The following is a 62,109-nucleotide window of genomic DNA, read 5'->3' on the forward strand; positions in this document are numbered from 1 at the left end:
CAATCCTTGGGAAATTATTCCCGCTCTAACTGGCCACAAGCCAATTTGTGATCTCTTCTCTTCCGCTTTTTTTATCACCTCTTCATTTTTGTGAAAAACTTGCTTACACACTTACCCTTTTCTTCATTTTGCAGATCTTTACAGTCATGTCCCCTTTTCCTGTAGTGCTCTTACTGATTTTAAACAGATGTGCTCTTTCTCAGAACCTCCCTACCACCTATCATTGGTGCTTTATAAGTTACTCAAGACGAAGTGTGACCATCAACACCCCTTTACCACCAGGATTATAAGGTAAAGTGATCTTGGTTGTATCTCCTGAGGAATAGCAAAAGACTTAATTTTTACACAGAAATCCCTTGTTAAGCTACAACAAGACAAAAAATAGAAGATCTAATTTCATTTTCCCAGTGCAGTGCAGGAGGTGTGGAACCTAATAGGCTAGATATCGGATGATATCACACCCTCTCCAGATATTGCCCTCTTTTCCATTTTTTAAGGGTCCATATCTTTCCCCAAAAATACAGTAAAAACATTTCCATCAATGGTCTTGATGCTTTTTTCTTCCTCCCTTTCCTTAAGTAGTTAGCTATAGTTTCTGTATTCATAGACTCAAATAGAGTTGTAAGTGAAATCTCTAGTAGATGTTAACTTGTTATTGTTCTATAGGCGAACAAATTTCCTGGCTAACCTCTCTTCCTGGCTCAATCTACATCACTGCTTTGCTGTTTTTTTTTTCTTTCCCCCTTTTAATTGAAGTAACTGATCAGGTTTTATTGTGTTGATTGCTTCAATCTGTCTACTCACCTACGGTTGTATGTGAATGACATGCTTTGGTTTGTCCTTATGTGTCTGGGGTTAATCAGCTTAGCCCTCCAATATGTACATTCTAAATTTCTTTCTTTGGGATACTATCAACACTATACACCTTTCTTGTTTTATTGATAAAACACTTTCAACATTTGCAATACCTCATAAAATCCTTAAAATACCTTACAGAAACTTTCAATAATACTGCATGAAATACTTAAAATACCCGATGAGGTAAAGTATTAGTCTCCAAAATACCAAAGTTTCATAGAGAAAGTTATAAGCAACAAATTCCGTTTTTCAGCATTTTCTCCAAAGTTTAGTTTTTTTGAGCAGAAAAGCATAAGTAAAGGGGGAAGTTTGGGGCCTACATTTAAAAAGGTAGCAAAATGTGTACTATTTATAGCAATTTACATATTTGATTGTGTATGTGGCAAATTTTGTAACACAAAAAAAAAAAACAAATAAGAGAAAAAACAGACTTAATGCTTCTTTAGCAAAGAATTTTGAGCTTTTAGTGTTTATAAAGGCAAGTAATACACCAAAGGTAAACAGTAAATTGCATATCATATAAAGCAGATTTGTTGATTTTTCTACAGAAAATTCCTGTTACCTCTGACACCAAATTACCGCACAAAAAAAAAAAACAAAAAAAAAAAAACATGCAATAACAAATTTTTCCCTGTTAAAAAAGAAAACGCTGATTTTTCAGTACTTCTGTTTGTATAGAGTCAGAAAGAAAAGGAACATAACTTATAAACAGATAACATTTTTGGGAGTAACTTAGCTCTGTGGTTCCCCTTGTACATATACTGTACTTTAAAAACGTACTTTAATTAAAAAATAGCCTTTTTTAGTCATGTGTCTTTAAAAGAACAATACCTGTTGATTTGTCCAGTTACCCAGCTTCTTGTTCGATCAATGCTTTTGATGAATCCAGACCATAGTAGCATTGACAAATATGTGCATTTCAGCTTTCAATGAGAACAGCAAGATGCCATTCAAAACCACGGTCATAGTTCCCTGATCAGAGTGTAACATTACAGGCCAACACGCCCACACTGTGGTCCACAAGCCACCTATTAGACAGTATGGTAATCTATTCCTATTAGTCTCTAATTCACTTTTTATAGCCATAAATACAGATTAACAGTTACAGGATCCAATTACAATCATAATTCAAAAACGTATGCTTTTTTTGTACGTTTTGCTGTGGATAGCATTAGGTAGTTTTCTGTATTACATTTAGGTATTTGTAGTGTAAGGGTTCACACATACATTGGGGCATTGTATTTACAATTATACACTGGGCAAACAGGTTGAGAACCACTGTTACCATAAAATGTCAATGTATATATAATCTAATAAGGCTCTACACCACTTTAAAAGAAATTAAATAGGAATCCTTGAATGCTCCTTTACAGAGGTAGTGTGATTTTTTTAATAAAATAAAGAGAAAAAACTCCAGCAAATTATCTAACCTTGCTAAAAGGGTTTCGTTTTTAAAAGTAATGCAATAAAAAAAAACTCCGCTACATACTATACAACCCAAAAATTGTTAAGTTAGGCATAGTAAAGCATGGTGAAAATATTTGACATAAATTTGGACAATCCTATATGCTGAAAACATCTAAAGCCTGAGTCGGTGTCAGAACTGCTTTTCTAACCGTACAAGTCTATGTGGATTCAAAAGTGGAACAAAACAAGTTGATGTACATTAGAAGAAAGTCAAATGCACCAGTATATAAGTTCTGATCCCCTGCTTTTACCTATCAACAAGCTCAAAGTTGAAAAAAGTTCTTTCTTTCAGTTTTTATATACAACCCCTTTTTATGTTTGCATAATGTAAACAAATCCAAAATTACTTGTATGGGGTAATAGTGGTTATTATTTTAATGCTATTTAAGTTTTTTTAATAAGCTAGAATGTTTTTGTTGCTGTTTTACAGAAAATACAAGTTTGCATATGTACGAATAGATAGTCAATGAACCAGTGCAAAGAGAATTATTGGTGTGCAAAGTACAGGAAGACCTTCTGATATATCATCATCATAGATTCTCTCAGCATACATGAGAGGACCATGGAATTTGTCATTTATGCCTATGACACATCTTTTCTAACTGCTATCAAGTACACAGCATCATGACCCTGTATACAGCACATTTTCAATGTATGATCCTCCAGCACTGCTAGGCAGAATACATGGAGCTAACTGTCATAAAAGTGTGAAAAAAGTGTATTACAATGCTGTACTAAAACCCCAAACTAATAAAAAATATATACTAGTTTTTATTACTCTCTCATGGGAGTCAATGGTGTGCTAATAGATACCGTGTTTCCCCGAAAATGAGACCTAGCACTTTTCCCCCAACCTGCCCTAATATAAGACCTACCCCAAAAATAAGACCTAGTAGAAAAAAAAAATACTCACCGAGCTGGAGATTGCGGGCGTACACACTCCGGAGCCGCACAAGCCGATGCTTGCCTTGTAGTTCCGGCTCCTGTCACAGGCGGAGTGATATTACATGCACTTCGCCTGTCAGAAGCCAGGAACTCGGCTTGCGTCTTCTGATAAGGTAAGTTTTTTTTTTTTATTTTAACCAGCACAATTACGGTATAAAAAAAAAAAATAAATAAATAAAAATGTGAGCAATCATTGCCCCAGCCACATTTTGTGCTGATTTTAGGTTTGTAAGGACAAGCTGGCTGATTTAATACAGTAACAGTGCAAGAAGAGAAATGCTGAATTCAGTAACCAATACCGGTAGCAATGAATCAATGAAGAGTTTAATTTACAATTGGGTCACCATATAAAACTCTCAAATGTACATTGTTCTACATGAATATGGTAAGTGTTTTTTTTCATTAAAAAAAGTATATAAGACCTACCCTGAAAATAAGACCTAGTGTGTTTTTGGAAGCCCAAAAAAATATAAGACAGTGTCTTATTTTCGGGGAAACACGGTATATCATGATAGAATCTAGTTTCTATAGCTGACACTATATAGTAAATTTTTTTACAATATCAAATCCAATAAATGAACAATACTGATTTATATTATTTTTAGAGTATATTCTGAAATAAATGTATTTATTTTGTTTAGCTTTTAAAGAGGGTAAAGGGGTATAGTGCATTTAAGAATAAATACCTCTATAAAAATAAATCAGCTGAAGATCAATTGGTAAACATAAGTGATATGTAAAACATTAAGGATGAGTAAGTTAAAAAAAAACATTTTGTAATCAAGCTATACCTGCTATAAAATTCCCATGTTTCTTTACCAGTAAACCCAAGTCCAATATACTTTCTAGAAACAATCCAAATTGTAGCCAGAGTAAAGTACAGCAGATATGTCTTACACCATGCATATAAACGTTTATATTAAGGACATAAAGGATAATACAAGTAGAAGTAATACAGTAAATAGCTTCATCCAGCAAAGCCAGTGGCGCTTTGGTGTAGGCAGTAGTGGACAGGTATTGCATTGCACATTTAAATAGTTTCTTTTTTTTTTTCTTTAGTTTTCACTGATAAACAGGTTGTCTTTTTCCAAAGTGCTTTCACTGAGAGAATCATAAGACAGCTTCAATTGCTAAAAAATGATAACCAGTGTTAGAATAAAATAATTATCTTTGGTACAATAAAACAAATGTTTTACATTTCTGTATATTTTACCATAAAACACAAGGACAAGTGTACCATTCTATTCACTGTGCAAATGCAAATGACCTTGTCCTCAACATAAATGTTTGCTAAATACCCACATACTTTAGAGGAAAGGAAGCATTCTTCAATGTCTGCCAATTCCATCTGCAATCCCACATGTGTCAGATGACCCCATAAAAAACAACCTTTTTAACTTTAGCCTAAATTATGTGACAAATTAAAGAGAGGATAGGAGTGCTAAAGCTGTATAAGTCATGCGGGTCTGGGAATACCAGACAGTAAAAGACATAAAAGAAGCGTTTATAATGTAAAATCATTGCCCCTGCAATTATATCTACAGTTTGTGTTTCCCATATAAAAGCTGCTTAACAGAACAGGACCTGAATTTGGAAAGCGGATGTGAAGATGTAATTTTCTTTCAAAGAAATTTAGTTTTTTTGCCAATTAACTATTAATTCCAAAAGTATTTCTGGCATGCATCATATAAGGCAGGGGTGTCAAACTCAAATACACAGAGAGCCGAAATTAAAAACTTAGATCAAGTCGGGGGCCAAACTTGAAATTTATTGAAAAAAATTAGGAAGTTTACTAATTCATCCATAACTAACAAAAACAAACCCCTCTACATACACTTTAGGGTTGAAAATGCCAATTTCTATCTATCTATGCATGCTGTGTGTTGTTCATCCTCTCACATCACAAGTTTGACTGACACTAAATATTACACTAAGCAGTCTCTAATGGATTGAAACAAACACAATGCCCCTGGTAGTCAGGCACCATGTGATCATTGCCTAGGCTTTGTGTCACATGATGGGTGTACAGGAATAATGTCTATGTATTGAAAATGATGATATGAGGTGGTAATGCGGGCCAGATGTAGTTCATTTTTGGAATCCTTTGAGGGGGCAAAAAAAAAAAAAGGACCTTGAGGGCCAGATTTGGCCCGTGGGCCAGAGTTTCAGGAATCATTCCTGAAAGTATATCCTGAAAGAAGGTTGTTCCTTCTCTGAATGCAGAACTGGGCATTCGGGTAAGGAAAGTCAAGTATATGCTACTAGATGGGGAAAGGGGAGTTAAACAAACTTGTTGCTTTGCCCCAAATACGAAAGTGACAGGGTTTCTTTAATGTTACTGACTGTAGTTGAAATCACTGCTGGCTATGGGCTGATCTACTCATGATATATGTGCATAAATAAAACTAACTGCAAGTCATTAAGAACTTTTTGAATGGAATGTATTTTGTTGATTTAAATTGATTGATATACCCTAACATAGATAGGTCTGTCTTTCCTGTTTCAAGAGTATGTCACACTAAAATCTTTAGGTTACCTGTTTCTCTTTAAGGGCTTCCATGGACTCAAATTCAAGCTTTGCTAATTTTATTCGGATGTCATGTGGCTGGTCAGGAATCACAAAGGCCAAGATACACTTCAGAGCTAATAGTGCGTGCTGTAAAAATAAGAAAAAGATCATCAATTCCTAGTATATCTGAACATATATAAGCAAGATGATGTGCTGTATTCAATCAGCATTATATACTGAACAGTACAAACATGAAGAACATGCCTTTGAAGGTAATCCAGGTTTTTTTCTATTAACAAATCCTAGGTCACTTGACATCCGACACATTTAGAAGTAAGGCCCAAACCCAATATTGATAGGAAGGCTCCTGCCTACAAGCTTAACCCTATGACTGATATTTATTTCAAGCTTTCAGCTCTCAGTATGTCATAAATAATGTTGATGTGCCATATTATTATATGATATTAATTTATACAGACTGAATTCAGATATAGGTAGTAGCCATGTCTAAGGACACATTAAGCTGTACATAAACCCTTCATCGTGTTCAAAGTTTACTGGGATCTTCAATAAATGGATCATTGTAACATGCTAATCTGCAATTCAACAGCAAATGTAGTTTTTAACAATATTTTACATAAACCTGGGAGGGCAGAGGCAACAGTTTTGTCAAGCAAAATCTGAAGTTGGGGTTTATAGTCTGATCACAATAAATAGGGAAAACATTTTTGCTTGTGCTTGTATAAAGTACACCCATTTCCATTTTCTTACTCTTCTATTTTCTGACATTTTCCATGAGCTTCTGCTACAACACTAATTTACCTATACTTGCTGTTAGGAGTCTGCACCCAGCTTTGTTCATGTGCTTTCTTACTTGATATTCTTGTCTTGAAAAAGATCCATCTAGAACAATATGCAATATGCAAGAGTTGTCTTTTGATCTAATACTAAATTAAAAGAATGGGACCCCTTACCATAACAGTGCTTGTATACATAGTATAAAATAGTAATAATAGTATCAGATAATATCAGATAATAATGTCAACTGAGCGTAGATTTCTGCCCTCTAATATCAGGTGAACTATAACTTAAATAAAGGGGTCTCCTTACAGCAGGACACCCCCCTCTCCCTACCTAGGCCTGTTCAGAAGGAAGCTATTCTATTATTCAAGCAAACGGTTCAAGAGGAGATTCAATACAGTAAAAGGTAAAGTCCCAACTTAGCCAATGGGACAAAAAAAAAAAAAAAAACAAATATTAGTTTTAGAAGCTGCTAAAAGATGTGTGGGTGTTTTGTTATCAACAAAATGAATGCCAAGATTTTATATAACTCAGCAGGGTCCACAGTATTTTTTATAACCTCTCTGAAATAAATCATAAAGAGTCTTCAAATGGAACTGGCAGATTGTCAATGGGCCATTAGTTTTACAATCCAGCTTTTCTGCAGTTCATTGTGGATTTTGTTTTATTACATACAAAACAAAGAAGCGTTCATTAAGGAAAATGTAGTTAAGTTAGTTTGCTTCTTCTGCTATCAACATGAAAAAAATATCCCCGGACAATTGATAAAGGCAGCACAGTAAGTGCATACTGTAGCATTTCAGTTAAAATTAAAATCTTGAAACACACAAAAAGCACACAGTCTACCTGCAGAAATGAATCAGTTTTTAACTTTGTCAATGCTGTACTACACTAGTCCACCCCTCTTCTTTTTGTGTGTAGTCTGGAGATCCTGGAACACATTTTTCTGAAATGACATCTTACCAATATTTTTTCCATTTTCTGCATTCACAAAAGGCTATATAACAGACCTTTTATAGTGTCACAATTTGATTTAATGTTATTACAGAGTAGAACACATCTAAAAAATATTTTGTATTTCTACCCCTTGATGAAGCCCAGTTGTTGGATTAAACATGTTGGGATGGATCCCAAGTACTAATAAGGATTCTTTTTTAACCTGCAATAATAAAGACGGTGCGGCCTATGTTTCTTTATTGACTTTGGGAGTAAGACATGCTGTACCTGAGGCCGGTTCGATGAAAGATTCTTTATCTTGACTTTTCAAAGTTTATTCTATATATACTTTTCATAAAAATTTCATGCAGGCAGAATATGTAGCTATTGGGGAGGGAAGACGGCAGCAGAATACTGTACTGAAGAGAGAGATTTTGTAAGCTGCCATTTCGGACCAGATTCTATAATGTATCTTGACTAGTGGCTGTTCTGAAAATTAGTAGGCAACTGTGGTGTTTAGCTAATTGCCACACAAATATCTGCATGCTTGTTTCAGGTGTGTCACCAGCTTTACATTCAGGCAACTGGCATAGAAATAGTCTAGCAACAGAAGCCTACATAATCTTCCAGCGGTAGGTCCACTTTAAAGTCTGGATGCCTGTCTCTGTCCTGGGAGCTAGCTCTGAATCTGCTCCCTTCCTCCTGTGTAATTCTGTTAACTATAAAATTACATCCAGTCAAAGCAAAATTTTGGCAGAAAAAAGGACAGTACATGCAGGCATCAACATTACGTTATTTCTACTTTTGTTTTAGGTTTGTCTCCTGGCTCATTGGCAGATGGACGGGTGGTAGATACTTTTAAACATAAGTATACTGTAAATGGTCTTTATAAAAAGAAAATGTTTTCTTTACATAAGTAGGGTTGATTGCTAATGATACAGATGTAAATACAACTATATATTGACATATAATGGTTCACACAATGAGGTTGATTTACTAAAGGAATATAGACTGTTCATTTAGCAAAGTAAATTATCCACATTCAAGTGATATTTAATTAAGCCTAATGAGATAAAGCGGTTATATCCTGTTTTTTGGAAAGTGAATGATTACCACATTAAAGCTGCGTACACACTTCAGATTTTTCTCGCCCGAGAATCTGGCGTGTACAGTCGGCGTCGTTCATCGTCCGTGGATCCATCCTGGCGGATCCACGAACGATGAACGACGAGCAATCCTAATGCAAGGGAAGGGGGAGAGCGCGCAGCAGGGTGCCGCTCCGTCGTTCTCCCCCTCCCCTCTCCATAGAACAGAACGGTGCTGTATATACAGCACCATTCATGCATCATGTGGTCCTTTGTCGTTGGAAAGGATCGTGAAAGCTTAACTAAGGCTGTGTACACACGTTAGACTTTTGTCCTTGGAAACAATCTTTCAAGATTGTTTCCAACAACAAAGGACCGAAATATGAATGAACGAGCGCATTATATCAGCGATGTTCTATTCTATGAAGAGGGGAGGGAGGAGAACGAGGGAGGGGCACCCCTCTGCACTCTTCTTCCTTCACTTTTACTGCGGTCATTCGTATTCCTTCATTCGTGGATTCACCAGGATGGATCTATGAAGGACGTCGGACAGCAGCTATACACGGCAGATTCTCATTCGAAACGAGCCTTGAGGTGGTAATCAGGCGAGAATCACCAGACGTGAGGTGAGGGAATTATCCCTTGCAAGTAGATAATTCACCTTGGTAGGTGAACAGCCTGAAATAATTCAGTAAATCACCCCCCCAATGTCTGACTACATAATGTTTTACATTATTTTACATTTATTTACAAATTTTTTTTCCATTTGAGATTTTACAAAATTACCAAACATCAAACTAAACTATTATGCTACAACAAAAAAGTTTCTAATTTGCTTTTTTCTTCTTAATAATTAAAACACTAGGGTGCAAACTGATACCATAATGGCATAAAAATGTAAATCAAAGCTGCAAATATTTTGTTGTCCTTGAGTCTGTGGAGCCCAGTATTAAAGGCTTTGCGCAGCTAAATGGATTTGTCATTTTGATCTCAGAGCTGTCCTTGAGGTCCAGATCTGCACACTAGCTAATTTGCAAGGTATATAGCAGTATTAAAATCCAAGGACTTCTGGCACAACAGTGCTGTTCCAGGAAATGTATTATATTAGAAGAACACCAGAAACAGAACAGCCATTTAGGAACTCCTAATTGATGGCACATTTAGTATAATTTTGTTCTGAACATCCAGCCACAATACACTGTACAAAAGCCCAATGCACGTGAATTGCTATCAATGGCATACTAAACAGGTCCTAGGGAGGCAATGGTAGAAAAGTTTTTTTTTACAGAATTACTTTTTTCTGCAGGTTTTATGCTTCATTCTTTACTAAATATATAATAATAATACTTACCATTACCACTAATAAGAGTGTAACACACAGCATCATATATCCTAAAGACTGCACCCCATAAACATGTGTTGCACCCATACTATTCAATATGCCACTCCTGAAAATTGATGTAGTACACCAACATATATGGAATGGGTTGTCAAAGCACTGCAATGTAAAGGTAAACCCGCAACATTTTTTGCCAAAATAGCGTACCATAAAGCACCTGTGGATGCGGATATGCTATAATGCAGATGTGTTGGGGATGCCATTTGAAATCAATAGTATTGCACAGTAATTTTATTTTTACAAACTAGTTTGTATTCATACTAAACTAGTAATATATAATAAACCTCAACCCATATCCATCCCTAGTCAGCAGATACAATTCACACACATTAAAAGATGGGTATCACGATGACAACTCTAACAGTTACCCTATGTTTTAACACAAGGTCACATAATAATATACAATGCTGAGGCAGGCTTTATATAAATTTTGAACCTGTTTTAAAGTTGTCAGGTATTAAGTGAACAAGGTCTTATTTATAGCCTGAAGCCCAGTCGCTGCACTGAGAGCAGCCAGCACTGAATAATCTGTCAATTTTATAATAAGATTGAAAGCAGAAGTAATAATGATTATCTGTACTCTGCTTAATGTTGTCAGAAAAGCAGAAATAGATTTGAACAAGACACGCAAGCCTAATATACTACCACAATGGTAATAATGTGTGGACAATAAAGCCACAAAAAAGCCAACACAATTTGTGTTGCATGAAAAAACTTAACCTTCTTCAAGTATTAGTTTACTAAAGTCATTTTAAGTAGACTTATTGTGCATATATATATATATATATATATATATACACATATTTATTTGACATAAAGTACAGTTTTTTTTCCACCCTGTTTCCAGAGAGAGAGAGCCTCTAGGGGGTGCTATGCCTTGCAGTACTGGAGTGAGCCCTAAGAAGGGGCACACCAGGGTGGGGAACACGGGAAGTAACACAGGGGTCACTGAAGACTCAGGGGAACAAAGGAAACATAGAAGGCACAAGTGATGTGGGGATCACTAAAAACACAGGGGATTACAGGAGACACGAGTAACATGGGCAGACACAAGGGAACACTAGAACAGCATAAGGGAACAGACAAGGGAACAACAGACTAGAGAAAAGACGTTAGCACAGAAGCTGGTCTGGGAATGCTCAATTAAACAACAGGTGTAGAGGAAATGCTCAGCAGGGCTAGGGGTCTCGGCAATAGTGGAGACACGTTGCATTAACACGGAGTGCTGTGTATGAGCCAGCTAAATAGCCAAGGGCTGATTGACTGGCGGAAGAGGCAGTACCGATTTAATCTGGAAGAGCAGACGTGCCTGAGGTCAGAACTGCTCGCATGCGCAGGAGAGAGGCGCCATCGCTTTAGCGCAGATGGGATAAGTGTGACACACCCTCTATGCTGAGACCTCCTAACACCACTTCCACGGACAATGGACCTACTGATGGTCCATATGATGGACACTTTTGTCACCCAACACAAAATTTTAACATATTTCAAACAATGACTTTGGTTCAAGAAAGGCAATGTTGTATTCTGCAGTGTTTGCTATGTTCAAAGCATGCACTATACCAGTGGTTACAGTTGCCAGGGTCTGAAGTGTCAATACCCAACCATGTTCAAGCACTAAAACTGACAGTTTCTCAAAGTTTCTCAAGTATGAAGAACCCTGGCAACTGACATCTAGAGGCTTAGACAGCACAGGTGTGACAGGTGTTAGTGGATAAAGACATTTTGAGCAAAGGACTCTTCATTTTTTAACATCAACAGCTATCTAGAAGAATCTTGACCTCAATACACAGACAAGCACAATGCCAAAACTGCTAGCTAGCATAGACAAGTCACCTCCACATGGCAAAAATATCATGCACGGTAGCTTTAGGGCAAGATTGTTCTTTATTTAGTGCACTCTATTTAGATATAAATTTGTCAATACTGTTATTGTAAAAATGATAATGACCGCTGGGCTAAATTTGACTACTCTTTCCTGATCTTTGTAAGTTTTACTTAAGTATTTGCTTTACCCCCTACATATAATATATAAACTGAAGCAAATGACTACAGCTAGGATAAGTCAATCATTTCTATGATTTTTCTAGGACAATTCAGTGGCATCTGCAGGTACTTTCATTGTCATTGTGCTTTATTATATATTATATAAGGTAACGGCTTAGACCTAGAACAAGATAAAAAAAAATTCTCAGTGCAACGGAGAATAGATAGATTGACATAAAATGGCCATACTCCCTCAATAACGAGTAATGGCAATTCAAGACAGAGCTAACAAGATCGAGATTGATTACATCAGGACTTGTAATGGTTGGGCATGGCATTAGATGGGTAGCACGTACATAAAACACACTAAGGATTCAAGGGAGACTACTAGCTGGCATCTCAAGGTCAAAGCAATAGTTGTAAGAGCCAAGGCTTATTACTGGAGGGGAGGTAATAGTGTTTAGTTCAGCAGACCTGAGAATTTAAACTCACAGTGAGGGCTGTACGAGGGTATTTCGCTCATGTAATGTGACAGCTGAAAAAGATGCTCCTGATAAATCTCCCCTATGTGTCAGGAATACACAAACAGGATAGAGATACTGACCATTTTTATTCACAGAAAATAACGAAAGAAAACACTGTGAATATACAGAGGGATTAATGAATCCATAGTGCAGATAATTCACAAACTGCATTGGCTTTGACTTTTACATATCAATCAGATCTTTAATATGCTTTAACTTCCCTTTTTACATCAAGGAACCTTTTGCAAGGTCACACTACTAAATTTCCTTGTTAATCAATAAGCTTGTTAATGAAAGAAAAACAATGGGTCAGTGAAAGCGTTAGCACAAAAAATCACCATAAAAACAAAACTTGGTTTGTAGAAAGGGTGCTTACCCAATAAATTGAAAGTTAGTGTAATAACAATGCCAGGGTTACATATGAGATAGGGAACGTAGGTTTCTTCTTAAGTTGAATTTGTAAATCGGAACATTATTTTTGCAATTGCACTTAGGACAGATGTTTGTCTCAACATTTTATTAGGCAGCATGGTGTCAGTTACTGTATAAAATCTTCACTGTGAGTTAATCACAAGCAAATAAAAAAAAAAACTTTATGGAGCCTAGACATTCAATATCTTCTGGAACAAGCTGTGCTTTGATATGCAAAAAGAAACAACTGCAGAGTTTATCTTGGTCATGAAAGAGTTACAGAACAGGGAAAGATTTCTTCTGCTTAACTGTTAATTTAACTGTTTGAAAGGAAAAACATTTGTGTTGCCTTTAGGAACTATTCAAATTTAAATTTAAGTTTAAGTTCAGAAGCTTAAAAAGGGTTCTCTGGCCAGACACCCCATTTTACCTATTTGTTTGTATAAGGTTATAGGGAGTAGAATGGGCAGATAAAATATTAGAACCAATTTGATAAAATATTAGAACCAATTATTTGCTGCAATATTCAGTAATAATACTTTGAGATGTCCTCTATCATTCCACCCACTCTGAGTTTATGTGGTTTTGAGGTACAATATTTATAGTTACAGTGCTATGCATTAGTAGTTTATCTTGGATGTTTCCACCATAAATGTGAACCCCTAATAAACTTCTGGTGCAACAAATTTTCATCAGAAGTAAATTTTATTTAAAAAAAATCACCTGTCTATAATTACAGTGTCAAGTAAACTTACCATAAACACAACTGGTTCTGTGGGGGCTCCAGATAAATATGTTTTATGTTGGGATAATACAAAATAATGAAATTTGGAGGGTATGTACAGTATACATACAAAAACAAATGTATAATATCATTATATATAGATAAAAACATTTATATGGACAGTATTTTACCAGTTTTTTATTAATAAGTGCCATCTCTCCCAATACATATTTAAATATATTCATGCATTTTTAGCCCCACAAGAAAAATGGAAACAAAACTCTCCTGTTCAGTTTTCTTCCAGTCTTATAATATTTACAGAGGTGCGTCTGTCTGACAGATGTTTGGTTACAGAGAGGAGCTGCTATTGCTGTGGAAGGAATGAACCGTCATCTCTCAAACTGACAGTATTTATTCATTCTCCGGGTACAGAAGAGATTTTAATGTCAGCATTTAACTTATCTGTGCTGGGCCTGGCTGCTAGCAGGCATAAAACAGACAATCACGACTAGCACATCAAGAAGGTTAGTATCTAATGTAGCTACTGTACTAAACCCAGGGGCCTATTTATAAAGCAGATGTTATATATATATATATATATATATATATATATATATATATACACATACATGTATGTATGTATGTATGTATGTTCCACCATCACTAGGAAACGCATCACTAAACTTGCTATACATATGACTGAGAATCATGTAAGTGCACCAGAAATCTTTGTACAGTGCTGTGCTATATGCCAGAGCTATATTTGGATGTATGTATGCATGTCATCACCAGGAAATGAATGGAGACATTTCAACCAAACTTGCTAGACATATGACGGAGACTCATGTGAGTGCACCGCTGATCTTTGTACAGCGCTGTGTTATATGACAGGGCTATATTTGGATGTATGTATGTTCCACCATCACTAAGAAACACATGGAGATATTTAACCCAAACTTGCTAGGCATATGACTGAGATTCATGTGAGTGCACCAGTCATCTTTGTGAATACTAACTTAAGCTAGTAGTAACAACTCTCAAAGCACAATAAAAGAAAGTTAAGGGATAAGAGGATGTAGATTTTTAAAAATTGATTGGTAATACTAAATTACCTTAAAGTAAACATATAAACTTCAGTTATGCAATCAAGTATAGTATTTTCTACCTTTGCTATGTCGCCCTATTGATTCTGTAAGGTCTAATTTACCATACATCTTTGAAATATCTGCAATCATGTATAAAGCATATCCTATTTTTACATCTGTATATATTTTCTTGCTGCCAGTACATGTAGCAGCGTATTAAATCTGTTTGCATTAAGCTCAGTGACATGGGATATCTGCAGGCATAACACATGTCTATCAAGTGAGTTCAGAAGCATAAGCAGAAATTTCCACAGACATGTGCACACAGCCTAATATCAACAGAGAATCTCAGGAAACTTGGGCAAACAGCAAAACCTACACTGTAGCTGAAGTACGGCAGTATAAAATCAGCAAAACAAAAAAAGTGAAGGCACAACCCACAACTTAAAACACAAGTTCAAGATTTGTGAATGATGAGGAGTTAATTTAATCCCCTTTGTAATTTTGTCTCATAAAAACGTTTTTAATATTGTTCAGTTAAAAAACATACATATCATGAAGAACCAGAACTATTCCTTGGAAAGCTATGCATCCTCTGTGCATTTTATGGTCTCATTAAAGTAAAGACGAAGACTTTTAGTAGACAATGCACAATAAGATTGTTTATTTTTTGGAAACAAAATAAAAAATAGTTAATAGTAGACAACCCTTTTTATCAACCCTTAATTCTCGATCGCCTAGACCAGTGGTCCCCAACAGCTTGCGGACCACTAAATGCACACTCCGGACTGCGCGGGGAGCCGGAAGTTCCCCCAGAGTAATGTCATTATGCCAGAACTGTCCCACTTTCCTATCGCAGGTCTGAGCCTGTCCAGAGACACAACCAGCCTCCTGCCCTGAGCCTGCGATGCGTACCGGAGACGTGGTCTGTGGCTCTAGCCAATACGCGCCCCCCCCCCAACCTCGTTGGGGGGACCAGATGGAAGAAACCTCCCGACGAACAGACTAATCTGCAGGATTGAAGGTAAGTGTGCTTTGTTTTAGGTGAGTTTTGGGTTTACTTTCGCTTTAAGCATGGACAAATAATCAATATTATGCACCCTGGTGAAAATAATTCTTCATAAAATAGGACAGCATCCATTTTTTGGATTAAGTATAAATCTATTATCTAGGATGCAAATTAAAATGTAGTAATATGAGAACTGTAGTCACTTGTTGGCTGTCATCACATTAGCACCATCACAATTTTATTGTGCATCAAATTATTGCTGACAAGTGGTTAAAATCTCCCGGTAGTAAGGAGATTTAATTGTTCATGTAGCCCCAGCCAATGTAATTTGGATTTCTTCCAGCATCCTCAGTTATTAAGTAAGGAGGTACATATAAAGCAACTGTCAGATGCAAGATGAATTGACCTAACCAAAAGAAAAACAACTGTTATGCACAATTTATTTAGAATTTGATACTTCCATTGAGAAGCTGCCAAGCTCAGCTGTGGTTTAGAAAATTAGTTATTAAAATACATGCTTCCAAATTAGTGAGTAAGAAAGATTCCTGAACATATGGCCAAAAAGGACTAATATTTTATTTTAATGACTGGTAATTTTAAGACTCTTTGGTACACAATCTTTAAAAGTGTACAAGTCTACAAGATTCCACCCAGATTCTTGAAAAGAAGGAATAGTTGAAATGGTTCTTTGTGCTAATTTCTGATGCACTAAACGTTGCCTGGTGCTGCAGTCTCATTGTCTCTGTACCTCATCCAAGATTTTCTCCAATGGGTGAGCATTAAAGCATTTCATTCCCGAACCTGCTTCTTTTTTATAGATACGGGTACGAGTCATTTCAAGCCACTTATCAAATCTTTCAGCAAGACGGCTGCCTGCATTAAAATTATGTGGCCCCAGTATTCTCTCTCTCTCTCTCTCTCTCTCTGTATATATATATATATATATATATATATATATATATATATATATATATATATATGTTATTGGCATATTATACATTGATGGGGCTGTATGAAATAATTTAAACACTGCCTAATACTAAAATACATAAATACAAAAGCAATTAAATGAAATAATTGAAAATGTAACCTCACTATCTTGCTAAGAAGAGTCAAGTGCCTACTAGGATGGTGCTGAGAAGGGAGGAGGAGGAGATGTTTTGTAGTTCACAGAGAGTTATAGCGTGGGTTGTTCACTGAATGGTAGAACCTGGCGTACTGACGCTCGTGGGCAGTAGTGTCTTTGTCTCAGGGGAGGTAAATAAGGGTAGCACGTGGTGTTGTGGCTCATTTTGACCCATACAAGTTCTAGCACAAAGGTTACATACCAAGCAAAATTTTTTGTGTCCAAACAGGACTTCTACCAAGTTGGACTTATTCCAAAGCGGACTTATACCAAGGTACCACTGTATATATACATATTTCCAATTACAGACAAAGAAACAAAGTTTAACACTGGAAATGCCCTTACATCCACTTGCCTGAGAATTTACCTCAGGCACCGTGCAAAATTTTGGGGGAAGTTGTGAGCCAATGAAAGAAGCAGGGGAAGGAAACACAAAAGAAGAAGCTCGCAATCTACAAACAGTACTGCTGCAATTTCTGGCAGTTACAGAGGACAATGCCAGGGGGCCTGAAGTCAAAAAGACACTTTTATTAATATTTATATATAAAATAGCTTGTATAGCAAGAGTATGATAGAATATTAAATCAAAGGAAAAGTGTCATTTTACTTTAAGTAAGCACTGGGAAAGCTAATGGGAAGAAAAAATAGGTCAATTTAAATCATTTGTGCTGCTGATTAACCTTCTCAAAGACTTAAAATTCATTATAAAGGATGCTGAACTGACACAAGCTGAGCCAAGCATCTGCTCCATTGCCATGGCTACGTTCTTCACACTGGCAGTCATCTCTTTATTTTTTTAGACAGTGAAAAACAATGTCAGATCAGGATAAGCAGCTTGATATGAAATATATCTAAATTCAGCCTCAAAGGGTTTAGAGTAGTAGGCTTATTTGTGAATGTGGACAAAGGATTGCAAGAAGCAGAAACCAATATGGAATACTCCCAGTACAGATAGAGGACATGAATATAGAACACAGAAAATATCTTTTATATCTATCTATTTATCTCTGGTAAACTTGACTCTCTTATAATACAGCATCTGTGATAAAGACTGGGAAAAAGTAAACCAGTCATCACCTAGATTATTTCATTTTTTGTTATAAAAATGTTCCTAGCTAGATTTAAGTAATTCAAGCATATACGATATCTACCAACGTTTTCCCCAGCCTGGCGCACCACCCGGCACTTTTCAGTAACCACACAGCTGTTTTTGGTTGGTTACTAAAGAGTTGTTGGGTCACCATGCAGGGGATGACACCCACCAACAATTTCTTCCCACTCAGCTTTAAAAAAAATGTGGAAGTGGAACATGGTCTACATAAATGAATGAAAAGAAAAAGAGGGGGTAGGAAATCTTATACAAAATACCATGGATGTATTTGTGACCCGCATACCTGTTATCTTGGGCAGTTAACTGCAACAGATAGCCGCAGGCCCACAACAGATGTATGTGGATAAAACAGATTTTCACCCTAAAAAGATCCATACTTATCTAGAAAGATTGCTTTTCTAAAATGAATAGGCCAACACAATGAAACAACCAGACAAGGCATGGTGACATGGGCCAAAAGTGAGAAACACAGTAGTGTTGGTCCATTAGCCTTGTTCAGCAGATGTCCTGGTGGTTTTCATACTCCACCATGATGATGGCCAACTAGCCTGAGCAGTTGTATGCGGTTCAGAATAAATGGCTGAATAACAATAGGATAAATTTACGCTATAAACGCATTCTATCTGTAAGTTAATTTAACTTTTTATATTTATACTATTTGAACACCTAAAAAATGATGTGTTGCATGAAATGTTTTACTTCTTTCTGTTTTACCATATCTGCCTAAAACCACACATTTTATAAAATGGCAAACAAAAAACAACTTTACCAATATTAATAGAAAAGATATTAGAGGTATTTTTTTTCGGTGAGATGTAAGGGGTTATAACGTATGATTCTGAGTGAGTGAGATTCTAGGGGCATGGACAGGTGATACCAGAAGAATACTTGGGTATCTTATTTGATAGGAACACCCTATTAGAAATGGCCAGTTTCAACTCCATGTAAGCAACATAAAGTTTTAACTTTGTACATTATATGTAAATATACCGATATTTAGAAAGTTAGAGCTTGATAGAAAGTCTAGATCCTATGTGTTTTTTTTTAAATAGTTATTACATATTTTCTTTTGAATCATATCTTTAAGGCCGTGCCCTAAATTACAAGTAATTAGGTAACAAGTCATAAACTTGCAATTTAAAATGAGCAAATCATAAATAAATACATAAGTAAATAAGTAAAACTGCAATATTGCCTTCAGTGAAAACAGCATTGTGCAAACCATTTTTAGTTCCAGAATTATAAATAAGTGTTCACTGTACCAGTAAGTAATATTCATATGTTTTAATGTCATTAGCTGCTTTCAGATTAGGTAATGTCTATAACAGCTTAATTGTTTGTGGTTTGTTTTTTGACAATTTTGCTACTGTGTACTGGAAAGCTTTTAAAAGAATGTAATTTACAAATATGTCTCTCTGCCTATTCCCTTTGTTCTGTCCTACAAATGACAACCTAATATAGTGTATGTAGAAGTGGAGCCCGGAACGCACCAATCATGGAAGCTAACAAATTCAGTTTTCCTGGATAAATGTCTTCTTGGAAGAAAGGTGACCACACACAAAAACAAAATGTAAGCTTATGTACGTAGCATTTAGAGGCTAAACATATTTACCCGATTACTGATTATATTTGTCTATGGATACAAAAAAAATAGCATTGTCTTTCTGCATAACCGTTGCTAACAGTACTCATGATGTACGATTTTAGTAAACAGTTTGATGTGCATTTAGAAAAAAAAAACATTTTGCTCCTATATAAAGGCCAGTTTGTAGAAATATACACTGGATCTTAGGATTTCAGCCTGCCTGTTGCTTAGTGTACACAAGTATATGGTGCCTAAGTGACCATGACAATTCCATATTGACAGCACATTAAAAAATAATCCATCTTGCTATGCCCAATCTAAAGCTGCTGAGGCAGTCACAGGAATTGAAGCAAGCATACATTTCATTCGAGACAGAATACTCCATCATTTCTCCTCTGAGGATTATTACACGCTGCTCCTGTTATACTTCAATGTGATGTACAATCTACACTGACAGTTAGTGAAGCAAACATATCAGTTCAGTAGTAAGGTTCTTATATACCAAAAATATTGTGTACACAATTTCAAACTACCATAGAAAATCTAGGAGTTTAGGGACCGGGCAATAACAAACACATAAATGTTGTAAATGTTGCAATAACAAACACATAAATGTTGTAAATGTAGCTCCCTGGAATTGTAAATGGATGTCCCTAAAGAAATTATTTCAACGCTCTTTTTCCAAAATTTGTCGTAACTAGATCATAGGGATTGTAGTAGCCCAGACTTAGTATTTTTTCTAAACTTTGTCCAGCATTGCTTTATTCCCATTTGTGTTTTAGAGTTTTTTGTATATATAATAAAATAAAAAAAAATGTGTAATAGCACGATGTCCAGAAAACTGCATTTTTCCATGGGGATGAATAATTAGTAAGCATGTAAAACATGTGTATTGCATATCTAAGGGGCAGCAACTGCACCACATAAATAATGTATAAGTATGTAAAAATAAAAACAATAGTGAATACCTCTAAAGCCACTACTGTCAGAAAGGGGTCCAGGTGCCAGTCTTGAAGCATTGCTCTGACTTGTGGAGACATACCAAGGAGAGCGCAGTTGGTGACTACTGCAATAACACCCATAGTTTCAAATGCCAACTAAAAAGGAAACAATAAATAAATTAGACAGCCTAATAATTCCAGTAATCATGAGTATTGAAAGCAAACCTGTGCACAGGGGAAAAGTGATAACCTAACAATATGGAAAAACATCTGACAACAAAAGCTGTCAGCAGATATTACTTACCTTTCATTTTGCCCGTTTGGCATCACCGAGAGCCAAGAGCACAGTGGGTTCCCCGCCACATCCAACAAAACAGTGCAGCTGGGCTGGATGTTGTCACATAAGAAGTGTTTATATGATTTTACAAATAAAGGGCCATTTTGTGAATTTTATTGTAAAACATCTAAAATGTGCAGTACTCAAAAAAAGTTTAGCAATGCTCTGAAATGGTGCTGCTATATATGTGCATGATATTCTTGATTGATATATAAATACTTAGGGTAAATAATAGAACCAAACAAATCTGCATCTATCTGTAATAATTAATTAGGGTAGAACCAAATAAAACTGCAGTCATCAGTAATAAAAACACATCTAAATGTAGTGCTCTTTATGGAGCGCTCAAATCACTAATCTATGACAATACACAGACATCTGGACACATTTCAGAGGCAGCATGTTTTATTTTACATGCCTCCAATGCAGTGTATATCAGTACGGACATCTATCTGTTGATAGAGAAACAAAATAAATGATTCTTAAATGGACAAACAAAAATACAAAGAAGGATTCAGTAACAGGAAGGTTTATTCTTTTTAATAAAATTTAGTCTAATTTCAGTGATATTTCAGAAATATTAACGCTCCATATTTCATCTTACACTGATGGTTTCAAGTTGGCTAATGTCATAAAGCTTTACGTACATCACTCCCAGTTTACATCAATTATACATAGTAAGCTCTTTCACCTTCTGTATTTACTGGTATACCCTAATAGATTGTAAGCTCTTCTGTCTTTTGTACATACCCTCACATATGTTCTCTGCTACATGCTAATAGACTGTAAGCTCCTCTGCTTTCTGTATCCTATCTTATACAAAACCAAATATGTTAAAAGACCTTACACTTTTCCACTTTCTGTATTCTCCCATAAATCCAAGAGATTGTAAGTATTTCTGCCTTTTGTATCCTCCTTATGGATTTTAAGTTCTTCTACCTTCTTTATTCCCCCCTTATACTGCAATCGACTAAAAGATTTTTCACATTTTTATATATTCCAATTTATTAGACTGTAAGTGCTTCCATCATCTATATTATACCCCAAAAACATTTCCAAGTCCCTACCCTCTCTTTTATACACTGCGAGTTCCTCTGACTTCTGTAATCCAATTAAAAAACGAATAGGCTGTTAGCTCTTCATTCTTCTGTGTCTTCCTAACTCCCGAGTATCCTTTCCTATACTTTTATGTAGTTTGTAATCTTTCCATCTTCTCCAACCATTTATATGGCAAAATGCTGTGAGCTCTTTCTAATACAGCTGTATTTTATCTTATTCCCTGAGATTGTTAGAGCCTCCACTTTTTTGTATTCTCTCTTACATCTTAATAGATTGTATGCACATCTACATTTTATTATTATTATTATTACACAGTATTTATATAGCGCCATCATATTACGCAGCGCTGTACAAAGTCAATAGTCATATCACTAACTGTCCCTCAAAAGAGCTCACAATCTAATGTACATTTCACATACAACTGCTGTTCCTGCCTATTTCCGCGATTCATTCAAGAAGAATCCTCTTGCTGCACACATTTTATATAAATCTAGCAAAACCTCCAATAAAGGTGCAAACAGCAGTTAATATAAAAAGAGCTTGGAAATGTTTCACACATTAATAATAGTCATAAAAGAAAAAAAGAATACGAACCATCCATACTCCAATGCTTGATGAAGGTTCTGAAAATGGACGCTTAAAGACACGGCATATTTTTAATGCATCTGTGTATACTTCAGAAACATTGTTAAGTACAACTAATATGGCTGCTGCAGGAAACACACATGAGAAGAGGCTCACATAACCAAACAGCAGGAATAACTCCAAGTAGTCATCAAATGTTCCCTAGTTACAAAAAAAAAAATAAACATATAAGTAAAAAAAAAGCATATTATAATATAACAGAAGCAGAACTATATACATTCAGAAGCAAATAAATTAGACACATTCATCTAAAATAAATGTTTGACTTACATGCATAAACACGTGCAATAATTGTATTAAATCGTAAAGGATAATTTCCAACGACAAAAGACCAAAAGATGCATGACTGTGTGCTGTACATACAGCGCCATTCTGCTCCAAGAAGAGGGGAAAATGATGAAGTGCCACCCCGCTGTGCTCTCTCCCCTTCACTTGCATTACAATCGTTCATTGTTCGTGGATCCGACAGGATGAATCCATGAATGACATGCCCTGGACACACGTCAGATTCCTGTCCGATATCAGCCCTGAGACGATTATCGTCCGAGAATCATCTGACGTGTGTATGTAGCCTTTGCAATTTTTCGGCAGCCCCATTCCCCACCCAGTGTCTTTGGGCCTACTTGTCATGTGTATTAGTGCAGTGACCAGGAACAGATTAGTGTAAATTCTATTACCAGAATTCTAGTTTTTGATTAACATTTTCTTTATATAGCCCATCAGAAAGCCAGAGAAACACTCTAAGAGCCAATTCACATCAGGGTGATCATATGTGATGCAAATAAAGCAGCTTACTGCATTTTCTTGCTTTTCAAAGATGCTTTTTCATTTATAAAAAACATGTGCCTACATGGAAACTGAGAAGGATTTTCTGTGATGCATAAGAAGTAATAGGAAAACACTGAACTTTTATGGAGAAAATTCTGTCCTAGGCTCCTTCCAGTGCTAACCACACAGAAAAGCCTAGCGCCACATGGTCAGCTCATCTATACTTTGATCCTCCTGCTTAACAGGGATCACCATGACCAGGCATGACCATATGCCTATGATTTTGATTAAAAAAAGTAACAAGGGCTGGAACAGTATTTCCAGTAGAAAGAGTAAGTATTTCAGAGGGAATACTCACAATTACTATGTGTACCATATTCTACAGAATCAATGTTGTGTCAGTGATGTGTTGTCCTCATCCTAAACCTTGGTTTATTGTGAGGTGTACCATGTTACCTTTGTTTATTCAGATTGAAAGCTTTGTATCTTTTTCTTTTTTTTCTTTTGCCATGAAAATAATTAGTATTTTATTCACATGGTTAGTTTTTTTTAGCATCCACCAAGCTTTAGATGTACATTTAAATTTAGTAGAGCTTTTACACAAGATGATCAGGGCAAAATAAATGTGAATGTAATTTATATACAGAGAAAGCAATAACAGTGTAAACAGATATGTTTATTATCACATGATCAGTGACCTGATTTGAATTCACACAGTACTTTATTGCAATACATGAATGTCTTATGTACAGATGAAAAACTGTGGCGCATAGCACTACAATCTAGCCATAGCTGTTTGATGCAGCACAGATGGCATTAGGACACTCAAGTAAAAAAAAAAAAAATCATCTAACTTCCTCAAAAATAATTGTAAAAGGTAAGTAGATAAAAAAAACGCAAACATATCAGTTACTAAACAGATATCAAAGTAACCTTATGTCAAAAATAAAATGTATAATGGCAATTGGTTTTATTCTGCCAACATATTACTGATGTACAGACAATATAGAAGTGGTTTCCAACCTTTTCACTTCAGGGAACCCTTGAAATAACATTCAGATCTTCAGGGAACCCTTCTATAATGACTTTATGTACAACTCACGGTATATTATTGTGGTGGTCAGTGGGAAGAATGCCTCTTATATGGCTGGCCATTGGGAAATGTCAGCCTTGCAGATAGCAAAAAAGATAGTTGAAATCAATAGTAACTGATCTGAGAAGCACAATGTACTCGTTTCTCAAGGAACTGCTCATGGCTCAAGGGACTCCTAGCAAACCTTTGGAGGAACCCCGATTGAGAAACCCTGCTATACAGCATAATCATTTCTTTCATCCACTACAAAAAAGGCAACATGACTTTTTTTAAACTGACAATCATTCAGTATGATTTATATTCTTTCATTTATTTCACACTCTGCACAATTCCAGTGCATTCTCAACAAGAATTTTGTATCACATGTATTTGTACTGCTTCCTTTGTAATGGTATGCTTTACATGATTCTAATAAATACTTACCAGATAGGTGTACATATTCTTTTCTAAGTAAATTTGATCCGATAAAGTGTACTTAGAGGCTGATTTCAGTTGTTTTGATTTATCAGCTACTTGTCTGTTAGTCCTCTTCTGCATCCAGTAAGGAAGGAAGGTCTCACAAATCTGGTTAAAGAACTGAGAGACTAAAAGCAGACAGACCAGACTCTAAAAAGTAATGTAAAAAATAAAACTAACTTTATCACATCATACAAACACTATGATTTTATGCTTGTTGGCTGAAGCTGATTTATATTTATTATCTTGGTAAAGGCAGCTCATCTAACATAATCAAAATGCTTCCCTATGATTGTTTAATGTACTGAATAAACAGGCAACAAAGCAATCAGAAGACATAATATCCTTTGCTTAGCAAATAGTTACACAGTCCTCATGCATACATAAACAATAATACAATGTTATATGTAGGAAACTATTGCTTCTATATTGATAATCATACTTCTAGAAACATCAAAGGTTGCCAATATTTGGTAAGATTCATGTTAGCTGTTTGCTTATCAGAAACATTACTCCTGCACCCTGTGTGTATTCCTCTGGCATGTCTGATCTGTTTACTTTGCTTTACCAAATGAAATGCCTGTGTACTTTAGATAATTAAGCAAAACTAAACAAAGTATGTATAGGTCTATCAGTCCTAGATATAATTTATACACCCAGGAAAAAGTGCCTAAATCTTAAGTTGGTTACAATTATTACTGATTGCCTTTCAACCTAAACTATGAAAACTATATCATGTGAGGCCCAACTAGAACAGTACATTCACAATATATCCAGTTAAGCAGGCCCTTGTACTCTATAGTTTTCAGCCAAAAGAGGACTGTTGTATGCAACTGCAATGTGTATACTCATTCCCCTGCTGTTTTTTTAACTGCTGGAGGCAAAGGAAACACTTGGTTTTTTGGGTGCGGGTTGACTCACTCTTCTTCCAATTGGCTGTTTGGGCACCCAGTGCTGTCACATGGAGTAGGAAGAGAGCCCCAAGTCTTGTGTAAGCTATAAGTCATACCTTACAGAAGGCTCACTAATCTTTTTTCTTAGTGACTGAAAAGAACTGTCAAAGGTAAAAAAACATAAAAAAGCAACTCAAAATTACATTTCATGAACCCTAGCTGTAAAAAATCATCTTTGCATTTGGGGGAGACTTCATATGATTCTGTACTGTGATTCTTGTTATTGTTTTTCTTTCCCCAAATCTATGACCCACTACTGGCAATACACCATAAGTACAAAATGCCTTGGACGCTGTTTGTGCACCTGTAATGTAAGTTAATACCTAAATACACTGGGCCTACTGGCTTATCTTCAGGATTATTTGCATAATAAAAATGATAATGTATGTAGGTATAATGTATTAAGGGATTTAGATTGTGACTATATCTGACTCATATGGCAGATAAATTGCTTCTGGCAAGTACGGAATAAAAGTGATCATGATGAACTTGATTACACCTTTAAACAATGAGCATCTACTGTGTCATGTAGCTGTGAACAAACACATAACTTATAGAGTTTATGTACGTGTCCATAACAAAAATGCCTGACCATCATTTATTATAAATTCCTGAAACACTGTACAAGGGTATCCATGGAAATGTATACAGGGGGAAACGTGCTGCGGTGACCAGAAATCATTCTATTAAAGGTCTGAGTGCACATCAAAGAGTAAAGTCTATGTAAAGAGCCCCATCTAGTGTTCCTCTAACAAGGCAAAATATATTCTGTAATACTTGTCATACTCTGACCTATACACAAGGTACAAAATAATCTTTTAAGGGATTTGCCTCAATTGAGTGGCAGGGTTTTAAAAGTGCAGGATCCTGGGCTATCTAGGACCATAATCCCGTCTTTACCAAATATCTGGTTATAGTTCTAGGACAAGTTTAATGCTTTTGAAATATAATAAATCTCCAGTCCTGCCCCATGCTATGCAATCAGAATGTTGGGAGGTTAGATATTTTTCTGGGTTTTGAAAAAACATACTATAATGAGTTATTTGCTAAGTTAAATTAAAAACTGATTGGGCCGCCATCAGAATTTAAGATTTAAAGTTGTTGGAGTTGCTGTAAGAGTGGATCCGCTTGCTGGGGTGCAGTTTTACTACCATATTTTTGTCTTGGAACCTTTTTTTAGCTGCCTGTGGGTCTTTGCAGGACTTTATCCAGCTCTGGACCAAAAACCTGCTTGCTATCAAATGGGAGTTTTTTTTTAGGAATAAGGTTTGCAAAACACAATGGCAGTTAAAAACTAAAAGATTAGTTTGACCGTTTTTGAGATTTTTCAAGAAAATGATTTTGGTGTTGCATGGCCATTTTTTAAATTAGATGTAAAGCTCATATCCCTTTGTATCTGCCATTTCCTTTTTTCCTGAATGTCACATTAACAAAACAATTGTGTGGGAATATGCTCTCACTTTGCCCCTTAAACAGATTCGAAATCTGCTAACGATGTACATTCTTAATAAAGAATACCCTCTATGTATAGCTATTTTGGATTGAATTTTTAACAGTATCCAGTGTGCAGTGTAAGGTGATCTCACTTGAGATTTCACATTGAACTCTCTATACAGATCAGCATGGAATAGCAGAAATGCCTGCTGAAATATGTATCCACGCTGCTAATGTATCAGATAGCTCAATATATAACTGTATTGTTTGCTTTTCTCAGTGTGCAGAACCTTAATCATTTCCTTGCTGGAGGACAACAGGCCTCTTCTAGCCCTAACCTGACTGCCGCTTTTAATCAATAGGTTTTTGGTTAATATAGATTTTGTTCATGGAGGCTGTGTGCCTCATATGTAGGTTTTACCAAGGACAGTCTGCATTCAAATGCAGTCTGCTTAAGAATATCAGTTGTCCACAATGACATCTACTTTTGAAGGCAATTTTAATACTTGAATAATCCCTCCCAAGAGTCAGCCTAATTCTTTCATTAGGAGAAGTGAAAGAAAAACTATGCCAGGGTGTTCTGATGTTTTCAGGAAGCTATGTACTGCACCTGGTCAGCCCTCTTACCAGCTATTATGCCTGCATGTCACAGAGAGGCACCAAGCCCTAATAATTACATTACTGGGTGTAAAATAGTATATATCATAAAGACACAAAGGTTTTATTAGTTTCTAAGCATGATAATGAAGGGTAAAGAATGAACCAGGGAAGACAAGGAAAGCAAACTGTCCAACAAAAGCTACAGTGATTGGAACAAACTAAATAACAATTCAGAGTGTACTTACAATAGTGAGCTTATTTTAGAGTTTTTTTTTACCTTTTCCTAAAAAGAAACCTAGTGCTGTAACTACTTTTAAAAGTGTTAGCTGAGTTCTGCTTTATTTAGTTTGTTTTATTCAAACCTACACATCCTACAAATGCCTTGTCAATATTGTGACCAATGTGACCAATGTCCTGTGTAATGCACTCACCTGTTTTAGCAGCGGCATATCATACATAACAAAGGCGATGTAGAAGAGTGATGAAAAGCAATTAACACTATAAAACTGCAAGATAAAAACAAAGAAAAAATGAGAATACAGTAATCACCATCGTAAAATGTTAATGCATTAAAACTGTTAAGTGATTTTGTATCAAAAAATACTCCAACAATATATTTGTGTGTATTTTGCCTTTTGTAGCTGGACAACATTTATTAATTATAGTTTTCCATAAGCCTTCATTTGGAAAGTATATTTTTTAGTCTGTCATAAGTAATATTATTATATAATCGTTGCATAATGTAAAATACGAAAAAAATAAAATGGAAATAAATGGTATTATTTGGAATAATATTACATTCATCAGATATGTGGAATTGAATTATCAGTGGATCATTAGCTGCATGACAAAAAATTGAATGAAATAATAAATGAATTGAATAATGAATTATTTCAAGTAATAGGAACTGGATTTTTTTTTGTGCCACTATATATATACTATGAAGTTTGCTGTACAGTTTGTATATGCAATAAAGATACCAAACAAATTTAAATTCCAAAAGTTCCTGGCTGTATCTGGCTTCAAGAATCCTCAGTTGCATGCCCAAAAAAAGTGTGCTGTAAATGATTGCCAGAATTCCTTATTTTTATGCTTGTTCCAGGTCAGTGATTCAGAAAGCAATAAGCCTAAGCATCAGCATGACAGCAAGGTAACAACCATTCCTAAAATGACAGGTCAGCAAAGAAGCCTGTGTATTTCACTCATGGCCAGGGAGTACTTCCAAGGCTGTCTGAATTGTAAAGAAGTAAACATAAGTAAATCACTTTAGAGGAGTACCATAAATATAAGTATGTGAGAAGATCCAAAAACAGAACACCAATGGCTAGCATGTTGCAGTAGTTAAAAAAAATCATTCTATATCTTCAAAGCTGCAAGATCTCTCATGTTCTATTCATTAACTAGCCCTAAAAATTGTTACTCCATAACTCTTAAATATTTTAGAAATTGTTTCAGACACCTGTAAGGAAAAGATTTTTTTTTTTTAATAATAGCTTTGTTCTGAATTGTATATTTGAGAAAAATATTTTTAGTGTGGTAACCTTGCATTATTCCTTAAACGTGAGCTGTACTTTATGTTCACTGCTGCTTTCCATTTTACTCTAGCCGAAAGTGATAAGAGATTTGAGCTAGCCATGCATGTTAACTTTTTTTATAATCCTCTGGTCTGCATGTAGGAGCTAATACCTTGGGGACTAAAAAAAAAAACATATTTTATATAATGGCCATATACTAGGAGACAAATAGGCAGGCAGAAATAAAGAATAGGCTACTAATTTCAGTATCAGGATTTCTGTTCTTTTCTATATTAAACAACTCTTCTTTATAATAGAGGAAATACTACTTCTCAAACACAACTGATGCTTCAGAAACAACTCAGAAATCACAAACTTTGAATACAGAGCTTTACCGAAATTCTCACCATATAGCACACAGTACAAATAAAAAGCAGATATAATGGACACTTACCACCAAGACCTTTAACACCAAATGGTTTTGATATGTTGACTCTAATCTATGATTTTCTGCAGGAAGAATAACATATTTCCATTATTGTTCAAGTTTTAGTAAATAAAACAATACACCAAATTTCCTGAAAACTGAAGGTAAAAGTACTGTAAAACAATGCCAAACAACCAAAAATGTTTGATAATGCCCTTACAAATGTGATATTTTTGGGCAGGCATTGATACATAAATACCTAAATTACACCATCATTACCTTACTTAAAAAATAGGTTTGCAACAGGATTGTCTGCAATATTAAACTTTAAACTGGAAAAATCACTTTGCTTAGTATCATTGTATTTAACTGTATCGTGTCTTTTGATAGTTGTATATTTGTGATATACAGTTTTGTATATATTATGGAAAAATCTTTATACCCTAAATACTCAAATATAAACAGGAGGTACCTATGTTTTTTTTTGGCAAGAGTTGTTTTGCACTATGTGGGCATACAGCACTATCTGCTGATAAATCAAGATTCATTTTTTATCTGCATTTTCTTTCAGCTGTTATGTTCCTGGCTATCCATACATAAAGTAATACCAAAATACTGACATCTTTGTAATAGTTAACAGGCCTAAATCCCCTGGGCCAAGGTTCCTAATAGGTTTTATTTATTTAATTAAAAAAGAAACCTTACCATAACCTGTCAGGAATTCTGCCGCATATCTGTAAATACGATTCATGATCTCAATCACAATTGCATAAACTGTGCTGGGAACATATGTCATTATCACACTGTATAATGTTTGATGCTCCTGGTTGTAGTTTAAGGCCCAATGCTCCATGTCGAAGTAAATCATCATCACATAAAGGGCAACATACAAGCTGAAGCACACAAAAGGCACAGAAATTAGATACATTCGAAGTTGTCTTTTTAGACTTGAGTATGTTGGCTCCTTTTTTCCTGTGACAGGATTGGTACCCAGCACACCATGAAAGCCAGGTCTGGGTTCCTCAAACTGTCTTTTCTTTAATAGTGATCCCCATCGATAGGCCAGCGTTGCACTGTAGCGCTTCCAGACCTCCAGGATAACAGTCGCCCACACCAAGTTGAACATGGCAAATATCACATAGTTGTCATAGCTCTCCCATGTAAATGAATAATAGAGAAGTCCAACGCTAGCCATTGGTAATAAGGCCCAAGTAAAGTATTCCAAGAATGCAAAGTATAAACCAATCGTATCTCCAAAATAATGCCGTATCTCATCTGCAAAAGAAAGTTAAAAGTTAATATAACATCTATAGAAGCCCATATTGTGGATATTAAATTCTTAGAATTTTAGAGTCTTTTGTATTTCCATACTACATAACTTACAAAATCACAAACAATTAAACGATTATATTTATAAAGCAGTAAATGCGATATTCCGGAAACGTTTACTGTAAGAAAGTGCATGTGTTTTAAAATTACAGGGATTGATTTACTTACAGTAAATGTCACATCAGTATACCCAGATTAGTTAATATGGGAAAATTAAAAATGACACATATTAGGAAATATGTTCCCAGGAGGGAGCACGTCTTTCAAGAGTGGGTGAGGAAAGGGGTATGCAAGTGTGGTGAATGGTAAGGAGAGGAGGTTTAAGGCACTGTGGGATGTGATGGTAAGAGGGCTGAAGTTTTGATGGGTGTAGAGGGAATGGAATATGCAGCTGTGATGGATAGTGAGGAAAAGAGACCAGTGGGCTAAGAGAAGGGGACTGCTTCCACAGTGGGTGGTAAGGGAGGAGGTTTCAGGTGTGATGGATGGTGTAGAAAGGGGACTCCAGGCACACTTGGTGGTGAAAAAGGGGCTGCAGAAATAAAGATGCTGTGAGACCTGGAAAAAATTATTGTAACAGGGCAAGGTAACGGTAAGATGCCTCTAAATCTATGGCCAAAATAGGCACATTTATCATCCTCTAAGATAGGCAGTAGTGTATAACTTTCTAATGGTGCTGCTGTCTGCACAATTAAATGTTTGTGTATGACTAGCCTTAAGATGTCTAATGTTGAGAAAAAGTACAAGAATAAAGTGTACTTTCCATTCCACATCTAAGAATGTAATAGGGATATCCTCATTATCTTTTATTATCCTCATTTTTATTTGTAAAAGGGATAGCATTATTTTTACCTAAGATCCCTAGGTCTGGCAAATAAAGCCAAACAACCTTGTCAATGGGTTAGGCAAAATTTGTATTTTTACATTTATTAATACTTTCCTATGGTAATGCTAACCAAGCATGTGGAAAACACCTGCCAAGGTAAACAGAAATACAGACAACCAGATAGACAGAACATGATTAGAATGAACACCAGTCCTTCTTTACTGCAATTCTGTGGGGTGCTTCAAGTCTTAATCTACTCGTGCCAGTTACAGCTTAAAGCTGAACTAAACTAAAAATAACAAAAAAAAATCACTTACATTTTATTTGGCAGGTCCCTCGATTGCACTGGTCCTTCCCTCGATCAGGTCCCACGTTGTCCTGGAATTCCTCTTTGTCCCGGCACAAAGGAAGCGCCCCAGGCATCACCATCATCGATCTTCAGTCTTCTATCTTCGTCAGCCGACCTTGCAATGCGCAGGTGCAAGATTGGGTGACAGAGCCACTGTAAAAGGAAAAAAATAAAAGATCTGCATCTCTTTCCGCTAGGAAGGGGCATGCGCAGAAGGAGCAGCCAGAGCCTCGTGGGATGTGTGACGTAAGTATCCCGGGAGCTTCTGCACTCCCACTAAGTCTTGATCGTTGCACTTAAAAAAAAAAAAAAAACACCAAAATTTTTACCTTACATAGAAGGTTGTCTACCCTTCTATGTAAAGTAAAAATGTTGAGTTTAGGTACAGCTTAAGGCGACACTTTAGAACACCATCTCTATGCAGTTGGAAAAGACAATTTTCTGTGTTCCAGAGCCATCTATCTACATTATAACGCAATGGAAATATGGGGCTACTGTTCACGTATCCAATACTGGAAGTTCCTAGGTTAGGTATTTTACCCTTGTTACTCTTTGGAGATTCGGACCCAGAAAATGCAGCCAATGAAGCCGGGACTTTATCTTCACTTAATCAACTGTTTGGTGTCAAATCAAAGAAATTCTCCACTGTGTAACAAATTAGGGAAATGCAAATGATCAATATACATGTGTAACATAAAACATAGATACCTTCATAGGATCTCAAAAGGGTAAACTGCAATTGATTAAAAAAAGCCCTGGAATTTAAAGCCAATGAACACTTAAAAATAAGCCTGGGTATCAAACATATAAATATAACTTTACGAAGGGTCTAAAGAAATAAAAAATAATAGGATATATGTGTTACAGATCAGAAATACAGATTTCATTGTTTTCTTCTTTCAAAAAAAAAAAAGTCAGTAGAGGGGAGGATGAATGATCTTACCAACAGGCTGCTGAGAAATTCTGGCACGACCATACCAATCTTTAGCCAGCAATTTTAATTTTTCTCTGTCATGCAATGGAAATATTTGGAGCAGGACACCACTGGTCTGCATTCTTCGAACTAGAAAAAAAGGGAGAGTGAAATATCAGAATCAAAAGGTAATTAAAAAATGATAACAAATCATATTTCCACATACAGTATATGTCATACAAGTTAGATTTATAGTTTACTGGATTTGGCTTCTGTCATAACAATAATAAGTAAAGAAACAGGTGTAGTTAGTTAGTTGCATAGCACAGGTGTTGATATTTTAAGCAATTGACCTGGAAAAAGCACAAAGCAAGTGTAGTAAGAAAAAAATGTGAACACATTGGGCCCGATTTATTAAAGCTCTCCAAGACTGAAGAGGATACACGTATATCAGTGAAGCTGGGTGATCCAGCAAACCTGGAATAGATCTGGTCCAGGATTGAAAACATTTGCTAACAAATAGCAAATGACTTTTAGGAAATTGTTTCCAGGTTTGCTGGATCACCCAGCTTCACTGATGAAAGTATCCTCTCCAGCCTTGGACAGCTTTCATAAATCAGGCCACAGTGAGGGGGGAAGAAAAAGCAATGGAGAGGAAGAGGGGGGAAAAGAGAGTTCACTAAATCACCAAGATAAGGAGCCACGATGTGAATATGACAGTTGCATGACTGATCTTTAAGTGCACTTTTGCCTAGACTATAGACATGTATTTACACGTTCCAAACAAGCAGTAAAGGTGCTTTAAAACAACCTTCTCTAGCTGAATGTACATAATTTGTCCATATAAATTTCCTTTTACTATATTGAAAGGTTTTAAGCTGATAACCTTGCTGAATTGGTTCTATGCAAAAAGAAATATTTTATTATTGCAAAGTTAAAGCAAAGTCATTAGTGGACTGCTATACATATGGCACCTAAAGCTAACACTCCAAAAATGAAAATATAAAAATTCACTACAATCTGATTTCTTTTCGACATCCCCCAGCCCCCGAGCAAAGCTCATCTGGATCTAGTGGAACATCAATGTGTGACAATGCTCAGAGAACAGCTTTGCTTCCAGAAGTGTCCTCTCAGGGTTTTTTTTAACTCTTCATGTTGTTTGCCGTGGCCTCATTTATTCACATGGCATGCCATACTCATGATGGCCTTAAAATGTCCTGCAAAGAACAACTCCCCACATACAACTTTTTGAAGCAAGGCTGCAAGATAGCTCCAGGTGTGGTCACACAGTAAAGATAGCTAGATCGAGGACAAAGGTATTTTTCCAGATAGGGTGAATTCAGCTGGGTGGAGGCAAGATATAAAGGACAACTTGAACCAAGTACAGTTGTCCACTAAGGTTTTATGTAGCTGCTAAGTGTACATTCAATATCTAATATGACACAAAACATGACAAAGTGGAACTAATGAATCATTTGTTTTAAAGTCCATGGAAAATTACTCAATGGGACAAATCCTTTACAAGATATTTTTAATAGAATAGTATAGAACTATCCCCTATTTAATGTACAGTGCTGCATAATATGTTTGCAATTAGAATCCAGTATAAACCAATAAAACATTTATTCAAGTACAAAATAGCGACAACAATGATAGTAGCAGCTGCATAAAATTTTTTTATGCACATAGTGCATCTATTGTGTATTTTTGTGTATATCGAAGTATAGCTTGTATTAGGGATGTGGCCTTGCAAATAGAATGATAGAGGAATCTGTACACTTTTTTACATTGCTTTGGTTGCCATTGTCACTATAGCTGTATAGATTTGTTTTACTGAAAAAGAAAAAAGTGTCACTAGCTTGGCTGTTCAATATTGTAGATATTTGCAAATCATGGGATTAACAAAATAAAAACACAAATCCATTTGCTAGGTAAAACAGCCACCATATAAATAATACTTATATGTGATGTACTTGGTGAAAGGAGGCAAATTGTTATACGACCTACAAGTACTATTTCATCAGAGTGCAAATATTCTGATTAGATACAAGTTTTATGCAGAGATCTGTAGAATATGAGGCTTGATTATTAAAATGTGCAATTGTGTCTACAAATATCAAATATTACAAGGTGGAGTTCCATAGCCATAACGTCTTACTGCACCTCCAACATTTGGCCGCCATCCAAATGATTTCTCAACACCACAGAGATTGCACATTCTTGTCAAGTGTTGAAATATATGTGCAGACTTCATATCTTAGTATTTTTTTTCACCTCAGCATCTGCATAAATATTGTCAAGTAAGCAGTTACTATCTACCTTCTTCAAACATCATCTTTGCTGAATGCTAGCTGATCAACCCATTTCAGATCTTCATCAGTAGTTACTACTAAAGTTAGCATTGTATAGTAAATCTCACACACAGAAGCAGCTTTGTATTCACCCAAGATGTAGATACCTTTATATTTTACAGACAGCAGAGTATTCAAGATCCAGCACACTGAACCAACAACAATAAAACTGATCTTACCTATTGATTTCCCAGGGTAAAGTTTGGCCTGTGGGTAACCTGGGATAGAAGTTTCATCTTGGGCTCGAAGATTGTCCAGCTCATGTTTAATGATGTACTGACATTCAGCCATGGTTAAAAAATCTTCTCCTTCATCTGCAGAAAAAATCACTTTATGGTTTAAAGAAACTGTGTGAACAGAGAAGACATACTGTAATTTATCCAACATCTTTTACTTCAAATGTTATATACAGTAAACTACCCAAAACTTGTGGCCCCTAGTAACAAGCTATTGCATAAGCTGGTCACAACTCTCCCTCCATTTCTCTGTGCAGTAACTAGAGGTTGTTTAACTGCATGGCCCAGTCTCTTCACCATCTCCAAGTAGATTTAATGCCCTTAAAGTTTCTTCTGCAGCCTAGCCAGAACTTTGACATTAACCCTATACGTCTAACAGTGTCCTTCTCTGGTTGTAAAAAAAAAAGTCCAGGACAGGTCATTACCTAAAAATTACCTAATATATATCCCCACAACTATTGTGTGCTACTTCGCCCACCTTTTAGCTTGCAAGGGGTCCTTTCCTCCTCTTGTGTCACTGTCTGCATTTGTCTGTCATTTGCAACCCCTAATTAATGTACAGCGCTGCGTAATATGTTGACGCTATATAAATACTGTTTATTAATAATATTAGTAAGAATATGCAGTTGTGCAAAAAAAATGCTGTTAACTAGCTTGTATTAGAGTTGTCATAATTAGGATAACATTACGATTATAATTATTGCCGTAATGCTTTCTTACTATCTGGTAGACCAAAATATTTCAAATTTTTATTTAGAACTTTCTAGACGCAGAACTTGAAATGGTGCTGGAGATTGGAATTTACAGGCCCAGAGATCTTATTTACCACTACAGAGTTTACGTAATGCCTGAAAATGACTGATGAGCTTCTAAGCACAGGTAGCTAAAAGTAAATCCTTATACTGCTGCCCCATCTTCTTCGGAAAATTATAGCCACGGTAATGTAGTAACGTACTAGCTGTGGTGGCAGCTATCCTGCAACTTGTACAGGTAGTGCCTGAGATAACGACATCCAACATATAGACGATTTCTAGATACAAAGGGTTTCCCTGCTTGTTTGTGTGCCTGACAGAGGCTTGATGGGGGGGGGGGGGTTGCATGACTTGCAGAAGAAGTATTTTGCTGTTCTGCAACCTCCTGTAACCTATTAATGACCAAGACAAACTCTGCAGCTGTTTCTTTTTTCAAATCAAAGCACAGCTTTCTACAGAAGCTAATGAATGTCTAGGTTCATAAAGATTTTTTTTGCTTTGTTTGTGATTAACTCACAGTGAGGATTTTATACAGTAACTGACACCACACTGCCTAATAGAAGATTGAGACAAACATCTATCCTCATTGCATTTATTAAAATAATGTACCTGTTCCAACTTATAAACAAATTTCAACTTAAGAACAAACCTACAGTCCCTATCTGGTATGTAACCTGGGGACTAACTGTAATTGATTTAGGCATACTTTATGTTGAGACCACAAGGCATATTGTCATTGTTGACACTGCTGAGTGCTACAGAAAGACATCAATAGGGGGAGGCACATTATAATTTTGCTATGAGACCTCCAGTCTGTAGTTACATGCCTAAAGCTAACAGCACTGAAGTCATTTCAGTCATTCACCAAGCAGCTTAGTTTAGCCTGCAGATCTCTTGCTCTGGGTTTACATTAGAGAGTAGAAGGTTGGAAGTCTGAGCTGTTGGAACTTAAATCAGTGCTTCTTTTGTTAACGTTGATGAACTGCTCCACGGTACCTGCAGCTACAAAGGTCAGTAAGGGCTTGCTTGAAGCTAGTGTTTGATAAGAAAATTACCCTAACTGTTCAGAGCCAAGCTTCTGGTTCATTGTAAAATGAATGTTTCTTGACTTACACATGCTGATTGAAATCTTGGTCAAGGAAAATTCTGTAGGTGGTTCTAGGCTTTATAACAGTACAGCTAATTAGAAACCCAGTGGACCAGTATTATTACTGATGAGGCCGAATCCTAAACTGCAAATATAAGTTCTAACCTTTGTTATAGTAACTCCAGAAAGTAGAAATGAGTTGGTCATATTGGACCTCAAACAGGCAATAACATAACCTTACCATGAAAGTTTTTAAATTCTGTCCGATTGCTGTACAAAAAAGGTCTCATAGTGCCATCCAAACTTTCCTTCACAAATCCTGCTGCCTCTGCTCCAAGGAGAAGGCGCTTTGTAGACGCTCCCACGACATAGATGCAATCCTTCTCTTCTGATATAACCTCTGGCCTTATAAAAAGCTGTGCACCTGAAAATAGATAAATAAACAAGAGCATAACAATTATTTTCTCTGCACGATACTCATTTAGATATCTGCCATGTAATTCACTGTCCAAATGGGAAGACAACTCGTCACCTACATTCAATTTCATTGGGCTGCCATCCTCTTCCAGATGTGGGCACATTGTAATGACAGTTGGCAAAGTCCCATATAAGAATAATGGCTTCTTCCAATTTTGATGTAATATACACATTTCATATTTTTAATAAGGAATGTAGCATTGTCTTTATTTACAGGGGGTTGTACCTCCCCAGGTCATTAAGTGTGTCTGATCTGTGAACATGCTATTAGTCAGTAAACTATTAGACAAACCTATCTAAGAACTAATGCTGCCTTGTGGGTGTTGTTTAAAAAACAGCACTGCCATAGCAGTGTTTAATTGGATAGCAAAGCCCAGGGGAGCTGTGCGGGATCACGTGATTTACAGGTAGGTTTGAACCTGCCCTAAAAAAGGTGTGAGGATTTAGAACGAACTCTAAAGAAGGGAATGAGGCTGCAATGTTGGCAATTAAATCTGTGGGTTAGATTTATATTCTTGGTTTGTTTTTGTACAGAAGCCAAGCACATTCCAGTTTATATACTTAATATATTCCCAGCAAAAGCACAGAAAATTCCTTTCAATTTATACCAAACGACTGTTTATTATAAAATTAATGCAATACTGGTGCTATGTTTAGTTGTAAGCTTGTAACACAAAATATTACAAAAAGAAATTGAATTTTTGTTCAACAGTAGAGGTATCACTAAAATTAATACAGCAGTATTATTGGCAATTTTTATTTCGAAGACAGTTCAACCTGAAAATTTCCTTACTCTTCCTGCACAGAGCCTGCTGAGCAGCTTTAGATTCCATTTAGGCTATATTTGTCTTCACTGAAAGGACAACACCCTAGATGAAGCCTTTTTTTGCTGTGCATAATACTTTTTGAATGACCATGTCATATGGTTGCTCTAGCTGGCATACACAGCATTAAGAATACTTCATGTAACAAAGTAAGGCTTTGTATGCATCTTTGTAAGTATCTAAAGTAAGAGCTTGGTTTGATTTCCTTGGTGCAGAAGTTTATGCTAACATACAATCCTCAATACAAACCAATACCACTAATGATACAGTTTCTATTTGTTTCAATTAAAGAGGGGTGGCTTCTGAAAGGGGATTAGAAACAAGCATCAGATGCACCAGTGCTGAATGTGCATTAAAGGGCCAGATGAAGAAAAAGTCCAGAACAAGTGAATTATTCTTAGACTAGGTACACACCTGCAATGGTTCTCGTCTGATCGGCTCGGGGCCGATATCAGACGAGAATCTTACGTGTGTACAGGGCTCATCGTCCAAATTTATCCACGAGCGATGGATGGTGAATGATCGTAATGGAAGTGAAGGGAGAGAGAGGGCAGCAGGGTGCCGCTCCATCGTTCTCCCTCTTCCCTCTCCAATGAGCTGAACGGTGCTGTATGTACAGCACTCGTTCATGCATCGTGCAGTCGTTAGTCGTTGGAAAGGATCGTGAAAGATCCTTTCCAAAGACAATTATTGCACATGTGTACATAGCCTTAACCATGGGAAAGTATTTTAGAAGACCATCTCCAAGCACAGCTAATTTGAGCTGCTGATATAGGTAGTTTCTTTTTGACAAACCCATCCACAATCGCCCACATAACCACAAGCATCTGGTTGGCCGTCCAGTCTTTTTACACTATGGGATATGCCATGCATGCAGGAGACAATGTAAAGGACAGAACATACATGCAAAAGGATTGCTGGGGATCAGAAGGTGATACGTTAAATAATAGATGGAAACAACAAACACTTACAAATGACAATTGTTTATGATATACTGTAATTTTGCAAACTAAGTGGGAGTTCTATGAGATAAGGGATATCACTATCTATACTCTACTGGGTTACTCTTTAATTCAGCACATTCATGCAGCCACAGTATAGAACCTGATGTATCCAAGAAATGTATTTTTTATTTTAAATACTGCAGAATAGGATGGTGATGAGAAAAACCACCTTCTGTCCTTGCTAATCTATTGTGATGTCATTATCAGCAACCTTGCCAATCAGACATCTTGCATTCAGTGTGAGTAAAAATCTTAGTATCATGTGCCTCCCAGTTCAAAGGCTATTATTTTCCACCATAGTGTTGGCAATGGTAAATGTACATACCTCCATCTCTCTTGTGGGCTGAGATCTTTGATACAAGCCATTCTCTTGCTTCTGGTTTGGCAGTCTTAGAAAGCTCTATCACAACTAATGGTTTAAATTCAGGCACTGAATGAGGCACGTCTTTAAAAGAGGGTCTTAACATTTTGAAGTGATCTGTGGGTTAAAGAAGACAAATGGCATTAGAGTCAAGTTTACAATATATACATTTTACCCAATATTGACCGACCAACTGACTGATCACAATAAACTAACATTAACAACCCTGTATGACTTACCTGTTCACTGCTGTGGGCTACTTCACATAAAACCAGATTATCTGTTCTCTAACATGTTTCTAAAAGTAGAAGCACCAGTCTCTATGTCTCTAAGTCTTAAAATGTATTTTTTGGAAATAGGGCAATAGGAAAGGACGTTCATAGAAATATATTACTCAATTGCTGCAAAGAATATGCACACATATAATGTCAAACCCAAATTACCTTGTAGAAAGTAGAAATGACACCATTACTGTATCTGTGCAGTGAACACAAGTATGGCAGGGACCCACAAGTCCACCCACTATAGGCTGCCTGCAGAAAACCACAGGAAGGGACAGGTATAAGACCAGTCACCGTGAACAGGGAAGGAGCACAAGTGACTGGTTTTTAATACAAGAACATAAATTATTGCACAAATGTGGAAGAAATACACAAAGCCCAGGAAGGTTCAAGTAAGAATACACATGCCTCTAGTACTGGCAAAGTTCTTGACAATGTTACTTTATTACTGGCTTTAACTCATGGGAGCAACATGGGAATGAATATACTAATCAAGCCAACATGGGAATGAACATACTAATGTCATACATAGGGATCAGAGCTGTGGACAATCCACGGACTCTGATGACAGGTGCCTTAACCCTCTGTACCCCCATATGTATTTTACTAGAGCTGGAAACTAAGTGATACCTCACATCCAAAAAGTTCTCCAACAACAGTTTCAAATTAGTGCTAACCCAATTTATATATTCAATGCCCGGACGTAAAATGTCCCCAAACCTGTGGGGTTAATTTTATGATCTAGGGCTGCTTCACTTGCTCAGGTCTAGGTTAAGAAATGTTAAGTGTCTAACAAAGAATCTGATCACAGGTTTTTCTATTAATGGATTTTATTACTTCTGTGATGGCACAGACACATTCCAAGGTGAAAATGTAAGGATTCATCCCATCCCAGTTGTGAAAGATCACATCACATGAAGTGACCATCACAGAATCCAAACTTTAACCTCACTGAGAGTTTCTGGGATGTAATGTAGAACACCAGTCACATTGGCCAGAGTCTCCCGTATGGATCGCAGGCTCAGGGCGGTGGACACAACCAGCCCACTCTACCATCATGGGTTCTGGCATCATGACGTCACAATGTGGGAAGTTTCTTCCCCTTTGAGTGACACTCGGCTCCCCGTGCATGCGCAGTCCAAAGCCCATGAGTTTAGTGGTCCGTAGGTCCAAAAAGTATGGGGACCACTGCGGTAAAGCAGAACTAAACACAACCTGATCCACCAGTTCGCTATCCAATGACCGCCATCACCATCTTTCTTCTTTTCTTTCACTTTCCAGTGATCTACATCAATCTTAAATAGCTGTGCTGGGATGACATAACTCCTAATAGGAAGTTCAATAGGAAATTAGAGCAAGTGTGTATGTGTGTGTGTATGTATATATATATATATATATATATATATATATATATATATATATATATACACACACACCGTATAACACCACGCACACACAAAATATTTAGGAAATTTAGCTTTTTTGTTAAATGCAATCCTTTCTGGAAATCTCCACTGATCTGATGTGTTTCAGACAATGAATTTAAATCAGCATTTGATCACATTTATCTTGATATTGTAATCTGCAATACAGAAAAGATAGAATATACAATCCTATGCCATGTCTGACACATACAATGATTCATATCTAGCACAGCACCCATCACACAGATCTGACACCCTGATAAAACTTTAATATTATGTCTGTAAGTTCCAGTTATACAAAGAATGCTGATCTGTTGTATGCTGAGTGCACAGTACTCTGATCACTGATTGCATGACATGAACCACCAACATAAAACATGGAAATACAATGTTGTTTCTCCCCTGTTTATAGCCACAGCCAAATATGGGCTATGCAGCTGATATACATCTACAGAAAGCATTATAAAGCTCCGCATGTGATGTATGAAGTACAGCTGGAAATGTGACATGCTGATATGTACAATGAGTGACAGTGTGACCGATCACAGTGACCCCAGATAATCTCTACTTACTTCCCCCTCTGCAGACCGCTCTCCTCCCTCCTCTCTACAGGACCTGTCTGGGTGTCATAGTCATGTGACCCGGGGTGGGCGGGGCCGCCTGTGCGCGGTCTACACAGACTCAGTGGCCGCCTCAGATAGCTGAGGAGAGAGAGAGAGGGAGAGGGAGAGGGAGAGAGGGAGAGAGGGAGAGGGAGAGGGAGAGAGGGAGGGAGAGAGAGAGATCTCATTACAGTGTACAGTCTCCTCTCCCCAGACACGGCTATAGTGTCAGTGCAGCTGTGACTATAACACAATCATACACCCTAATAATAATCCTATAACCTTGTGACAGGGAGTGGGAGCTCAGTACTGAATCCTGATAATAGGAAATATGCTAAGAATGTGGAGTTTTCTCTGGTGACTGAGGCCTCCTCCCCACCTATTTATAATAAAAGCATTATCATTCATATTTCTGTGTTTCTTTTTCTCTCAGTACCACTAGTACAGTAACAAGCTCTCATTTTATGTATTATGTGCAATGTGTTAGGCAGCCCCTTCATTTCAATCAGGCCGGGGGCTCAGCGCTTCACAAACATATGTACAGCGGTTTCTTTATGAAGCCTAATAACCCATACATGTGCTGTGCACATTATTATTTTTGGTCCCCCAGGCACAAGGAGAGACAGAAAAAAGGAGGGAAAGGAGAGGGGAGAGATAAATAGCAAAGGCAGAATAAGGGGATCAGAGAGATAAAGGAGTGAGGAGATAAAGGGTATCATTTATTAACCCCCTAGCGTTCTAATTCTGTTCGTATTTTCATGCAATAAGCATTACATTTACGGTACATTTACATGGAAATTTATTTTACATTGTTTGGCCTATAATTCTTGGGCATAACTCACCGAAATATGTCCAATATTTAATACATTTAATAATAGACTTTAAATAAAAACAAAAAAACTGTTACAAAAATAGTGAAACGTAATATAACTGTCCAGTAGCATGTATAATATATATATATATAATGTAATTTTATATATATTATATAAAGATTTCTTTGTATTAGACTCAATACAGCTATTTTGTATTGGAATCCAATACAAAATTATTTGAATTTCCCACTGATCCTCCCACCCCACTGACTCATGCACCTGCGTCACCGGGAAACCCCGGAGAACGTCTCTGCAGTCACCGACTGAAGATCGGAAGAAGACGTGTCACGAGGACCTGCAGGGACAAGCAGGACACCAACGGAACAAGGTGTTTTTTTAAATGTTTTTTACAACCCCGAGTGTGACCCGGGATTACCGCTTTTACCATTTAAAATCCACCCCAAGTCACATTTGGGATCACTGCTAGGGGGGTTAAATTGCTCTTTCTGCCCCTCTCCCTTTAGGCCTGATTTATGAAAGCTCTCTAAGGCTAGAGCGGATACACTTACCTCAGTGAAGCTCGGTGATCCAGCAAACCTGGAATGGATCTGGCTCAGGGTTCAAAACATTTGCTAGCAAAAAGCAAATGACTTTGAAGAAATCCATTCCAGGTTTGCTGGATCACCCAGCTTCACTGAGGAAATTGTATCCTCTCCAGCCTAGGAGAGCTTACATAAATCAGGCCTAAAGGGAGAGGGGCAGAAAGAGCAATTGGGAGGGAGAGAGAGATGGGGGAAAAGGAGGGAGAAGGGAGAGAGTAAGGGGAGAGCAAGAGAGGGAGGAAGAGGGCAGAGAGAAAGGGAGATGAGAGAGAGAACTGAGGGATGGAAGTGGGAGACACGGAGGCAGAAAAGTGAGGGAAAGAAGGACGAAGAGGGAGAAGGAGGGGACAGAAAAGAGAGAGAGGAAAGAGAAGTGAGGAAGAGGGGAGAGCGAGAAAAATGGAGAGGACAGATAGATGGATGGGAGGAAGAAAGAAAGAACCGGGCAGAGGTGGAGAAGGAAAGAGAGGGAGGGAAGGAGAGGGGAGAGAGGGAAATGGAATGGAGAGAAGAGTGATACCTTCAGTACAAATGTCACCCTGCACAGATCTCATCACTACCTATGTGACCTGGGTAAAAACCCTTCACTTTGTGCTTCTTGTTACTGCAGGTTCCAGTTCCACATAGAGATGTTGCATTACCACCCTCTAAGTGTCATGGCAGCCTAGACGGCTTTGTGAGAAATCTAGACCTGTATTTAGGTGGATTCAATATGAATGGAAGTGAAGCACACTACAATTCTGTGCATCAACATGCTTTTGCAGTAATGTGTGCTTAAATGTCATTGCAGCGCATTAGTATTGTGGGGGATCCACATCAAATGGTAGGATAACAATGAGTCAACTCCATGAAGCTTTAGGTTTAAGGCTCCTGCCAGGGTGTGCTAATTGTTAGGTGCCTTAGGATGGTGTGGGACTTGGAACAGATACTTAGCAAAACCAGAATAGAAATTCTAAATAACAAATGAAGAAACCTATAGGTTCCCTGCAGACATAACATTGCTGGATTTACCTAAATAATCGATACATGTGGTCACCGTGTTACATGGTTAATTGACTCAAATTGCATAAACATGTGGTTTTGAGTGCATAGATATGAACTAGCCCCATAATAAATACCTAAAAGTATACTTAAACTTTATGTACATCTATGCATGAAAGTTTTCATGGGTTTTATCAACAATCATTTATTTTCATGGCTATCACTGTCCTCAGTAGACCCCATAACACACACTAAAGCACAAAAAGTGCACAATTTTAGGCCTTGTTGAGTTCTAGTAAAGTGTGGCATAGTTGAAGCGCTTTACTGGTATGTGCCTAATCCAGGCATAGTATAGAAAAACTTCCAGAGTTTACCCTTGTAAAGTCCATTTACAATAACCACCAAGATGTTTACATGTCCTGATAAAGGGGATTTTACTAGAACTCCAAAATGTGTTCACTGTGTTTTTGTTGGTGAGCACAAAATAGTGCACTCCTCTCCCCTATGGTTTGGCACTACTCCCTATGGTGTTTTATCTGATTTTTGTTGTGTTAGGATAGGATGGCTGTTCACGAGAGTGGCCTCACCAAAGTCACTGTGCTTTGAAGATAAAATAAACTTCTTTGTAAAATCAAGACCTAAATATGAACTTCCATCACTTCTTGAATGTTGTGTTCTTCTGCATGGAATCCAATAACAATTAGCTGGTTAGTCAGTTCTGAGGACGACAGCATTACCCACACTGCTCCATCTTATTTTGAACTGGATGCAATCTGGTATCAATACGACTTATTTTAACATTTCTTTGGAGGTGATCAAACAAAACCAAGCAGATGTAAGCGGTTGTTTTAACGGAACTGTCTAGATTCTCATCTGTCAATCATTCTTCTTAGAAACTTTCTAAAGTATGTCTAAAAAAATCTGAGGGAGATGCCCAAAAAAAAAAAAAAAAAGTTGCCACCAGTCAAATTTTTTCTAGAAAAAATGTGAAAGAGATCACTCTTGATTCCTCTTCTCGTAACAAATGTAAAATTTTGAATTTCCCTTCAATACCTGTTATGTGTCAATGGACAAAACAATTAATAGGTAGAGCAAATCCTACCATCAAAAAAAAAAAAACACTGACAACCAAAAGCTCCTTTCCATTACCTCTAAAACTTAAAAAAAAAGTTTTTGCTTTAGATAAACTTTTGAACATACTAAATGGCTGTTTTCTGCTAGTGTTACCCTATACTCCCTGAACCAATATACCTTTCTACATGTCTCTGCAAGTATTTGATATTCATTTCTAAACTAGTTGCGGATTCTCCTATAAATGCAGCACTAAAACATTTGATTCCTGTTTGTTTGAAGCTTTTATTGCAGGCTAGTAAAGTGTTCCTATTCCTTGAATGGTTCATTAAGAAAGGTGTGGCTTCTTAGTTCGTCGTGTCCTTATGTAGCATTTCATGGATCTTCAGTATAAACAATGTTGTCAGTTTTTGCAGCAGTGTAGTTGCATCATATCTACACTGGTGTCTTTATTAAGCTGTGTTACAGGGATCACAAAAGGGCTTTACATACATGTAGGATGTTTAAGCATATCCAAGTATTTTTTAAGATGGCCCCTTAAAAGCAAAGTATAAGCTTTAAAAATATTAAATAATTTGACATTAGTATTGGGCTAATAATAGTGGCATGACAATGATGAATCCAAACTGTTACATTGGGGCTGACTAATTCTGTAAAACCCCGCGGACATAATATGATATACCTATGTATAACACAGTACAACTGTGTTGCAATTCATTGTAGTGCTAAGTACATACCTACACAATTACTGTCACAATTGTATGGGATTGCTATGGAATGACACACACAGGCTGCTCAGCTCCCTGCCAAACAGTATGTTCTGTTCTATGAAGAGAGTAGAGGAAAGGGGATGAGGTTGTCAATAGTATAAATAGTAATCATTAGCATATAGTCATTATTAATCCACTTCAGACAATAGAGAACAAATGAACATGTTATTATATGTTGTTTAAAAAAAATATATGCAGTAGATTAAGGTCTTGGTGTTGTCAGAAGGTTACCTGAATTTACATGTTTTATTGCAAGACATAGGGCTAACATACAACCTTAATGATCAGAATGATGCCTTGAATATGTACATGTGTAGAACTAAGGAACTAAACTGATACAGGTATACAGGCGCAAGCATAAAGCCGCACCAGTCTTCCCAAACTCTCCTGTTACGACCTAGCTATTCAGACAGGCAAAGTTCCAACACTTTCTAATAGTTCCAAAGCTTACCTATTCCTTTCTTCCTTCTGCACACTATTATTTGCCAATACAATAACCCATCATAGTGAAGAGCCACTAATAATGTATAAATACACTACAAAGACGGGGTATAAGAATACACTACAAAGACGAGGGTATAAGAAGTTATTAATGGTATGGCCAGGCAGTTCTAGCTGCTTTTACTTTATACTCCTAGCAATTTTACCTCCAACCTCCTCCATGATGACTTTGTTTTAAGAATTTAAGCTTTATGAATTGTCCAGTTACAATTTTGTAAATGCTTTTTTTTTAATTTTAGTGCAACAGTTTATGATGCTTTATTGCCATTTTGCGCTGGTACATACTTCCCTACTTTCAGAGAAGAGAAAAGATGACTTAAATGATCATAAAAAATAATTGCCAAAAAATGTTGCTTTCCACTGAATTCTCCAAAGAAAGGGAATAATTTAGAGGGTAAATTGAAAGGCTTTGTGGTTAAAAATACATGTATTATAGATCTTTATACAGAAAAAAGAGGAATAACGAAAGAGGAAAAGGGGATACAGGCATTTGACCCCAAAATAGAGACAATCTCTTCTAAATGAGGGGCGTTTGGGATTGCCCCGCTGCACAATCTGTACTATTCAGTGTAATACCAGTAGAATTCTTTTTTTTTTTTTTTTTTTTACTATCTGCAGCTTCTCAGATAAGAACAAAGTGTTTACATCAAACAAGTAAATATGAAAAAAAAAATACATGTGAAATTCAAATTTGCTTTAACCAAATGTTGTTTTACTAAGATAATAGTCTGTTTTAGCAGATAAAATTTTAACAATCAGGCTACATTATCATATCCATCCAAAACAAATATATACTGCTCATCTGTTTCCCCCACCTCCTAGATTGCAAGCTGTTCGGGGCAGGGTCCTCTCCTCCTATGTCTGTATTCGTCTGTCATTTGCAACCCCTATTTATTGTACAGCGCTGCGTAATATGTTGTCGCTTTATAAATCCTGTTTATTAATAATAATATTAATAATCTGTTGTGTGAAATGTTTGGCTTCAAGTTTCCAACTGACTAAATATATTATAAATTCATAACTAAAAATAGAATAAAAGTTCTAAAATGTTTATCTTAATTGTTTGGTTACACGCAATATTCAGTTGTCTGCTGCATGGTTGTGTGTGATGTAATATTTGGGGGAATCGAGGTCAGTGCAGCACACACTACACAGCAGTACAAAAGTAAAAAGCAATGCATTTGTTTAAATTCAAAAAAAGCTTTCTCCAGCATACAGGAAAAAAAATATATTTTTCTTCAGAAAAAAAGTAACAGAAACATGAGCTTTCAGCAGCAAACCTAACCACAGTCCCAAAATCGAAAAAAGCCCTTGTAGTCCTATTGAAGCTTCAACTGGAAGGGTGCTTTCCATTGTGGTTCCAGAACCTGTGCTCCAAAACTCTGCTGTCTAGTTACCACACCAGAGCACCTTTATATGTATGTACACATAACGTTCACTCTGTGAACTTGATGTTTGAAAAAAAATATTGTTTGTATGCCTAAAAATCCTCTTTTTGTCTCCTGTCTGTCCATTTTTTCATACATGAGCCCTAACTTCCTCTTAGGTAACACACACTCATCTCCCCCAGAACTCCCTGTGAATATAAAGCTCCACCAACCAACACAATGAACCCTTATGACAGGTTCTGGGATGGAATGAACCAGCCCACCCAACTTTCGCTTTCTTTCCAGAGCCAGGAACAATAGATCTATCAGTTCCTATATTATCCCAGGTTCCTGCCTAGTGCCCTGCCCATCGGGCAGCATGGTGGCTCAGGTGTTAGCACTCCGGCCTTTGCAGCGCTAGGTCCCAGGTTTGATCCCCAGCCAGGACATTATCTGCATGGAGTTTGCAGGTTCTCCCCATGTTTGCATGGGTTTCCTCCGGGTACTCCAGTTTCCTCCCACATCCCAAAAACATGCAGTTAGGTTAATTGGCTTCTCCCTAACAATCGACCTTAGACTACATTAATCACATATGACTATGGTAGGGACATTAGATTGTGAGCTCCTTGGAGGGACAGTTAGTGACACGACTATGGATTTTGTACAGCACTGCATAATATGATGGTGCTATATAAATACTGTGTAATAATAATAATAATAATCTGTTCCTGGGGACTGGAAGCAAATATGGGTGAAGTATAACACCTATCAAGAACCCATCCCTGCATTCCTGTATAGTAAGTACAAAGAAATATGCAAGACCAGTGTGCATTGCCTTGTAAAGAGCTGTTGGCTGTTAGGAGGCGCTCTCTGGGCTTACAATCCCAGGCGATGCCCCACCGCAGAAGGACACACACAACCTATTCCCTCCAGTGGCTGCAAGGTAGCTGAGTGGTTCCCAATCGATCCCATGCTGTCATTGCCTGCTGGGGCTTTATAGCCTCTCTGCTCCCTGACTGATGTGCCTGTTTTGGTGTCTGCTGGGTTTACCTGTGTTGCTGTGCCTGTTCCTGGTTATTCCCTGAACTCTGCCTGGACCGACCTCTCTTTGTGACCCTGACTCTGTTTTTGCCATTCCCTTTGTACTTCACTTAGTGGACTGATCTCGTTTGTTTCTGTGAAAGTTTCTGTGACTCTTGATTGATGACCTTGGCTGGTCTGGCTTCTGAGAATACTCTACCCCCTGGCTACAATTACATTCCAGGTTCTGTTTTTTAGTTTGGTCCTGATGTTTGACTGATTGACTTCCTAGACCCAGTTGGCTTGTTGTCCAATTCTGCTTTGTCTTACTGTTTCGGTAACATGCTTGTCCCCAACTATACACTATCCTATGATTTAAAGCCACATATTACTACCAACACCTCAGTCTGCATTGGCTCTTAGAAATTGCCAAAAATAGGTAAATTTGGTGGCATTATAGTAGAAGAATAGTAGCAGTGCTAATCAATGATTCTTACATTACAAGGTATAAAATGATTGATAAATTACGGAGCGTTTTTTAGGCATCTCTTTAGAGGCACTTGATTAACATAAAAACTCTGAGTTGACCAAAGAATATGGTAGTGTTATTGTCAACATTTGTGTATTAGTGAGAAAGACACTTCAAGACACTTTTGGCAAGACTGTCAATCTTTAGGACATTTCAATCACATTTATTAACACATAATAGTTTATTCTTGTTTAATGTGTAGGTGTACTGTATATACTACATTATGTCAGCCAAAATCAAATTGTGGTATTGCCACATAGTAAACATCAGTACAGAAATGATATTCAAAGATTAACTAAACCTTTGCCTTAACTATTGAAATAAATACCTTGGTATATTTATAACTATCCGTAAAAATCTTTAAAACTTACCATACAAAAACCCTGCTGATAACATTATGAACTTCAGAAACAACACTTACAATCAAAGCTTGTTCTAAAGTGATTGCAAAGTATAATGGGTTCTTTTATCATACACTGATTTTAGGTGGCAGAACACAACTTCAAAAATGTTAAAAGCACATTTTAAAATGCCGGGACTGGTTACTTAAATCATGAATAGTTTCTTTATTTTATGAATACGTCCCTTTTCTGCTCTGTGATGTTTATTTGTTTCACTTTTAATTATTGTCATAGCAGTCAATTGGAATATTGAAACATATAATTCTGCTATATTAAAGCTAATAAAGTAAACGTGAAGGCAAAACTTCCTGAAAATTCAGCAGAAGTGAGAGGATATCTTTCCAACCTTACCAACCCTGGTAAGCAGCTATCAAAGTGAAAAGAGAAGCAGAAAGAGGGTTTTTTTTTTGGCTAATTATATTCAAAACAAATTACAAAAACAATAACATATATACAAAATATTTTCACAGCACAGGTATTAAGTAGTTTAAAACTCCCCTTGCATTAGTATTTGGATAGGTATTATATAGGTAGGTATTACATGTTTCCAGCCTTGTTTTTGTAAATGATTTGGTGCTACCCCTCTGTTACCAATTCCGATCAGTAACCTGGCTCTGCCTGTATCTGAGACTGAAAGCTTATCTTCCACTTCCGCCTTCCAAAAGAAAAGAAATACATTTGATCTGTCCAGATTAGCCTCACATGATACAAGGCTAATCTCTTTTCCAAGCAGATGCGGTGATAAAACAGAGAAACACAACCACAAGAGGCATTTCACTATCAAATCACTATTCTCATTATGTCATTATGTCTCAATCTGACCATAAATGCGCTCATCAAATAGGCATATAAAGGGCATATATAAAAAGCAGATTCAGATTTTATGAGAACAGGAAGTGGCTGGTGCGTGTATCAGGGGGCATGGTACCTGTCACTAAACCAGAAGTTGGCGGATTGACGAGAGGTATAGACGCTTCACTATTAGTAAGTAATAGAAAAACTGGCTCAGGTCTCAACATCAGCAAACCCTGGGGGAATGTGATGATCTCAATCGAAATATTCTAGACTTGCTTCACAAACGTTCAAGCATTCTTATAAATTGTTTGATGCCTAGCTGGTAAGTGTTCCCCTGGGAACTTTTTTTTTATAATTTAGGACACTTGGGCTAACTATATACCTATCTGTTTGCTAAATAAAGTTAAAATTTTGCCCAACTCCTAGCAAGTAGACTAAGTTTGTTTTAGTTAACTTATCTAAAAAGGACTATAAAGCTCATGCTTCTGTCACTGCCAAAAGCTTTCACAACTACAACTGGGTCCCCAGAACTTTGAAATAGTGGATGTGTGAAAGTCCTATATTTACAAAAACAATTGGTTTAAGTTTTAAAATGCTGTAAGATACTAAAGCCCCACCTTAATATGCTTCCCAAGCATAGGAAGGACCCTCTTTCTTGGGGTAACTATATACCTATTCGTTTGCTAAATAAAGTTAACATTTTGCCCAACTCCTAGCAAGTAGACTAAATTTGTTTTAGTTAACTTATCTAAAAGGACTATAAAGCTCATGCTTCTGCCAAAAGCTTTCACAGCTACAACTATATCCCCAGAACTTTTAAATAGTGGATGTGTGAAAGTCCCATATTTACAAAAACAATTGGTTTAAGTTTAAAACCTAATGTATCTTATTGTATCTGCAAGCATTGGGATGCTAATGGGAGGTATTACAACATTAACAACCCCTTGAATGCTATTTTAAATGATTTATAGAGTTTAAGCAGAATGGAAATTTCAACCATTCCTGGAATCAAAAATTGACACAGCCAGTGTATAGCCTTAGGTAAAAAAAAAAAAAATGGATCTGTCTAGGCCTAGAAGAAGGAATGGGTTGTTAATTTTTAGTAGGAGAGGCAGGAATGGTTTTTTTCCCCATTTTTAGGAAGGCAATCCAGAACAAATGTTCAAAACAAAAAAAACAAAATATAGCGAGGTATATGAAAACACACATAAGGCACAAAAAAAAATATACATTGTCCATACCTACATAGTGCTATGTAAGACTTATCAGTGCAAAAAATAACAAAGAAAAAAGAAGGACATTAAGCTGCATACACACTTCCAATTATTATCGTTTGTAAACGAACGACGAACGATCCCGCACGATATCTGCGAACGATTGTATAGCACCGATCCTGTACATACAGATAACGACACGATCGTTCAAAGATATTGTACACACGTTAGATGCGATCGTTTGAACGATACAGGAAGTGACACGCACCACAGGAAGTGAATACTGTGTACGAACGTTCAGATCAAACGAACGAATGACATTCACCACACTGTTCCTTTCTCCCTATGTGCAATATGCAATGTGCAATGTGCAATATTTTTATTTTTATACTTTTTATAGTAAAATTATTTATTACAAAACAATTTGTGTGTGTGTCACTTGACTGGCAGGTAAGTTTTAAATTTGAACTAAACAGGATGAAGTACGAACAAACAGGATGAAGAACTCCGCTGGAACAAACAGGATGAAGAACTCCACTGAAACAAACAGGATGAAGTACTGCGCTGGAACAGGATGAAGAACTCCGCTGGAACAAACAGGATGAAGTACTGCGCTGGAACAGGATGAAGAACTGAGTGTGTGTGTGTGTATATATATACACACACACACACTCATATACACAATACAGCCTGTACCGATCGAACGTTCGTTCATCGCGCATGCTCAGAACATGCACGATCACTGAACGACCGTACACATGATAGATGGTCAACGATCGTCGTCCAATCTGATCCGCCGGTCCGGTCGTTCATTTCCAACGACTATCCTCGTTCGTCGGCGTCGTTGGTTACTTTTTATACAAACGATTTTTGGCCAATCGGTCGTTCGTTCGTCGTTCATTTCCAATGATAAAAATTGGATGTGTGTACGCAGCTTTATATAGTACAAACTTAGGTACATTTGTATGCCATAGTAGTAAAAAGGAAACAAACAGAAAGCCTTGCAAACAAAGTTCAACTTAACTAAAGATTAATGCAGGATAGAATAAAAGGGAAGGCGAAAAAGAAAAGAAATTAGGAAAAGGAATAAAGAAGAAGGGGGGATATGAGTGTACTGAAAATAAATAGGGAAATATTAAGACTTTTGGCTCAAAGTGAATAAAACAAAATGTAAAATGTCTCTGGAAGAACCCAGAATGGGGTGTCACATTTGGTTTGTGATAGCCAGCTATAAGATCTTTGATGTATTCCTTTATATTAGGGTCACTAAGACCTTCTCGCAGGTTATGTGTAAAAAACCTGGAATGTTCCATTTTAGGCCCTGATATCTTGTATTAATGGTTTGCTATTTCAGTTTCTGAAATGTTTTTATTATCTCTGAAAGCAATCATTAGGAGTTCAATAGGAATTTTGCTTTCAAAAACCAACATATACAGAAATCAAACTTACAGGAAATAGTAATAGGAGTATTAGGATGAGCTAAGATGAGAGACCTACTGAGCTAGTCTTCCAGCGCTGAAATCTCACCAAACTCAGGGTGTGCAGAGAAGGTATGGAATGTAACATTCCACAAAGTATACAATCACAATTAGTTTGCTTAATAAAAAAACTATTCTGAATGGCACCCAGAAGCACTTTTACTGAACTGACTATGCACCTACCTTTGAGCACATGTGTAATGTGCAATGCACTGTTTGTCACTAAAGAGGTGCATGTGTGTTTCTATTGGGTTAAGGCTTCTTAACTACACAAAGTGAATGGGTGGCTTCATTAGAGAGTGCTGCAAAAAGTAGCAATAGATAGAACATTTTTTTTTTTTTTCAAATGTCACTTGGCTGCTGTTGAAAGAATAGCTTAAGCTCAGCTTTCTACCAGAATGCTAGGTTTTGCGTTACCCCTAAAATTCAAAATACTTGAATTATGCCTCTCAATCAATATTATGAATATACATTTGTAATGGCTAATAATAGACCTAACTTACCAATGGTACCTTCATATTCTTAACCAGTACCTGGGAGCTATATATACTGTAAATATCCTATTTATGGATACACAAATTAAATTGCAGTATTTATTGCACCAATAAAATGTAAAAAAAGTAATAAGGTACATAACTATACTGTACTGCAAAATATTGCCATCTAGTGACTGTAGTGCAAAACATTTATTTAGTTCTCTAGTACAGAATTATGGTAAAAAATGTGAACCTCATTCATCAAGCTACAGTATGTGAACTTGAGGTGATATGTCTGAACACTGTGTTGGTTCCATACAGGCTGGACAGCAGGAAGGGGCAGTTCCACTGTAAGAGGACAAAAGTTTCACTTACTGGCAGGACATTTTAAATGTTTTTGATGCTTTTATTATGCATTAACATCAAGCACCTACGGGCTTCTCTAACTATCTTTTGTTTTTATTCCAACATATTGCACCAGGAATTTGGCAGCTCACAGGAGTTTGGTGGAGAAATAATGCCCATATGTGGAGAAAAATTTGAGACAAGTATTCAAAGATTTATTGCAAAAACTTGTTTAATCAGTACTGGGAATATATTGCTTTATGTTGGTAAGGCCTTTTATTTAAATAATATTTCACTATAAAATGCCCCTTCTTATATATGACCTTTACACTTTGGGAAATTATATTCTTTTATACATTCTAATATATATTCCTGTTAAAGCGGACCCAAACTAAAATTTTTACCTTACTGCTGCGGGGATCAAGACAGAATGGGAGTGCAGAGCCTCCCGGGATACATACGTCACACATCCTAGGAGGCTTTTGGCTGCTCCTTCTGATAAAACCTATGATAAGGCATGCGCAGTAGTATCGGCACTCTTTTTCCCCATCTACATCACCCGATCTTGTGCCTGCACATTGCAAGTTCAGGTGATGTATGGAGAGGACGAAAGAAAGGCAAAGAAGATGGCAGCACCCGGCGCTTCCTCCATGCCAGGACGAAGAAGGATACTAGAATGACAGGGGGCCCGATCCACCAAACCTTGGGAGGTAAAGCAAAGATAAAGGTGAGTTCTTTTTTCAGTTTACTTCTGCTTTAAGTATAGAATGAGCCTATTTATTGTGCTTCTTGTATTTTATGAGAAATGCTGGCCTTTTGATCATTTACACGTAGAAAGACATCAAAGTGTCAGACAGGCAAGGACTGCCGAGACAAATCCTGTGTTTTTCTTGTTTTTAACAGCTCCTTTGGTAGAAGAAAATTTGGAAAGTTGCAAATGCAGTAGCAAGACATTAAAGAGGAACTATACTCAAAAAAACAAAAACACCCTTACCTTCAATCCTGCAGGGCAGGCCGACCAATCCGGGGGTGTCCGGCATCTGATACCGCGTCGTCCCGACATTTGTCTAGGAGCCGGCGTGAGATTGGGTCACGTAGGATGAAAAAAAAATTGCAGCGAGATCAGCAATTTTTTTTCTTTTTGAGCAAAAAGGCTCCTTCTGTGCATGACCAAGAGCCTCCTGGAATGCCTGACGTAGGTATCCCAGGAGGCTTCGCGCTCCCATTCATTCTGGATCGCCTAGGCGGCAGAGAATCAGGGGGTGGTGCTGCACCCCCTTTTTTTTAAAAAAAAAAGTGTGTTGCACCTAAAAAAACTGAATTTTTACCTTACATAAAAGGGTTCTGTACCCTTTTATGTAAAGTGAAAATTCTGAGTATAGGTACGCTTTAATATAGAGTCTTCAGCAAAATGGCGTACCATGGGCAGAACCCAAAATATCTATTACTGGCCACCAGGAAAAAAAAATTGCATGTAAAACAGTCAACCTAAAAAGGAAAAATAAAAGCCTTCAAACCCATTCTGTCTTTCTTTTTACCGTATTTTGTTTATACAATTACAGAATGGTAATTACTTTACATTTAAATGCAATTTAGAGAGAGGGAGAATAACTTTTCACTTAATCCACTCAACAATTTAACAATATATATAAATATAGAACATTTATTACACCAAAGTAAGGCATGAGAAAACAACTAAGCAAGCAGAAAATGTTGTGCAAGATACAAACTAAAAAAAAAAAAGGATGACTTGTGCATGGAGGTGCATACCAACCTGTAGCAATTTGTGATCTCCAATGACTGCATTAGTAATTGCAGCACAGAGGACATTATTTGTGACTCCTAGCAGTGAAGTGTCAAATTAAACAATTATGTAAAGCTCATGCCGTTCTGTTTGTTTGTAGGTATATCGCAGGCTTAGGAGAAGCTGAACAAGTTTGACATCGGTATGTGCATGTGACACCAGTATCACAAAAGAGAGATAATTCAGTACCTTAGGCTGAAAAACCCTTTTGAACTTGCTTGCTTCTGCTATTATAAAAACCTATATAATGAACAGAAAAGCTGTTATAAAGCCTGTTGGTATGATATGGCATTTCATGTCAGCTTGAAAATTCCACAATTTAAGAAATTCTAAACTATTTGTATATTATTTTGTATACGTTATGCAACATATAGATTTTGCAACTTGTAACATTTACCTTGTTCATATTCATTTACACCTTTATTGCAGTAGATTTAATATTCCATTGCATCTTCTATACAGCACATTCAGATTGTGTGCAAAACTGTACACACTTTAAAAAAAGAAAAACTACTTTAAAGCAGTAAAATTTTACATTTTCATATATTTGTTTGCTTTTAACTGATGTTTTATATATGTTTTTATATACAGTATAATTTGTATAAAATATCTCTTTTCTTACTCTGTTTCTCATACATTAGTACTATAAAAAGTTAAACATCTTTAAAAAATAGGGTCCCCACCCCATCTCTCCCTATCTCCCTCTTTTTTAATTTTTATTCAAATTTTTCTTTTTTTTATACTTGTCTGCTTTACCCCCCTTATAAATGTTATTAAAAATCGAGGTCTCGATGGAGTTGCATTATAATATTTCATACTTCTTATTGTAATGTTTGTACTTGATAACATGTTCACATTGAATACTTTTGGTATATTCTCTTACTTTTAATATGATATTCACAATTTTGTATATTTCCCTGTTTGCACTTTTTTTAAATCTGCCTTTGTGGAGTCCTTTCAATAAAATGTTAAATTTAAAAAATAGATAATCCTTTTCCACATGATGAGCATTGCGCAAAAACTGCTTAGTCAAGATGCTTGCCATGAACTTGTTGTTCCTGTTATTCAAGAACAGACAGCGGATATGTCAAAGGAACAAAGAGTTTCACAACTATGGCAACTAGTTAGATCAAGCCTAAAAAATTTATAATTCAAATATGAGGAGCACTTATCTGGCAGTGCCAATGCCAATGTAATGATATCACCATAGCACATGTTAAACTATTATTAACCTCTTCCCGGCCATGCCATTGACACTTTAATTCATTTATTCTATATTTTAATATTTTCCTTTTTTTCTGCCTACTTTCTTTTTCTCAATAATATTTTCTCAAACCCAGTAAACAACATTCATCTCAAGGTCCCCTCTGCGTTTGTTTTATATTATATACCAAGCCATATTAGAATTATAATAGGTTTAATTTACAAACTTCATCTGCCTCCTCATTGCAACATACCGATTTGTTTCACATTTCACTCTGATCCTAATAGATGTAATTGTCTTTCTTCTTAAAGTACTTCTGCTGCAGATCCTTTAATTATGAAGGATATGAGGTTTACCAAATTCTAGATTCTTGTAGGGCATTTCAGTATGTTATTAACTGGAGGAGTTTTGGCCCTAGAGAGAATCCCCACATTGGACGTATCATTCCCATTATATTTTATTTTATTGTTTATGGTATATGTTACCTATGTGGCAGTGCGGGGCTCCCCATGCCTTTTTGTTTACTGAAGTTTGCCTATTAGCCCCAGAATTTAGTAATTTCACCAAGCCCTATTACTTAATACACTTGCTTGCTGTGGGGCTAGACATTTGATCTATTCATCTGTTTCTGTCATGGCGTGTTGCCTTTGTACTTTGCACTATGGCTATATGTATTATTATTATTATCATTAATAAACAGTATTTATATAGCGCCAACATATTATGCAGCGCTGTACATTAAATAGGGCTTGCAAATGAAAGACAGTGACACAGGAGGAGGAGGAGGCTCTGCCAGAAAGAGCGTACAATCTAAGAGGTGGGTAAGCAGCGTACAATAGGAGGGGGGATATGAAGTGGTGGGAAGTAGCGAGGGTAGATAGGTAGGCAAGTTTAAGAAAGTAGAAAGTGGGAGCAAGCTGAATGGGACGTGGGAAAACATTCCAGAGAGTCAGGGGAGCTCTAGAAAAGTCTTGGAGCCGTGCGTGTGATGAGGTTATGAGTGAGGAATTCATTAGTAGGTCATTGGAGGAGTGAAGAGAGCGGCTGGGGGAATAATTTTTTACCAGGTCAGAAATGTAATTGGGACAAGAACTGTGAAGGGATTTTAAGGCAAAGCACAGGAGAATGAATTTGATTCTAAGGTGAAATGGGAGCCAATAAAGAGAACTACAAAGAGATGCAGCGGAAGAGGATCTACTACCTGGTCTTTTCTACTTTCAGTGGATTTTATTATTAATAATATTATTATTATTATTAATAATATTATTATTAAACAGGGTTTATATAGCGCCAACATATTAGGCAGTGCTGTACAATAAATAGAGATTGCAAATGACACACAAATACAGACAGTGACACAGGAGGAGAGGACCCTGCCCCGAAGAGCTTACAATCTAGTAGGTGGGGGAATTAACACACAATAGGAGGTAGTGATGGTTTCAAAAGACAGATATGGGCCCCTATTTGTGAAAATTATAAATGCTACTCTACAGTGAACAAATTAGAAGAACATAATTTTAATATGACAATAATACACTTTTCTGAAATTACCACACTGCATTACTTTTACTAAATCACTCCTAAAGTATTTGTTCCAGGCCAGGGTGCTGCCATCTTCTTTCTCCTCATTCTGCTACATGCGACTATCTTGATTGATCGTGCTGGGATGACATAACCCATATCATTGCAGAAGGGACATACACCTTCTATTTTCAAAAGAATAGTTATAATTATTACCTACTAATTTACCTTTAATAAAATTTACACTCTTAGTTCATCTGAAAAAATTGTGACAAAATATGGTGCAAGCTTTTTTGGTGAATCTTTATGTTTCAGTCTTCCACACTGGATTTTGTTTATTATAATATTACAGACCCATGAATTTGTATTGTATAGTCTTCTATTCCTACTACTTGTGTTTTTTTGTGTGATGTATAACCCAAGCAATAAAAAGGAGAGTTTGAGGGAGTCAGGCCTCCTTGTTATATTATTTTAAATCTAATAAACATCTTTTATGTTTATACACATTTACAAGAATGGGTAACAATGACATATACCAATAACAATCATTTATTGCTGGCTATTATAAACCTAAACAAACATGTCTTGGCTTAGTCATTTTTTTATTGCTAACTCATTAACCTGACAACTGAGCATACAATCTGTTGTACAATACTAATGTATACTATCCAATGAATTTGTATCCAGTCTGGTAAGCACTTTCACTACATAGTTGTTTGATCTAAAGGTTATCATACAATCAGATTGTTCGGTGAGCTTTTAGAAAGTGGTTACCAGAACCAGTGCCATTCATTTGTCTCTGGAAATGATCACAAAGGATTGTTTCCAGCGGCAGTAATCTGACATCTGTACAGGGCTTTAGTCTATATGTAAGGACTTTGCAAAATAATGCTTCTTTTGTTCTGTATGCTGGAATGTCATTCTCTTTATAAAGCACATATATAAGAATTGGAAGTGGGGTAATAGATCATCAACCTCTTCATGCCAAAATGATCAAAAGGCAATGATTTTTTATTGCTATGCTGTAATTACCTAAACTGGCGATTTGAAGCTCCATTCACTTATTGTTATTTTTGAAAGTGGTATATAAGATCATTCAATTAATCAGCAGCCATAATTGATACTTTTACAAAGTGCTGTTCACTGCAATAGTGGTGATCTGGGTGTGTGAAACAAACTCCACTGATCTCTTATGTTGCCCATGGAGTTCCCCACTATTAAAGAGAAGAATGCAATCAGGAAAAAGCATATAAATAAAAATTTGTAAAATGCTTTAGTAGATGCAAACCATTGCTAAAAAATACTGATCACCAATTTATAGTGATTATTCATGGATCTGATCTCCCTTTTATGAATGGAGGTATGCCAATAGTGCAGTAATTTTGGAACTTTTCTGGCCATTACGCTGATGCCCAGCTTTATAACTGGACACCTGTATGTTTTGTATTCTGTAGGTCTGGATAATATATATGTATATCTCCTATTCTGTATGCTGGGTGGTATTCTCAATCTCTGTTCCTATGTCAATGTATGACCATTGCATTGTACTACTTTTATAAATTTTTTTGAATGTTGTAATTTTTAAAAATCTGTAATTATGTCTATGTGTACAGTACAAAAATAGATTTCTTGCACCCTGGAAGTGACTCCATAAATCTGTTGGTGTTTCGTAAAATATACCTAGATCCATTCTGCCAACAGAACCAATAGTACACATGCCCATAACAAAAATGGCGGAGCTTCGTCGATCCCTGGTGAGTCACATGACTCATAAACTCCTCCCCATTCCATATGACTGAACCATGACGTTGGTGGAAGGGGGTGATTCCTCCGTTCTCACAACAAACCTCAGATGAGAGTGAACGGTGGGGAGTGTTAGAGGGTTCATAGCGTTCAGTGACCGGACGACGCCTGCTAGAGGAGGATGGCGGAGGGAGAGCTGGCGATACCCTCCTCGGACAAAGGACTGGGACTTATCGGCAGTCTGAGAGCGGCCGCCTGGTCTCTTGTGTACGTACCAGCGAGGCAGCTAGAAAGAGAGTGAGTGCGCCTTGTCTCACAGGGTTCCCTGGGCTGAGGACGGGTGAGGGGCCGCCGGCGGCAGCACTGTGACCTCTGCCTGGCCGGACACCGGGAGGAGGAGGAGGGGCTGCCCAGGAATGGTGGTGCTGGGAGTTGTAGTCCGTCAGCGGGCACTGCAGTCATATTACTTACTGAATCCTCCGCTGAGCTGTGAATATCTTATGGGGTAAAATGTTTGTTTATTCTGTGGTGAGGAACTATCTGCCCTGCTACAAGGTAATAATAGGGTTACCCCAATATTAATGTCTAAATGTGTCCATACATACCGGGATTTATCAGGGGGAGCAGGCTGGCCTCTATGGCTTTGTTTTTGTTTGATGACTTCACAACTTCCCCAAAAGTATTGTATATAATTGTGTAACTAGCATGAGACATGTACAGTCCTGTGATCACTGGCATTGCCATGGCACCGGAGAGCTATCTGTGCCATGTCCCCTATTGGTAATATGGGTACTCAATACACGTCCCCTATTGGTGATATGGGTGCCCAATACACGTCCCCTATTGGTGATATGGGTGCCCAATACACGTC

General features: G+C 36.9%; 2 protein-coding genes across 3 annotated transcripts in view; one reads left to right on the forward strand and one right to left on the reverse strand.

Moving 5' to 3' along the window:
• Positions 1-1,296: 1,296 nt before the first annotated feature.
• ANO10 (anoctamin 10) lies at positions 1,297-42,655 on the reverse strand. Its single transcript, XM_072412358.1, has 13 exons — positions 42,575-42,655; positions 40,262-40,414; positions 37,873-38,055; positions 35,736-35,870; positions 33,236-33,355; positions 30,494-31,063; positions 29,816-29,871; positions 28,279-28,353; positions 24,828-25,010; positions 22,493-22,684; positions 20,530-20,658; positions 5,807-5,926; positions 1,297-4,400 (listed from the first exon to the last, which is right to left on the reverse strand). The coding sequence occupies exons 2-13, from the start codon at positions 40,401-40,403 to the stop codon at positions 4,326-4,328; spliced, it is 1,980 nt and encodes a 659-aa protein (XP_072268459.1). The 5' UTR covers positions 40,404-40,414; positions 42,575-42,655; the 3' UTR covers positions 1,297-4,325.
• An 18,657-nt stretch (positions 42,656-61,312) lies between these two features.
• The window catches only part of ABHD5 (abhydrolase domain containing 5, lysophosphatidic acid acyltransferase), a 25,622-nt gene continuing 24,825 nt past the window's right edge, over positions 61,313-62,109 (forward strand). The window contains exon 1 of one of the 2 annotated variants that reach the window (XM_072412359.1): positions 61,313-61,535. In XM_072412359.1, the coding sequence (XP_072268460.1) occupies positions 61,420-61,535 (116 nt within the window). In that variant the 5' untranslated portion in view covers positions 61,313-61,419. The remainder of the gene's footprint in view (positions 61,536-62,109) is intronic. The other variant, XM_072412360.1, reaches the window with a different exon arrangement.

The sequence above is a fragment of the Pyxicephalus adspersus genome, chromosome 5, assembly GCF_032062135.1.
Source record: "Pyxicephalus adspersus chromosome 5, UCB_Pads_2.0, whole genome shotgun sequence".
Lineage (NCBI taxonomy): Eukaryota > Metazoa > Chordata > Amphibia > Anura > Pyxicephalidae > Pyxicephalus > Pyxicephalus adspersus.

What these genes read in the sequence shown, in the direction of transcription:
- ANO10 (XM_072412358.1), bottom strand. Translation starts at nt 40,403, where the DNA reads ATGTTAAGACCCTCTTTTAAAGACGTGCCTCATTCAGTGCCTGAATTT. An exon ending in AGAATATGTACACCTATCTG is followed by an intron (nt 22,685 to 24,827) that starts GTAAGTATTTAT and finishes TTTTGTAACTAG; the next exon opens with GGAACATTTGATGACTACTT. An exon ending in AAGCCCTTAAAGAGAAACAG is followed by an intron (nt 4,401 to 5,806) that starts GTAACCTAAAGA and finishes ATCATTTTTTAG; the next exon opens with CAATTGAAGCTGTCTTATGA.